This window comes from Mustela nivalis, assembly GCF_964662115.1.
Source record: "Mustela nivalis genome assembly, chromosome: 15".
NCBI lineage: Eukaryota > Metazoa > Chordata > Mammalia > Carnivora > Mustelidae > Mustela > Mustela nivalis.
The window spans coordinates 20,985,659-21,048,546 of NC_139034.1; the positions used below are offsets into that span (position 1 = coordinate 20,985,659).

Below are 62,888 nucleotides of genomic sequence, written 5' to 3' on the forward strand. Positions count from 1 at the left end.
TCTCTGATAAATAAATAAAATCTTTAAAAAATAAAAAAATAAATAAATAATTAAAAAATTAAAAAAAAAAAAAAAAAGAAAAGAAACCACAGGCCTGTGAGGATCTACATCATTCTCTTCTTCCATTAGAGCCTTACTGTCCTCACTGCTCCTTCTCAAATAGAGCCCCCCAAGAGCCTTTGTAGTCCTTGTGACTCTTACCTGGAATGCTCTCTTCCCAGATCACTGAAGCGGCTTGCTATAGGACTTTAGTCAAATTTCTTCCAAATGCCAACTTTTCAACTTCCCTCCCCCGACCTGCTTATCTAAAATAGCATCCCAACTGTCCCTGTCTCCACGTTCTCTCTTCCTTAAGGTATTTATCATAGTTCATGACTAGCAGCCATGGCATTTTATATTTATTTACTTCAGGTATCCCCCCTTAGAAATTAAGCTCCTTAAAGTTACAGAATTTGCTAGAACAGTGTCTGTTATGTGAGGGTTAGCAATAAGTATTTCTTATATTTTCATACCATGCAAAGAAATAATTATGTTGTTTATTGTAATAGTTTTTTAAAAATTTTAAAAATGAAGAGAAAATAAATCTCTGTCATTGGGAAACTAGTTAAATACATTTTGAGATATTCTTTTTCTGTTGTTGTTCAAAGAGAGTGAGCACAGGCAGACAGAGTGGCAGGCAGAGGCAGAGGGAGAAGCAGGCTCCCTGCCGAGCAAGGAGCCCGATGTGGGACTCGATCCCAGGATGCTGGGATCATGACCGGAGCCGAAGGCAGCTGCTTAACCAACTGAGCCACCCAGGCATCCCCATTTTGAGATATTCTTAAAATAGAACACAAAGTCAGCTATTTAAAAGAATGAAGTCTTCACATACCGGTACGGAAAATGTCTGTAAACAAGTTAAGTAGGGGAAAAAATGAATGTAGAATATTATATGATTCTAATTTTGTAACAAATCTAAATGTCTCTCCATATGCATAATTCACATGTTTTTGGGTGCATAAAAGAAAATCTAGAAGGAAACATACCAATCTGTTAAGAGTAGTTACCTCCAGAGAGAACAGGATTTCAGGGGAGGAAATAGATTTTTACTCTGTTATACAATTTTGTTTCAATCTTTTTTTTTTTTTTTAAGATTTTATTTATTTATTGACAGAGAGAAATCACAAGTAGATGGAGAGGCAGGCAGAGAGAGAGAGAGAGGGAAGCAGGCTCCCTGCTGAGCAGAGAGCCCGATGTGGGACTCGATCCCAGAACCCTGAGATCATGACCTGAGCCAAAGGCAGCGGCTTAACCCACTGAGCCACCCAGGCGCCCCTTTTGTTTCAATCTTATAAACCCATGCTACTTTAATAAAACAAATTAAAATCTGTGAAAAGATCAAAAAGCTACAAATGATTAGTGTTGGTTGATGTCTGTGGGTCTAAATAAGACTGTGTGGCTCAGTGGGTTAAAGACTCTGCCTTTGGCTCGGGTCATGATCTCAGGGTCCTGAGATGGAGCCCTGCATTAGGCTCTTTGCTCAGTGGGGAGCCTGCTTCCCCTCTCTCTGCCTCTCTGCTTGTGATCTTGTTCTCTGTCAAATAAATAAATAAAATCTTAAAAAAAAAAAAAAAAAAGAAAAGAAAGAAAGAAAAGAAAGGCAAGAAAGCAGAAATTATGCTGGGAAACGACCAGTGGTATGCTGCACGCTTTCAACAAACAAGGGGCAGAGAGCAAACCTTGCACAAAAAGGAGTAAGAAAATATAATGAGCCATTTGTTTTCTTTATTGAGCCCCTACTATGGGAAAGGTGCTATCCTCCATGACATGTGTACATTTTCTCTAACCTTCAGAACAAACCTGCAAGTTAGGTATTAGCTCTACAGATGAGAAAAACAATGTTTCAGAGAAACTAAGTCCTCATGAGCCCTAAATAAAGACCAGAAGCAATGGAGCTGGGATTCAGATGTGCCATGCCGCCTCTCACATAAATGAGCCCCTAAAGCCGGCATATTATAGTTTGGAAGAGAAACTCTGGACCTGGAGATTAATAACCCAGGAGTAGGGCCCCTAGCAACCCTAGAAGCATGTGGAGAATCCAAACTGCCTGTTCCTTTCCTGCTACAAAAATGCTTCAGCCTGACTCCAGTGGGAGGTGTGGGGAGTGGCGGGCGATGGGGAAGAGGGCCTCACCTGTGAGTGTTCTGCCCCTCTGGCTAGTCACAGAGGAAGGAAGGCAGCTTTGGAGAGAGACCCTCACTGTTTAGGGTCCTACAAAGCTGGAAGAGTAGCATAAAATGATATTGAGAACTGTGGTTCTTCTTCCTCCTGTGTAGGACATGTTCTGGTGAGAAGAGATGCTGCAGGAAGGGAAGCCAAAATTCTCTTGCAGCAAAATAATAGCCACTACTACTTAGGGAGGCTCTACTGCATGCCAGGAACTTTACAAACATTATTTTCAGTCCTCAGAACCTGATCAACTAAGTGAATATTATTACTTCCATTTTACAGAGACAGGAGCAACTAAGCCAATGATTAGCTCAATTTTATGCTGCTAATAAGTGATGGACCTAGGCTTCCATCAAGCCGCTCTGACCTCTAACCTCAAGTTTCTTCCAAGCCACTCAGCCACTCTGGAAGGCTTAGGGGCTCAAGTGTAAGGCAGTCACCCAGAGGTGAACAGAGCAAGAAACATTGATGATGAAGAGGTGAGGGCCAGGGAAATGTAAAAGAGAAAGTCGTATTCGGGACACACTGTTGGAAGCCTGGACTGGCCCTAGAAAGAACACAATCACCAACAGCTTTGCCTTGCCTTTAAGAGGTAGCAGAATATCCATGTGTAGACAGTGAAAAATAATTTTTAGCTGGAAGCCTGCTGTGACTAGCTTGGCTTTGCCAATGGGATCTCATTAGTATTCCTGAGCTTCCATTAGCATTTGAAGGAAATACCCAAATGACACAAAGCCAATTCTAGGAGCTGAGATTTAATATTTTTAACTCAATTTCTCTAATGCAGTTAACCTGGTTAGGTACCCACCCTCTTTTTGCAAACTGTTTTGAGCCTCAACAACCAAACCATTCATACAAGCACCTTCAAGTTCATCTTCCCTAAACAAGGCCAGAGGCCTTGCCTCCTTGTAGCATGAATTTACATCATTTGCTGCAGAGCTGGAGAACTGGAAGTATTTTTCCCAGCCTTATCTGGACCACAGCCAAGGTTGTAAGTACAAATCCTTCAACATGATCTCCCTGGAACTGCCCCTTGGGCTGACACAACCCCACCCTGAGAGCAGCATTTTATTGCATCCTTTGTTGTAGGTTTTCCATTTTAGGGAGAATTGATAGCGATACTAAGTACAAACACATTCTCTGCCAGTCAGGTTCTGTGGCGAAGTTTTTAAAAAGGAGCTGGGAAGACTTGTGGCCAGTAATAATATTTACATTGAAACTCAGCTCTTGCTACAGAGGGTGAGGGCAATGATGGCCAAGAAAGGAATTCCCCTCCTCATATACAATGCTTCTCACATGACAAGAAACAAGGGAGTATTTTGAGATTAGAGCAAATCCTGCAGTTCTTTCTCAGTTACTTAAGATTGGGATTAACCCTTTAAAGAGGCTTTTTTAAGGTCAAGATAATATGCTCATATTCAAATTTTCCAAACACTATTTTTTACTTCTAAAGAAAAAGAAATAACTTAATTGATGTCTCCCTCATTACCTCTTCCTTTGACTCTATCAAAGGCTCCAAGACATTTTGGTCCAGGTCTGGACCCACTAACCCTATAAAAGAACTGACCATCCTTTTACGCTGGAAAAAAGTTCTGGAGTCTTTTTAGCAAGACATTTAAAATCGTTATTTTACCAATTAGATGTCATAAAAGGGTAGGTCTACAGTGCTCCACGAGGAAATAAAAACCAGTGCTTCAACTATATTGGCCTTCTTTTTTTTATTATAGTAAATAAAATAAAAAAGTATTTTAAAAACATAATTACCTATAGGGAAGTGAATCCTGTGGGTTTTTCACCCCTTAATACTTTATAAACAAGAGGTTTAAGAGTATTAGAATACTACAACATGAGAAAGGCAGTATAAGACCAAAGCAGTGGGTTGGGGGGAGGGGGAGGAATCAATGTTTATTCTTATTTCTGTGCAACTGCCCTGATATATACATGGCTATGGCAAGATTTTCTCCTTTCCAGTAGTTTCTAGTTCAAAACTGAGATCAACCTCAGGTCTATGGGGGAAAAGAACTGAGAAAGACTTTTCACAGTGCTTGTGGTACTGAGAGCTGTTGTTGGGGTTTAAAAGAGGCATGAGGTCTCATAAGGCCTAAGCCTGGGTGGCTCAGTTGTTAAGGCCTCTACCTTAAGCTCAGGTCATGACCCCAGGGTCCTGGGATCCAGCCCCGCATCAGGCTTCCTGTTCAGTGGGAAGCCTGCTTCTCCCTCTCCTTTTGTTCCCTCTCTGTCTCCCTCTGTCAAATAAATAAATAAAATCTTTTTTAAAAGGCCCAAGCCCTAGAATTTTTAAAGATTGTGGCTATTATTTTGAGAGACACTGGAAAACAGCCTGAGTGAGATGGGATGGAAGGAGACAGAATTCAGTGTTTCAAAAAAAAAGCTCTCTTTCCAACATTCTCACATAGCCTTAAGACTATGTGGGGGAGAAATAAGCAGAAAGGAATATCTGTTTGCAAGGACTTCTTAGGAAATACGGTTTAGCAGAGTTTTCAGAACAAGTTTATCTGTGCATTTTTTTTTAAAGATTTTATTTACTTATATGATAGACAAGTAGGCAGAGAGGCAGGCAGACAGAGAGGAGGAAGCAGGCTCCCTGCTGAGAAGAGAGCCCGATGTGGGGCTCGATCCCAGGACCCTGGGACCATGATCTGAGCTGAAGGCAGAGGCTTTAACCCACTGAGCCACCCAGGTGCCCCTGTGCATTTTTGAAGTCTGTTTCCCTGAAGTTTCTCCCAGCCGCGTTCAAGCCCACCTAGTTTGTATTCTGACTTCTAGAAATCTTTGCCTCCAGCAAAATACGAAAAATCTTTTTTTCTGGAATCTCATGAGTAAAATTTAGCAGCATACATGATACTAAGTAATGTGATATGTGTATGTTTTCCTGCTTTTTGTTTTCAGAAAGAACATTATTCTGGGATATGAAAAGAACCTTGAAACATACAGAGATAAGAGGTTTTGCTGTCTTGCATGGGAGTGTCATATTTCCATGGTGATGAAACAAGCTCTTGATACCGGATTAACCAAAGTGATTCCTGGGCTTCCTGCTTCCTTATTCCATGTAACAGGGACACTGGCAGAAGGAAAAGGGGAAAACCAATGGTGTGCCCAAGAACTGCACAGAAAATGAACAGATTCTGGCCTCAAAATTTGTTATGACATGTCAATATCAAGGATTCAAAGAAATGACATGTTTTCCAATGTTCATTATTTTGCAAAAGTAGCGTTCTGCTTTTAACAATATCTTTAGAGTAATTTTATAAAATGTGGAAGTAATTTTATAAAACGTGCCTTCATGTAAGCAGTTTCCACTGCCATCAATACGAACCAAAGGGAGCAAAACCCTACTTTATTATTCTATTTTATTTTATTTTTGGTTTTCACTCTTCTTAGTTATACTTACTCAAAACTCTCTGGCTCTGCTCTAGAACCTTTAAGTTTTCTCACTACTATACTCCAGGCCTGAAATGGTTTTACCTAAATTATCCTTCTGACTCACCAAAGCTGTTTCTGAAACTCACCTCCTCGGCAAAACCTTTCTCAGTCAACTAGCGTGGAGTGATTATCCTCTCAGTGCCGACCTGCCTGGTTTAGGAGAGCAATGCTCCTTGTGCTTCACCTCTCGACACCAGCCCTTAACATACACGTGCTTAGCAGGTTATAAATCTAACAGTGGCTCCCAGACCTGGCTGCCTATCAGAATCATCCATGCAGGGTATTAGGCCCCATTCTAGAAATATAGAATCAGAATTTCTGGGATAGGAGTCCTGATATATATAGTTTTCATAAATCTATGAGTGCTTATGGTGCACTGCCAGGTTGGGAAGTCAGTGATGTGTAGCTTTACTGTCTATTCTGTTTTTGTGTCCTCTCTGGGTATCTGCATCCATTTATATGAATTGGGGCTTGGGGGGAAGTTGTTTTGAGACAGAGACAGAGAGAAAGAGAGTGTGTAAGTGGGGGAGGGAGGGGAAGAGGCAGATGGAGAGAAAGAATCCCAAGCAGGCTCCACATCCAGCACAGAGCCCAACACAGGGTTCGATCTTACCACCCTGAGATCATGACCTGAACTGAAATCAAAAGTTGGATGCTTAAAAAACTGAGCCACCCAGGTGCCCCTATGTGCACTGGGTTTTTAAGAAGAATAATCAGATACCTGCAACACATCTGGCCGTGTTAAAATGTGGATTCCCCAGCATCAGCCAAGTCTACCCATTTGTCCCTGTGGAATATGGGCTAGGAAACTGCATTTTAACATGCTGCCCCTATCCAAAGTGATTTCCCTATATGGGAGTCACACCAGAATCCCTACGGAGACAAGACAAGACACTTCCTGACGCAAGCTAGATGGGAAATGAACAGGGTTAACTGATGCCCACTTGAGCAGCTCATTTTTGTTACTTTGTCAGACTAGAAATAGATCTGGTATTGCCTAAATTATGAATTTTTCAGAACTCGGAGATTCAGAGAAAATTCTCACAATTCAAAAAACAACCAGTAAACAAACACAGCTGCCACTGGCAAGTTGTGCCCTCTGCCTTTGAGGGTTTTACCAGAGCATCTCAAGTCTCAAATCTCTGGAAACTCATGAAACAGTATGGGCCTGCCCAAGTGACTCCTTATGATGAACGGTAATAGAATTTGTAGGGTTAGAAGGTCCTTATGAGTCATCTAGGCCAATCCCACCATTTAATGTTTGTATCCCCAACTTTAGCGTTCCCCCTATCCCAGGGTGATGATTCCCCAAACCACATCATCTCTCATTCAGATATCCTGCCTGTGCTACACAAATCTGAATGCCTCTTGGCTCCCTGCATTAAGATATCTGACACACAGCACATCCCCACATAGAGCTGTCATCTTCCAAATGCTCTTTCCTTGTGTTCCAGTCATCGGTACTACTTGTCCAACTACCAAACCCAGAAATGTAGGTGTTAGTCTTACTTCTTCACAAACCCCATAAAGGATCATCAACAAGTCTTCCTAACTCTGCCCCCTTAGCATTCCTCAGATTTGTCTACTTCTGTTCATCCCCACTGCCAATGACTTATTTCTGGCCATCTCTTTCCTGAATTATTAAATAGCTATCCCCCCACTGCAATTGGTTTTAGCCCCCTTCAACTCATTTTGCCTTTAATTCACTAAAGCCAGGATAGTGATTCTTTTTTTTTTATTTTTTTATTTTTTATAAACATATATTTTTATCCCCAGGGGTACAGGTCTGTGAATCGCCAGGTTTATACACTTCACAGCACTCACCAAAGCACATACCCTCCCCAATGTCCATAACCCCACCACCCTTCTCCCAACCCCCCTCCCCCCAGCAACCCTCAGTTTGTTTTGTGAGATCAAGAGTCACTTATGGTTTGTCTCCCTCCCGATCCCATCTTGTTTCATTTATTCTTCTCGTACCCACTTAAGCCCCCATGTTGCATCACCACTTCCTCATATCAGGGAGATCATATGATAGTTGTCTTTCTCTGCTTGACTTCAGGATAGTGATTCTAAAAGGAAAATCTGATTATGTCAATATCATGACAGTAGTGAGCACCATGATAAGTTCAGTCAAAGCAGTATCACATGGCTCTTGGCTGTCTCTTTGCTCCATTCTTTCTCCATCCCACATCTGAACTCCACGAACAGCCCCGTGGAATTTATTTCCTTTACTCCTCATTTGTGCAAAGCAATCCTTTCCTTGGTACCTTTGCAAAAGCAGCTCCCACTGCCTGAAAACTCACCTCCCTCACTTGTCCCCACAACTCCACCTTCTGGCTTAGCTATGTCTCCTGGTTCTTAAAATCTCAGCTTAATCATTATGACCACATTGATCACAACCAGGAATTGAATGCTTTGTATGTGCCAGGGTGCTATTTTAGGGGCTTGTACACATATCTCATTTAACCTTCACAGCAACATTAGGAGGCAAGTACTTCAGAGAGGAGAATAGCTTAAATGTCACTATCCTCAAAAGCCTCCCATGAGTCCCCTGAATGAATATGTGATGCTAATAGGTACCCAGTAGTACCTTATATTTTCCCCTGTCAAAACACCCACCAAATTCCACCGTAATTCTGTTCTACCTGTCTCTCCCAACAAACTCCAAGCTCCTGGATATAGAAGGTAAAAAGACTATGCTTCAAGTATAGTTATGTTCCCAGCATTTAGGACAATGCCTCTCAAATAAATAGTTTCTGAACAACTGAATTAATTCTCGAGTTATTCAACATTTGAGTGTTTAAACCTACAACAGTTGTGCTTATAAACATTACCAATTACTGTCATTTCTGTCATTGGGAGACCACCTAGCTCATATATTAGTGAAAGGGAAAGAAAATAGGTGTAAACAGACTGATAAACTATTAATGAAAACTATAATGATGGTTGAACATCAACTTTCATTCTCCCACCTGTCTTGACTTCAAATGGATTCCTAAGTGCTTGACTATGTCTCTTGCTTTCCTTTCTCATAATCATTACTCAAGCTTAGACCCTTATACCTTTTGGCTCCACATCTAAGCACCTGTGCATCCATCCATCTGTCCAGCAAGACAGCTGACACTGAGGATACAGAAGTGAGTGAAACTAAGTCCTTCCCCTCAAGACAAAGTCTAATAATTTCCCTCGACTACAGGAAGGGCTCAATAAATGTTCAAACAGGGACAGTGTCTTCTGTATCACCAGGGTGAAACCTGAAAGCTGTCGCTTTTTCTAGGCAAACTCCTTGTACCTTTTTAATTGTAAAAATAACACTGCAACTGTCTCATGACCAGCCAAGTTGATTCTACAAAAGAAAAATCCTGCCTTTTTTTTTTTTTTTTTTTTTTTTTTAAATAGGCTAAGGCTTAACTAACTCTTCCTCCTTGGCTGAGAGTTGAACTTACTTTGAAGAATGTAATTTTGAAACAAATTTGGACACCTGCATGAAGTTCAGGATAAGGGGAAGCAGCACTGGAAGAAACAGAGCTTTCACAATGGATCTGGTAGCCTTGCTCTTCATGTTGAAAGGAAAGGGAGACTAAGAGCAACAAGGAGCCGGGACACATGGCTTCACTCTTCAAGTCTTCAGTTGAGATCCCAGCCCCAGACTGTCTCTCATAATCCACATGTACACCTAGGGAAATCCCACTGCAAAGTACAAGTCCCAGTAACAATTAAGACCAGTTGTGAACACAGGAAGTAATCTCGAGAGCCCAAAATACCTCAACAGGTTCTTTTATGATATCAAAGCAATCACTCCTAAAAACAAGTGGGTCGATCACACATTTGTAATAATAAGCGTACAATCTTAGTTGGAAACTTTTAGTTCCTTTATAAAGTTGTCAAACATCTACAGCTTCCATCATCATGACATCTCCAAAGAAAAGTACAATTTAACATAAAAATTAGGCTATGCCTAAAGGAATTTTTAAACTTTTCAAAAATCTTACTTACTTTTCAAAAAGTAAAATTAAAGTCCCTACACTGTACTACTAAAAGAGGGAACACATATTTCTAAACAAAACAAAGAAAGATGATTATTTTCAGGGTCAAAACTGAGTATTTTCTTTAACAATAAAACTTAAATTGTGCATAAGAACGTTTCAGTGAAATGTAAAACAAATATTTTTCTCCCCTTATTTTCAGCGGTCTTTTCTAATGTTGGTAGGGAGGAAGAGATGAAAAACAAAGAAAAGCCTATTAGGCTGTAACTGAAGATCCAGGAAGGAAAATCTACCTATTAGCTATGATTTCACTCATGGAATTGTGAAATACAGAAACAAACACGTCAATTTACTCATTAGGAGTCAAGTAAGGAGGTAAACTCCTCTCTCAAACTATTTTAGTTTGGATGGTGAATAACAAAGGGAGCTCTCTAAAATGTCAAATCTAGAAAGATACCACCTAGAAATGTGCGACAGTAATTCACAGTGATACTAAAAATAAGGATCAGGTTGCAACATCTATACTCGGGGATGCCGGAGTATCAAAGCATTTCCCTAATCTTCTCATTTTATCAAGTGGATCATAAATTGTGGCATCTTTTTGGAGGAAAAAAAAAGTCTAGGTCACCAGGCCATTTGTTCTTGTAGTGCTCTGGCTGGGGAGATCCAAGTACATATGAAGATCAGTGAAAGCGGGTGGCTAGCACTTTTGCTATCTGTCTGCAGAAGCTTTTAGCACATTTATCAGAAGCCTTACAGTGCTTTTGATATTAGGTCTCTGGGTGTAGCTTTCAAGATCTTTCTTTGTTCCGTTCTTCCTGTCGGTCAAACTGCACCCAACAGGTGGTCTAGAGTGTGAATTTCAAACATGTGCTATTAATATGCCCAAAACTGTTGCTGCAAAGGGGAAAGAAAACCACATTAATTGAATCTCAGCCTGTTCCGACTCATAATGTCACAAATATAGTTTGTACATCTTAAAGCCATACAAAATGATTTATAAAACCATGTGAAAACTTCAGGTGAAAAAAACCCATTAAAATAGGTGCTTTTTCATTGGGGAGGATATGTGCTTTGGTGAGTGCTGTGAAGTGTATAAACCTGGAGATTCACAGACCTGTACCCCTGGGGATAAAAATATATGTTTATAAAAAATAAAAAATAAAAAAAATAGGTGCTATTTATTATTATTAAAAGTAATTATTGTCTTACAACAATTCTCCAACAAAAACTACACACAGAAGTATAAGTCAATGATAACAAAAAAATAAAAATAAAAAATAAAAAAGTTACAATCTCCTTTTCATTTACCCTGGTTTTGCTGTTGGTATATTGATGTTCGCTAGCAATAGTATTACATATGTAGATAACTCATAGTTCAAAATTCCTTTGTAATTATTTTAAAAATATTTTTCTCATAAATGTTTTCTGGGAAGGTCACTATTATTCCCATTTTATAGATGTCGTATGGAAAATAATAACAGCACCTACCTTAATGTGTCACATCAGGAATTCATTAGAGCATCCACACTAAGCACACAGGGTGTTTGGCACATTTCTTATTACGTGCTCAAAGCATGGCAGATATTATCAATATGCACAATATTAACAACTCTATTAAGGTTATCAGAAGTCCATTTAAAATGGGCCAATCTGGTTTGGGTCTTCTTCCAGAACAGGACAGTTCTTCCAAAAAATAAAGATACCACTTCTTATATAACTCACTAGAATTTAAATAAAAACTTGAAACATTAAAAAAAAAAAGAAAGACATCCCTGTTTATATATACTGATCTGTCTGCCTAGAATGCTACTGTCCTCCTCACTCCCAACTCCTAACCACAGGGCTAATTCTTTTTCTTTGGATCTTGGCTTAGATAGTATTTCTTCTAGATTATACTATATATATACTAGGGTGCTCCTCCTACATGCCCCAGTGTGGACACGATGACTAGCTTCTACATCTACTTCCCTGTGACACTCAGGCAGAGATCCCACCTGTGGATCCACTTCATTCTTGGTGCTTAGCACAATGCTAGAACAGAGGAGATGCTCCATAAGTATCTGTGGTATGAGATCTGAAATCAGACCTGTGGGTGTTGGAAGATCAGATTTTCACTGGGCATGACTGCTGAAGAGATAAAACAGCAGCGGGGGGCAGCAGGTGAGGGTGAATGAGATGTGGTATCCTAGAAGAAGAGGGGTTAAAGGCAAGGGCTCTAGAGAAAATCATCTGGGCACCTAAATTCACACCAGCAGTGCCCCCATCCAGATTTGTGGATCCTGGATATTTAGACACCAACCCTGCAGCCTGGGAATGAGAGCCAGGGTGAAGCACACCTGGTCCTGGTCTAAGACTTCTGGGCAGAGTATGAACAACACAGTGCAAGCCAGGGGCTCCTGATGACTGGAATGAAAGAATCCAATCTGCCCGAAGACCCCAGTGGACTTACCAGACAGTTGGGATGTGTGGTGCACGTCTGGCCCAGCACAGCATTGCAATGCTGAGGAAGAAACTTGGAGACTCTGGGCACAGCTGATGGAAAATGAACTGAAATGTTCTGATTTGTTACAGCAGCTGCATCATAGGAAGGGATGACTTTAGAATAGTATCTGACAGCATGGAAGGAATTAAGGGAGAGGGCTTTGCTGGGAATTCGAGTTTTATACACGTCACCAATTGCATTCTCTGAAGTGGAGCTGGACTGACCTTTAATAAAAAAGAAAACAAATATCCATCAGTGTTCACAACTCTGTAACTTGGAATTACTGTATTTGAAATAGTCTTCTATTTCATTTCCTCATGCTTACACTACTCTTACACGCCAATGCTGATGGAAAAACACAGTCAACTTTTAAGTAGTAGCAGTTAGCACAATACACATACTATAAGTCAGCGTTAGTGTGTCATCAGAAGACAGATTTTCGAAGAGCATGAGATCTCTGTATCTTTGTGTGGGTGTGGCTTTCATCATAATCAAAATCATGACCATCCCTATCATCCCTACGAAGCAAGGAAGAATGTTCCAAAGTAGAAGTCTATTCAGTAACAAAGTTTGGTCGATTTTCTATCAATGAAGTGGGTTGTATAATTATATGTCTATACTCTGCATAGTAACTAGGAGGCAGACAAAGATTTTAAAGTATATCCTGAATGTTAGCAATGTAATCTGAAGCAACATTGGGAATACCTGTTTATTTTCTATCAGACATTGATAATAATGAAAGTGAAGAAATTTTATGTCCACTTTGCATACAAATGTATCTAGAATGTTTGTGAAAGGTCATTTCAGCAAATATGGACAGAGATGTATAGAAAGGACAGGTAAAGGTAGCCTAGCAAAGTCTAAACACTGAGCTGGGTTAGCGCTTCTGTGTTACAAAGCCAGATGTGAGCAGACGCCTGGTGACCTCAGGTGTCCATGTCACTTATCAGGCCTTCAATTTACTGACCTAGCTGGTGACAGTGACATTGGAGGACTTAACTGATCTCAACAGTTCCAGTGCTCTTTCAAAAACAATTTGGCAAACTGCATTATGAGCTACAAATGAGCTCACATTCTTGAACTTATTCATTACACATGTCCAGGAATTCAGCCCAAGAAAAAATCCAAAATTAGAAAAATCTATGTATGGGGAAATATTTCCTTTCACTGTATATGTAGAATCACTCTCCCCATAAAACTACAAATACTAAATGTGGCAATTGGAGGGTGGCTGAGATTTTTCTAGAAATTATTTGATAAAACATTAAAACCATTAAAATGGTGGTAAGAGCTATATTAAAGTATATATGACACAGTTTTTTTTTAACAAAATTTTTTTTGTAGATTTTATTTATTTATTTGACAGACAGATCACAAGTAAGCAGAGAAAGAGATGATGAAGCAGGTTCCCCATGGAGCAGAGAACCCAATATGGGGCTCCATCCCAGGACCCTGAGATCATGACATGAGCTGAAGGCAGAAGCTTTAACCCACTGAGCCACCTAGGCACCCCATATGACACAGTGTTAAGTAAAAGAAGGCAACAAAATTGGGTGTCCAATATGAGTACTACTGTAGAAAAATATACATAGAAAAAGACTTGAAGGAAATACATTAAAAATGAACAGTGATTATTTTAGCTGGGCTCGCGAAGGACTAATAATGCTTTCCAAATAGAAAACTGTATATAAATAAAATTAAAATGGGGTGGGGGGAGTCTGACTCAATGACTTTCAAGGTCTTCCCCAGCCTGAACAAGTCTATGATCCTAGTATCTATATGTCTTCCCAGGAGCAGCTGCTTTAGGTGATGAAAACCGAGAGATGCTGGGGCATGGAGAGGCCAGAACCTACCACCGGGAAAACAGTGTTTCAGACTTTCTGCAGAATATAAATAATGAGAACACAGACGTAAGCATTGCATGTCTAAGAAGTAACACTGACAGGCATATATGCCTGTGGCCTGGCCTTTTTCTGATTTAATCTGTGCTGATTTGATCATTCTGGGTGATATTAAGCCACAAATACTTGAAGTAGATTAACCATGGCTCATGGCTATCCTTTTTTGCTTCTTCTCCACTCTGCCCCAGGTCAGAAGGGTCTAAATGGACTAATAAAACACCCTGAATCTTATCTGATTTTTTAAAAAAGATTTTATTTATTTATATGACAGAGACAGACACAGTGAGAGAGGGAACACAAGCAGGGGGAGTTGGAGAGGGAGAAGCAAGTTTCCTGCTGAGCAGGCAGCTCAATTCGGGACTCGATGCCAAGACCTTGGGATCATGACCTGAGCTGAAGGCAGTCACTTAAGGACTGAGCCACCAGGTGCCCCTTATCTGATTTTTAGAACAAGGAGAGCTATGTTCTATTTTTGGCCTCTTTGTCCTTTTGACTTTAGTCACCATCCCTAGTAACATCACTTGTTCCTGTGGCGTTTACTATGTCTACATATCGTGCCCTCTACCACATTATTTCAAATACTATAGGAATCGTATTGTGTTTCTGTGTCTCTCTCTGCTACTAATTCACCAGCTCCATAAGAAGAATGCATCTTGTTTGTCCTTGTGCCCCCACCTTTCAAGCAGGTACATTTGAGCTGAGAACTAAGGGATGAACAGGGAGTTCCCCAGGTAGAGTATGAAAAGGACATCCCCAGTACAGGGAAGGTGCTGAGGTAAGTGAGAAGAATCCCTTCAAGAAGTCTGCAAAAGAGTGACCTCAGACTCGGGCACTGAAAAGATAGGTCACGGTGTCCCGTCATCTAGCATCCAACATGAAGATTAGGAGCTCAGTGCCTTGCTGGTTTCTCAATGAAAAGTAACCGTCAGGAATGAAAAAGGCACAAACTGGTAGCTGTGTTCTTTTACTCTGGCTCTGCTTTTTTGCATCTTCTTATTTCTACAAGTACAGGGGCATGCCCAGACTTTATAACCCAAATAACAAAATGCCTCACAGTGGGTAAATATTTGTTTCAGAAGAAATACTCATCTGATGAAGGTTTCTTGAGTACCAGCTGCAGGCTGGTCAGTGTTCTAGGTACTAGAAATACAGCAAAATGGGCGCCTGGGTGGCTCAGTGGGTTAAGATCAGGTCATGACCTCAGGATCCTGGGATCGAGCCCCGCATCAGGCTCTCTGCTCAGTGGGGAGCCTGCTTCTCCCTCTCCCTACCTCTCAGCCTACTTGTGATCTCTCTCTCTGTCAAATAAATAGATTAAAAAAAGAAAAAAAGAAAGAAAGAAATACAGCAATGAATAAAAGAAGCAAAAACAATTCCCTGCCTTAATGGAGTTGATATCTCTTCTTACGGAGAAGACAGGCTATGAGAACAAATCCAAATAAAGAATATTAGCAGGAAATAAGTGCTATGAAAAAAAATACAGTAGCGAAAGTGGATCATCAGTAACATGCGTTATATGATGCTGTAAAGTACGCAGTTTTGATGGAGCAGTTGAGACTCACTGAGAAGGTGGCATTTAAGCAATTTAAGCAAAGATGTGAAGGAGGAAAAAGGTTGATATGTTAAATGCAGTACATAGTTAGTACTCAATTAGTGTGAGTCCTTCCCTTTCCTTTAGGTTCTATTCATGTAGTAATGTGCTTCTCATCTATCAGAAAGACGAGCTTTTTACTGGACAGTCACATGCAAAAGAAGGAAACTGGATGCCTATCTTACACCATACACAAAAATTAATTTAAAATACATTAAAGACTTAAACATAAAACCTGAAACCATAAAACTCCTAGAAAAAAATAGTGGGTAAGCTCCTTAATGTTGGTCTTGGAAATGATATTTGCAAGTCCTATATCTGATAAGGGGTTAATATCCAAAATATATGAAGAACTACTATAAGTCAATAGCAAAGAAACAAACTGATTTAAACATGGGCAGAGGATCAAAATAGGCATTTTTCCTAAGAAGACATACAAATGGCCAATGGGACATGAAAAGATGCCCAACATCATTAATCACCAAAGAAATATAAATCAAAACCACAAGATATTACCTCACATCTATTAGAATGGCTATCATCAAAAAGACAAGAAATAATCAGTGTTGGTGAGGATATGTACTTGTGCCTCTTGGTGGGAACGTAAATTGATTCAGCAACTATGGAAAACAGTATGGAGGTTCCTAAAAAAATTAAAATAATGCTACTATATGATCCAACAATCCTATCTCTGGGTATTTATCCAAAGAAAATGAAAATGCTAACTCAAAAAGATATAGGCATCTCTATGTTCATGCAGCATTACTGACAAGAGCCAGGAACAACCTAAGTATCCACTGGTGGATAAATGGATAAAGAAAATATGATAGATATAGATATATAAATACATGCACATAAAAAAGAATGAAATCTTGCCATTTATGACAATATAAGTGGACCTTGAGGGCATTATGCTTTGTGAAATCAGTCAGACAGAGAAAGACAAACACTGTATGATCTCATTTATATATAGAATCTCAAAAAATAAACAAACATATCAATATTGAGCTCATAGATACAGAGAACAGACTGGTGGCTGGGGGGCTGGATGAAATGGGTGAAACCAGTCAAAAGGTATAAAACTTGCAGTTACAGAATACAACAGTCATGGTGATAGAGTGTACAGCATGATGATTATAATTAATAATGCTATGCTGCATATTTGAAGGTTGCTAAGAGAGTAGATCTTAAAAGTTATAAGAAAAAATACTGTAATCTTGTTGACAGATGTTCAGCTTATAGTGTTGATCATTTTGCAAGATGTATACATAACAAATCATGTTGTATACCTGAAGCTAATATAATGTTATATGTCAATTATTCCCCAATAAAAAGAAGATGAGCTTTCTGGGAATGATGGTCAATTTTAAGTCCTATTTCTGAAATAAAACCATAAAAATGTCTGTGGCCATCTTTTGTACTTCAAGCAGGTATACCAGAAGGACTCATGGTGTAATTATCTAGTGACACTCCTTTCCCTAGCTACAGCAATGAATGCAGAGGAGTGCAAGGGTGCCCAGGACACCACATAAGCCAAGGATACTACAACCACAAGGGTTTCAGGGGGAGCTCACCTCTCACAGCTTCATCCAAGGAGCCCCCTGAGGCAGGAACAGAGTACACATTCAAGCACTTATTAGTCAGGAATCTGATCCCTCTCACAGGTGAATAAGTGCTTGTCAACACACCATTTTCCCTTAAAAGGACAGGAAAAAAAGCCAAAAAACACCTTATACAATTCTCAAGGAAGACTACATGAACACTGCTGAGTTCAACTGTTCTATCATTCATGTTCTAAATACACAGAGCCTATACTATGAATAATTTTGGCATAAGAACAAATGGTTGAACAGGTACATGATGATAGTTTAGGATGTGGAGGAATGATTTTACAGTTTTTGTTTGTTTATATATTCTAATAAATTAATATAAGAAAGCATTCATTTGGCATGTCACATTTTGTACTAGCAAATTCTTTAAAAACTCCCAACTGAAATAGGTCCCGACGGCTTCAGGGCCCATGACCTCCTGTGACAGAGGAATGCTAGAATGCATCCTGCCTCTGTCCGTCTGCCAGGCATGACCATCACTACTGATAAAGCCTTATTTTAAGATCTTGAGAATTAACAAGAAAAGAAATAAGAGGGAGTCAAATGGTGAAAGGATCATGGGGCTGAGAATATTACATATTTTATCATTGTGACTAAATGACACACAATGGCAATGGGAAAAGTTCACGGATTTTTTTTTTCTTGAGAGACAGAGTGCAGACATGTGGGGAGGTACCGGGGCGGTGGAGGAAGGACAGAGGGAGAGGGAGAGAATCTTAAGCACACTCCATGCCCACCATGGGATCCCACACTGGGCTTGATCTCACAGCCCTGAGATGATGACCTGAGCTGAAATCAAGAGTTGGACGTTTAACCGATTGAGCCACCCAGGAGCCCCAAGTTCACGAATTCATAATAAATACTTGAGTTTTCGTTATGGGAGCGGGGGTTCAGTGCCTGTGTACAATCCCTCTAATGTTTGCATCTGAGAAAACTAACAAGCCAACTTCCAATTCACAAGAGCCCTCATCATACCTTTGTGCCGTGATCGTGCCTGGGAGGGATAGCTGGAGGGACATCTGCTGCTTCTTACAAAACCTCCGATTGCTCTGAAGTATGTCCGTAATCTGAGAGGAGAGAAAGTGCGCAATCTATTTAGACACAGATACTTTTTCATATACACAAACACATATACATTTCTAATTATAAGAAATAAAACTGTGGCTTGAAAGCACTGTGTGTGAGGATAAAATTCAAGGGCTTGGAGTCAAATACCTGGCCCATAACGGCTGGGGGGATTTTCTCCCGGATGTACTTCACATAATCAACTGTTGCCTCAAGAATCGAAGCCGAGTCATTCTTTCTTCCCTTTACATACGGCAACAGAGTACGCAGCTGCTCACAGCAATACTTGATTCGTTCTCTGAGCAGAGAATTGTAGTAAATAAGGAAAAATTAGTCTCATTTTCTACCTTGTACAGAAGGACAAACAAGCCTTGCTCCTGGGTGTGTTTATAGAGGAACTGCCTCCCTCCCCATCTAGTCTCTGTTTCATAGAAAGGCCGTGTTCCCATAAGACAGCAGCCTCTGCAGCCCCTGGAACCACAGCTTCCTGGGGTGTCTGCTCACACTGCTGCCAAGTACAGTGTCTGTGCTGATGGTTGCCCCAGTTCCCTTGCCCCAGGCCTGCTGCACTGTGTGGGATGACCCGGTGCAGGGCACCCTCCCGCAGAGGAGGGAGGGAGTGGCATGCTCTGCATCACTGCTTTTGTGATTCACACTAGAAGCCTAGCGGACAAAGACGAGTCAGGAGATATTCATGTCACTGTGACCTGAACCACATTTCCAACAACAGATCAACTAGCATCTTGTAATTACATGTGTGTTACATGTAATTCTGTGTTCTTAGCCAAAGAAAAATCAGAAAGCTGCTTTCTTCACATGAGGTACAAATAAACCAGTATGCAAATGAGAACATCATTCAGGCTGGTATCTGCCTGATAACCTAAGTCTTTCATAGTTCTGAAGGGAAATGCACTGAAAATGTAAATCTAAGGCTTTGATCTAAGACTTTGGTACCTTCATTTATGCATGTGTTCACTTAACCAACATTATTAATACCTGCTTTTTTCTAAATAGCACCCTGACATATACAGGGTCAAGTGATGGCTCTGTCAATAACCAGTGGGAATTTTTGGCAAGTCACTAAAACTTCTGAACTTCAAAATGGCAATCAATCAATCAATCCTTTTAAAAAACCCAATTTGGGGCACCTGGCTAGCTCAGTTAGTTAAGCATCCAACTCTTGATTTCAATTGGGGTCATGGTCTCAGTGTTGTGGGACCAGATTGCATTGGGCTCCACGCTCCACAGGAAGTCTGCTAGGGGTCCTCTCTTTCCCTCACACCCCATGCAAATGGGGTGTGCACATGCTCTCTCTCTCTAAAAAAAAAAAAATCTAAAAAAAATTCAATTTGAGTGTGTAAACCTGGCAATTCACAGACCTGTACTCCTGAAGCTAATAAGTATATGTTAATTTAAAAAATTTTAAAAAATTAAAAATTATGTTAATTTAAAAAATTAAAAATTATAATAAATAAATAAATAAACCTGATCTGCTACCATAAGGGGAGATACATAGCCTGTGAATAACTCAAATATTCTAGGTCAGTGGTGTTTTAATTGGGCTTTGAGCAGTTTGAGGGTTCTACAGAGGTGTCTCAGGGACTAGTCTAGGAAAAATGGCAACAATTTGACAATATGTATGAAGGGACTTGAAATTTTTATACCCCTTGACATGATACTCGCACTTATAAGGACCTAAAACACAGAATAAACTTTTTGCAAAATTTGCAAAATGATATCCATGATAGCAGTATATTAATAAGAAAAAAACAACATAAACACACAAAATAAAAGGATACATAGGTAAGCTATAGTATACTAACCGTTGAATATTATCTGGCAGTGGAAATGAAAAACTATAAATCTTATTGGGAAAAACAATATTTTATAGGATACAAATATAAAATATAAGGTAGTATATAAAACATGAACATAAACATTAAATAAAGTAAAAATAAAGCATAGAAAAAGACTTGAAAGTGATACCATCAAGTAATAGTTATTTCTGGATGGCTGGGTGACAGAAAATATTATTATTTCCTTTTATTTTTTATATTTCCCAAATATTTGTGCTGGGTGCAAGTCACTTTTTTACTTAAAAAATCATAGTAGATATTTTTTCCAATGTTCATTAGGAAAATGTTCAAACACACAGAAAGACTGAAAGAATTTAGAGTTTTAATTCTTAAAAATTGAAAGAAGACTTTGTGCAGAGAACATGTCTGTATTGCACCTACCTAGAATCTATAATGAACACAGACTGTCCTTGCTTTGTTGTGTATGACTCATCCCACCGGCCACGCATCAATCCATTGTATTATACTGAAGCATTCCAAAGTAAATTGTAAACTTAAGGCACTAACGTCTAAAACATATCATTAGTTAGAATTATTTTATTTTCAAATAAAAGTTACATAAAATACACAAGTCTTCAGGGTACCATTCTGTAAGTTTTGACAACTGCACAAAACTATGTAACAAAAACCCTAATTACCATTATCACAACTCCAGAAAGCTCCTTATGCCCCTTCCCAATCTTATCTTTCAAAAGGGGTAATAAAAGTTTCTGATATTTTCCATCCCCCATGAGTTTCGTTTCTCTTTGAATTTCATATAAATCAAAGCTTACAGCATGTTTTTTGTATGACTTTTTTTTTTTTAAATATTTCATTCATTTACTTGACAGAGATCACAAGTAGGCAGAGAGGCAGGCAAAGAGAGAGGAAGGGAAGCAGGTTCCCTGCCAAGCAGAGAGCCCAATGTGGGGCTCCATCGCAGGACTCTGGGATCAGGAGCCAAGCCGAAGGCAGAGGCCCTAACCCACTGAGCCCCATAGGTGCCCCTATGTACGATTTCTTTCACTAAGCATGATAATTTTGAGATTTGTCCATGTGGCTGTTTGTTATGGCTGTAATATTCCATAATATAAATATACACAGCTTATTATCTTATTCTCTTACTGATAAACACTTCAGCTATTTCCAGGTTTTGGTCATTTATGTAGAAAATTGCTAGATCATTCTGTACATCTTTTGTGAATGTATGTTTTTATTTCTCTGGGAACAAATGTAGGAATAGAATTAATGGGTTAATTTTTTAAATCTATAAGAAACTGGCAGAACTTTTCCCATCATCAACACTCATCAACACTCCCATCATCACTGTATGAGGGTTCCATTTAATATTGTCAGTAGTTTTAATTTTAGCATTTTGGCCTTTCTGAGGAGTATATGGTAGTACCTTATGCTTTAATTTGCATTTCCATGACAAAAAATTATGTTGAGCATTCAGGGTTTTTTTGTTTTGTTTTGTTTTTGGTGCTTATTGGGCCCTTGTATATTTTCCTTTTTGCAATGTCTGTTCAAGTATTTTATCCCCATTTTAACTGGATTGCATCTTTTTGGTATTGAGCTTTAGGAGTTCTGTATTCTCTATAACACCAGAATTTTGTCAGCATATTTGTTTTGCAAATATTTTCTCCCAGTCTATGGTTTGCCTATTTATTTTCTTAGTGGTGTGTTTAGATAGCAAAAGTTTTATATTTTGATGAGTCTAATTCATCTACTCTTTCTTCTATCATTATTGCTTTCTATGTTTAAGGAACAGCTGCCCACCCTCAGCTTGTGAAGATATTCCTACACTTTCTTCTAGAACTTTCCTATCCAATACAGTCCATTAAACTGGTTTATATAAACAAATATAGACATTAATAAATATAAACTAGCTAAAATTAAATAAAATTTAAAATTAACTTCCTGTTACAATAGACACATTTCAAATACCCAACAACTACATATGACTAGCAGCTACTTCAATGGAAAATGACAGATACAGGACAGTCCTAACATTGCAGAAAGTTCTATTAAACAGTGCTGTTTTAGAAGCTTTATAATTTTAGCTTTATAGTATAGATCTTTCTATGCTCCATCTTGAATTAATTTTTATATGGTATGAATAAGGGGTCAAGGTTCACTGTTTTTCCATTTGGATATCCAGATATTCCAACACGATTTATAGAAAAGACTTTCACTTTCCAATAAGTTTGTTCTGGTGATTTACTGAAAATCAAATGAATACAAATGTGTGGATCCAGTATTGGGATATTATATTCCATTGATCTTTTGGTCAACCTTTATGACAGTGACATGCTGGTTACTGTAGCTATATATTATCTTAAAGTCAGTTTCTTCCAGTTTTATTGTACTTTTTCAAGACTGCTTTACTTTAAGTCCTTTTATATTCTAGGTCTTTTTCATTTTTAATCAGATTGCCAATTTTTACCAAAAAAAATCCTACTGGAATTATGATTTATTTTCGAATAAAGTTATATTTCAATTTGGTAAGAACTAACATCTTAAGAATAATGATTCTTTCAATTTGTAGTTATGGTATAATGCATGATTTAGGTTTTCCTTAGTTTTTCACGGCAATATTTTGAGTGATCAATGTATAATCCTTTGTGTCTTTTGCATGTTTTTCCCTAAGTATTATAAGGCTTTTTTGCTCATTTATAAATTAATTATTTTAAATTTTAATTTTCTTTTTTTTTTAAAGATTTTATTTATTTATTTATTTATTTATTTGAAAGAAAGAGAGAGAGAGAGAATGCAAGTGGGGGGAGGAGCAGTAGGGATAGCAGGGGAAAAGAATCTCAAACAGACTTCCTGCTGAGCAGGGAGCCCAGTGCAGGGCTCACTCTCATGACCCTGAGATCATGACCTGAGTCAAAACCAAGAGTCAGACACTTAACGAACTGAGCCACCCAGGTGCCCCTAATTTTCATTTTCTAATTGTTTGTTGCTTATATAGAAAAAAATTAATTTTTGTACATTTATGTCCTGTAACCTTGCTATATTAATCTTTTGGTTCTAGAGGTTGTTTTATAGGTGTCTTAGGACTTCACACACGAACAATGCTATCTATAAATAAGAAAGTTTGGCTTCTTTCTTTCTAATCTGTATTTTTTTTTCTTACTGTGGATTTAATTTATTTTACTTTTTCTAGCTCCTTAAAATGAACTCTTAGGTCATTGATTTTTAGACCTTTTGTCTTTTCTAATATAAGCATTTAAAGCTATAGTGTTTTTCCATAAGCATTGCTTTAGCTGCATCTTGCACATTTTGAAATATTCTCTTCTTACCACCATTCAGTTTGCAATATTTTCTAATTTTTTTGTATGATAGTTTTCTTTTACCCATGGATTATTTAGGAGTACATTTTTAAACTTTCAAATATTTGAGATTTTCCTTTATATCTAATTCTTACTGATTTTTAACTTATCTTCATTGTGGTCAGCAAATATACTCCTGAATTCAACTCTTCTAAATGTATCAAAACATATTATATCCCCCAGCATACGCTTCATCTAAGTGAATGTACCATTTGCCTTTGAAAATAATGTGTATTCTGCTGCAGATGCTGTATGTAATGTTCTATAAATATCTCCTAGATCAAGGTGATTAAAAGTGTTCACAGCTTCTAAATCTTACTGATTTTTGTGTCCAGCTCCTGTATCAATTGCTTAGAGAGGGATGTAAAATCTCCGATAATGCTTACTGATATTTGTATCTTTAATGCTGTGAACTATTGTTATTACATAGTCACACACTATTTGTGACTGTTACATCATTCTGATAAGCCGATTCTTTCATCATTATGAAAAGCTGCCCTTCACTTCAAGTGATACTGGTTGCCTTGAAGTCTACTTTATTTGGTATTAATGTAACCAGTCTGGTCTTCTTATACATGTATTTCACAGTATATATTTTTCTATTTAATTACCTTACTGTGTCTTTAGATTTATAGTAGACAACAGATAGATGGATCTTGGTTTTTTTTTTGCTTGTTTATCCATTCAGACAATCTGTGCTATAAGTTGACTATATGTGGATAATGGTCTACTGTTTTATGACTTTTTTCCCCCTGTAGTTTCTTTGGCTTTTTTGTTCTTCTGTTCATCTTTTCTTGTCTTCTTTTTGAATCATTTTTAAAAGTCAATTTTAATTTGTTTAATGGCTTCAAAGCTGTCTTATGCATATCTCTTTGTTGGTCTAGGGTTGTCCTAGGGATTACAATATATAACTTTTTACAGTCTATCTAGAGTTAAAATTTTATGACATCCCTTAAAATACATGAATGCTGTAATCATGTAAGTACCTTTGCCCCACGCATCCTCCATGCTATAGTTGTCATATGTACTACATCTATATGAACAGTAGATCCCTGAACAACATGGGTTTGAACTGCAAGAGTCCATTTATACACAGATTTTTTTTCAGTAAATACAGTAAAAAACCTTATATGTATCTTATCCTCCTTATGATTTTATTAATAATATTTTATTTTGTTTAGCTTACTTTATTATGAGAATATAGTATGGAATATATATTATATATAATATAAACCATGTGTTAATCAACTGTTCATGTTATTGGTAAGGCTTCTAGTCACTAGAAGGCTTCTAGTAACTAAAAGTTTTGGGGGGAGTCAAAAGTTATACACAAATTTTTGATTGCACAGCTATCAGTGCCCCTAACCCTTGTGTTGTTTAAGAGTCAACTGTATTACCAGTCACATAATGTAATGCTGTAATTTTCACTTTTAACAGTCTGAAGCATTTTATATAAAAATAGAGGAAAAATGTCTGTTTTCTAATATTTATTCACATATTTATCATTTCTGATTCTATTCAGCCTTTCCTAAAGATCCAAGTTTCCATTTGTTATCGTTTCCATTTAGCATAAGAAATATCCTTTAGCTCTCTTACCCTGAAGGTCTGCTGGTGTCAAAATCTCCGAGTCATCTTTTTTGTGAAAGTACCTTATTTCATGATTTACTGTTTGGAAACAATACCTGATGAAGTATGATTTACACAAAGAAGTGGTGGGTGTCAGATATAATAAGTATGGTAGCATACCTAAAAGGCTGATCTATTTCTAATTTATTAATATCTTAAAACCCAAAAGTAGGCTTCTGACAGATTGGGAGCGGTTATGTCTGCTGCTGAGGTTTCTACCACAGATGCAAGAACAAAGCGTTCTCATACTTTCTACCTGTCTGATTGTGGCAGCCAAGCCCGAATGGGAGAATACAGAGGGGGAAAAAACAAGGTAATACAGAAAAAACACAAAGAGAATTTTTGCCACTCAAAAATAACCCTGTAAATAGCAAAGTTACTGTTTTTACTAAAATCAATCAATCAATCAATCTAAAATTTGAGCTAAAAGAAAAAAAAACAATAGTTACAGGTTAAAATGACTGAAAATTATTTACCACTTCTTCAATTAATTTGTAGGGTCTGTTTCCCCTCGCCTTGAATCTCTGCTGGCCTGAGCCTGCTTTAATCAAAAGATGCCCAGTGAAGTGACTACAACAGTTCTAGGACCAGCATTTAGGAAAATGTAACTTCTACACTGGTCTCATTAAACCCTGAGCCATTAGGGAAGATATCTGGCTAGCTTGCTGGAGAGACCATGTGGGGAGGTACTAGGACTACAGGGAAAGAGAGCAACCCATCTATGCCCAACATCTCAACCACCCCCCACCAAGAGACTACTCGTGTGGATGAAGCTGACTGGGCACTCTGGACAGGCGATTTGCCAGCTAAACACCACAGTAAATACCATGTAGAGAAGAACCACAGTATCAAGTTCTACTAAAATTGATAATCCATAAAATTGTAAGATAGGATGAAGAGGCTGTTGTTAGAAGCTACCAAGTTTTAGGGCAAGGTGTTACATAGCAAAAGATAACTGGAAAAATAGCTTAGACTTTGAAGCAAAATAATAAAAATGTGGGTTGATAAGTTATGTAAAAGTAAAATATGTGACAATAACAAAAATAGATGGTAAATAGAAAAATACTATTGTATATTAAGTGTCATAATGTCAAATCAAGGTAGGCTATGGTAAGTTAAGGATGCATATTATAACCCTAGAGCAACATTAAATTATTAATTTTAATTAATTATTAAAAATAATAATTTTAGTTCAAAAGTCAATAGAGGAGATAAAAAGGAAAGCAAAACACACTTGACTAATCCAAAAGAAGGCAGCCAATGAGGGGAAAAAAGGAAAAGAAAACAGATAGAACTAGTGAAAACAAATAGAAAAATCATGAACCTAAAGTCAAACTTAATAAGTAATTATATTATATGTAAATCAAATAAACATTTCAATTGAACAGCAGAGATTGTCAGAATGGGCAAATTAGGATGCCGGGGTGGCTCAGTCATTAAGTGTCTGCCTTGGGCTCAGGTCATGATCCCCGGGTCCTAGGATGGAGCCCCATTTTGGGCTCCCTGCTCAGTGGGAAGCCTGCTTCTCCCTCTCCCACTCCCCCTGCTGGTGTTCCCTTTCTCACTGTGTCTCTCTCTGTCAAATAAATAAATAAAATCTTTAAAAAAATAAAAAAGAATGGGCAAATTAAAAAGAAAAATAAGATTCAACTAGATGCTGTTTACAAGAGGTACTCTTTAAATATAAAGACATGGGCGCCTGGGTGGCTCAGTGGGTTAAGCCGCTGCCTTCGGCTCAGGTCATGATCTCAGAGTCCTGGGATCGAGTCCCGCATCAGGCTCTCTGCTCGGCGGAGAGCCTGCTTCCCTCTCTCTCTCTCTCTGCCTGCCTCTCCATCTACTTGTGATTTCTCTCTGTCAAATAAATAAATAAAATCTTTAAAAAAAAAAATAAATAAATATAAAGACATATTTCAGTTATAAAGAAACATGCTTTCATAAAAAAGCTATATGAATATCAATGTAGATTTTAAGATGCAGTATTAGCATAGATAATTAGAGCTTATCATTTCTTAATGATAAATGGTCGATTCATTAAGAAGACAGGCAACTGGGGCACCTGGGTGGCTCAGTAGGTTAAGCCTCTGCCTTCAGCTCAAGTCATGACTGGGACTGAGCCCTGCATCTGGCTCCCTGCTCAGAGGAGAGTCCCCTCTCCCTTTCCTGCTCAATACTGGAAAATCTCCAAACACTTGGAGATTAAATTACACACTTCTAAATAATCAGTGATCAAGAAAAAAATACAAGGGATATGAGAAAAACATTTTTAACTAAAGGAATTAAAGGATAGTGAAAATCTAATTTATTCAAAAATTTTGAGATGCAGCTAAAGCACTTATAAGAAAAAACTTTTATAAGTAGAAATTTAGAGTTTTAAACACTTTTATTAGAAGAGAAAAGATGGGCACCTGGGTGGCTCAGTTGGTTAAATAAATTTAATTCTAGATGTTAGTTATGAAAATTTTGGATATATGAATAAAAATGGCTTACAATAAAATTTATCATACACATTCTATTTTTAATTTTTTAAAGATTTTATTTATTTATTTGATGACAGAAATCACAAGTAGGCAGAGAGAGAGGAAGGGAAGCAGGCTCCCTGCTGAGCAGAGACACCCCCCCCCCCGCAATGTGGGGCTCAATCCCAGGACCCCGGGATCATGACCTGAGCCGAAGGCAGAGGCTTTAACCCACTGAGCTACTCAGGCACCCCATCATACACATTCTTTTTATATATGTTTTGGAAACATCTTTTTTTCAGTTGGTTAAGGGACTGACTCTTGATTTTGGCTCAGGTCATGATCTCAGGATTGTGGGATTGAGCACTGTTTTGGGCTCTGCACTCACCAGGGTGTCTGCCTGAGGTTTCTCTCTCTCCCTCTTTCTCTGACCCTCCCTAACCCCTCCCAACTCTCTCTCTTTCTCTAAAATAAATAAATCTTTAAAAACAAAAAAGAAAAGGTTAAAATCAGTGATTTCAGTTTCTAAGAAAATAGGAAAAAAAGCAAGATGTAGGGCAAAAAAGGAAATGACAGAGTGGAATCAAATGTAAAATGGGCAAAATAATACAGAAAATCAATGAATAAAAATTTGGTTCACTGAAAAAAGTCAGTAAAACTGATAAACCCCTTGTCAGACTGATCAAGGAAAACAAACAAACAAACAAACACAAGCAAGTACAAATTATCAATGCCAGAAATGAAAGAAGGGATATCATCAGAGACCCATAGACATTAAAAGGGTTATAAGACAGTATTATGAACAAAAAGTCATTCAATATATTTAACACCTTGGGTTAAACAGACAAATTTCTTAAGACATAAATTAAAGCAACTGAGCAGAAAAACATAGAAAATCTAGTCCTATAATTAGTAAAGAAATTGAATTTTTAATTAAAACTTCCCAAAGAGAAAATTCCAAGCTTAGGTAATTTCACTGTTGAATTCTATTAAACCCATCAACCTTACACAACTCTTCCAGAAAACAGAAGAGGAAAAAAAGACTTTCTGTTTCATTATATGAGGTCAGCATTTACCTGATACCAAAATTCAATAAAGACATAAGAAAATCAGAGACCACTAACCTTCATGAACACAGATACAAAAATTGCTAATGAAATATCAGCAAACCAAATCTAGCAATAAGAGAATATATCAAGACAGAGTATAGAATTTAAAAATAATCAATGTAACCAATACATCAACAGAAAAAAAAGAACATTTATAATCATCTTAATAAATAATGAAAACACACTGACAAAATTTTACATCCATTCATGATGAAAACCTGAAATAGGAATAGAAGAAAACTTTCTTGAGCTGATAAAAGGCATATATAAAAATAGAGTCTACGTCATAAGAAATGGTAAAAGACTTCACATTTTCCCTGTAATATTGTAAGCAAGCAAGGATGCTACTTTTTTTTTTTTTCAAAGATTTTACTTATTTATTTGACACAGAGAGACACAGCGAGAGAAGGAACACAAGCAGGGGGAGTGGAAGAGGAAGAAGCAGGCTTCCTGCCCAGCAGGGAGCCCGAAGCGGGGCTTGATCCCAGGACCCTGGGATCATGACCTGAGCCAAAAGCAGCTGCTTAATGACTGAGCTACCCAGATGCCCCAAGGATGCCACTTTCATCACAACTAATTAAAAAAAACAAAAAACAAAAAACTAGGTGAACCTAGCCAGGGTACTAAGGCAAGAAATAGAAATAAAACCCATAAAGATTGGAAAAAAAGACATCTTTATTCACAGATGACATAATTGGGTATGTGAGAAATCCACAAAAAATGACTAGACGTGATTGATAAAGCTAGGTCATGGGACAGTAGGTCAACATACAAAATAAATTTAATTCTGATGTTAGTTATGAAAATTTTGGATATATGAATAAAAAAATCCTTAAGCAAAATTTTTAAAACTGGACAAACATTCAGAAATAAATTTAGTAAACTACAAAACACTGTAGAAATAAAGGCCTTTAAAAATGGAGAGATGGACTGCCAGAATCAATACTGTTCAACATCAATTTTTCCCCAAACTGATCTACTGATTCAACACAATCCTAATCAATATCTTAGCAGGATTTGTTAAAGGAAGAAATTGACAAGCTTATTTTAAAATTTACATGAAAATTCAAAGGACCTTTAATATCCAAAGCAACTTGAAAATGACGAACCGTGGGGCACCTGGGTGGCTCAGTGGGTTAAAGCCTCTGCCTTCTCCTCAGGTCATGATCCCAGGGTCCCTGGGATCCAGCCCTACATTAGGCTCTCTGCTCAGAGGGAAGCCTGCTTCCCCGTCTCTCTGCCTGTCTCTCTGCCTACTTGTTATCTCTGTCATATAAATAAATATAATATTTTTTAAAAAAATGAAGAACATAGTTGGAGGACTTTATCTGATTTTGAGAATACTAAAGCTACATTAATTATTACGTGGAATACTGGAGGAGGAGAAGATAGATAAGCAGATCAGTGGAACAGGGAATCTAGAAATACACTGATAGTTATATGGTAGTTGATTTTTATGAAAGCACTAAAGCAATTTACCAAAGAATGGAAAGTTTTTTCAATAAAATTCTGAAAATCTCCATCTGAAAGAAAACAATCTCAATACTTCATCCCGTGCATAAAAATTGATTTAAGATAAATAGTCATAAAAATTAAAACTTTAAAATGTCTTGTAGACAACATAAGCACATGTAATTGCAACTTGTAATTGCAACATTAGCAATGATTGTTAACACAGGATAGAGAAAATATGGTACATATTTTTAAATATTGATAAATTGAACTTCATCAAAGTTTTTTAAAAGCTTCTGCTCATCAAAAGATGTAACTGTTCACAAAAATGAACAGTAATGCACAGGCTAGAAAATATCTCAAGACATAACCTTGACAAAGGATTTGAATCCAGAATATGAAAGAGCGCCTACAACTCAATAACAAAAACACAAGTAAGCAAAAGGTTTTTTTATGGGGCAAAAGATTTGCACAGACTTCATAAAAAAAGATACGCAAATGGCCCAAAGTGCACAAAAAGCTGCTCAGTCTCATTAATCATCCAGAAAATACAAATTTAGAATCACAGTGAGATGACACTGCACAACCACGAGAATGACTGAAATGGAAAAGACTAACAATACCAAATGTTGATGAGGATAGGGAGCAACAAGTACTCTCATCTACTGCTGGTGGGAGTGCAAAATGGTGCTACTATTTTAGCTTTCTGATTGGAAGTCTCCTAAAAAAAGAGAAACATACACCAATCCTGTGGTACACAACCCTATTTCTGAGAGAAATGGAAATCTAAGTTCACAAAACACACATATAAAAGAGTGTTCATGGTAGTTTTCTTCTTCTTCTTTTTTAATAAGCGCAGGACCCTGAGATCAAGAGTCACATGCTGCACTGACTGAACCAGCCACACTCCCCCACAGTAGCTTTATTCTTCGTAGATAAAACCTAGGAGTGAATAACCAAAGGGCGGTGTATTTACACAGTGGAATGTTCCTCCACTGTAAAAAGGAACAAACCACTAAAGTACACAACAACGTTAATGAATCTTAAAACATCTGCTGGGCCGAAAGAAGCCAGACCTAACTGTACATATTGAGGGTTCCACTTACATAAAGTTCTAGAAGAAGCAAAACAAATCTATAGTGACAGAAATCAGAACAGTCACTGCCTCCAGGCGATGGCAAAGGATAGACCAGGAAAGAGCATGAGGCAATTTAAAATGCAGGTTTTATTATTATTCAGGTACGGGGAGGCCAACAGATCTTGAGATGGCTGCCACTGAAATGACAGTTTGTTACAGTTCCCAAGAGGAAGGGGCCACTTCACACCACACAGGGCCACATAGGAAAGCACCAGGGGCAGTTAGGAGGTAAAATGAGTCAGAAGAAAACAAGAGCAAGAGACTTTATTGTGGTATCTGAGAGAAGGAACAGGCAAGGTAGGTAAGCAGGCTTAGGACTGGCTAGTTTGAATCACTGCATCAGGCTCTGGGATGGAGGGTTCTCTGGATGGGTCAGTTTGTACATATGCAAAGCATGCTCACTGGCAAGTCATTTATGATCTCTAGAAAGTAGCTACCTGTGGGATGGGCAGTCTCCCCATAGTCAATAAGTTCCCCCATGTCAAACCACCAATAGGGCCACCTGGGTGTTTCAGTCAGTTAAGCATCTGCCTTTGGGTTGGGTCATGATGCCAGGGTCCTGGGATTGAGTCCCTCATTGGCCTCTCCAATTGGCAGGGAGTCTGCTTCTCCCTCTTTCTGCCTGCTGCTCCCCCTGCTTGAGTGCTTTCTCTCTTGTTCGTTCTGTCAAATAACTGGGTAAATCCTTTTAAAAAAATCAGAATAAAAAGACATGCTTAATACACAAAGAAACATTCTAATATAATGGAAATGTTGTGGTTTAGAGGAGTATATCCATTCGTCTGCCTCGTGACCAACCCTGGTACTTCCCTACGTAGCCCTGAATGGCAAGATAATACCCCCTCCTCTTGGGAACAGTGGGTAACAAACCATCTCTTTAAAACTCATCAAACCATACACTTAAACACATGCAACTTACCTCTTAAAGACACTAATTTAATCTTCTAGTATCAATTAGGTATAACTCTATTTATTAGCAAACATTATAGATCTAGCCTTGTTCATTGCTTCTCAAACCTTTCTGGCTTTCACATCAAGATTAAGAATTTGAGATTAGGACAGGGCAGGGAAAATAGGAGACCTGCATCCTTAAGTGATAGTGGATCAAAGAGATTAAAATTTCATCTTGTGAGTGAGACACAACTCAAAGTGACCTCTTGGGAGCAGAATTTCTTTTCTTTCAAGTCTTTTATACACACACACACACACACACACACACACACGGTCTGAGAGATGATATTTGCAATGTATATATTTGGCAAAAGGCTCATATATTCAGAATATACAATGAATTTTTAAAAATCAATAAGAAAAAAAAAAAACAGAAAAACCCAGTAGAAAGATAAACAAAAGATGAGCACTTAACCAAAGAGATTTAAAAAAACCATACACTGAAGATTTCATTGTAGGTTAACTTCATCACATCTCCTTTATGTTAATTATACAATTTTTTTTTTTAACTAAAAGAAAACAGAAGAAAATAGTGAGGAGGAAATAGTTAGTGAAACTTTGAAGATGTTCGCTCAAAGAAACAGGGTAACAGGCTCCAGAGACTCCATATGGTCCTGCTTTTTTTCTTTTTCCTTTGTGTATGGAACAGCAATAGACAAGGACCTGTCAAAGGGCATGTTTGGTCTTTGTCATCTATCACAGTAGCCCACAGTCAGCTTGGTTAGGATCCATTCCAAATAAGTCAGGAAAGAACCAGTTCAGTCATTCTCCCCTAGTTGAGTGATTCTCAGGGGCTGTAAAGGATCTGAGGCCAAAGATCTCATCCAAACTAAGTCCTTGGGTCTCTCCTCTGCACAAATGTGTCTCAAGCAAATGAAAACTCACAGAGGGAAGCATTTTGGCCAGATTGGATTTGTGGCCCTCTGGAAACTCCCAATTCTACTTTCCTTGAATTCCTCAGACTTGCTCAGTCCTGGAAAAGCCTTCCTTTGTGAGAAACCATAGCAAAGCTCGCTTTCACGTCGTTCCAAGTGAATAGACATCCCCCCAGATTTTTAAACCACCATCATTTCAGATTCATGGACACACAAACAAAACCATGGCTTGGAATCACTCTGAAAAGTATACCTTAACAAGATGAAAACATATTTAATGTATTTAAAAGACATATAACAAAAGGGATTTCACCAAGAATATTAGAATGAGGTAGCCAATTTTTATTAGTCTTAGTCTGTTCTGATAAAGAAACAGAATTGTTATACTTGTTTTAAAAAGAACTTCCCAAATGCAAATGTTCAAAATCACCAGCTGGGACCATTATCTCCTCAGCGTTAGTCAACATCCTGTTACCTTTTGATGCAAAACATCATATCACTGGGAGTAAGACAAGAGAAAAACATGTGTAAAGCCGCTCACTGGGAGAAGGAGGAAAGGAAACAGACTAGAAGCATCCATTTTAAGATTCACAGGCATCATCATAAGGGTTAAGAGGAGGAAAAGGCAAAAAATAATTAGGGATGGATTCTTTACTTTCTGGTATCTTTCAAGCAAATCTCTAAAGGGGAAGATGGGGCACTCCGGTTACAGCTTTTTTGGGGGGGGGGGGGACAAAGATTTCTAGTTCTTTAAATAATGCACAGGGGTATACACTTTCCAAAGCATCTTTTTAGTCTGGTAGATGAGTGGTTCATCAACCATTTAGTTTTTTCATCAACCATTAAAATGAAGAAAATACAAACAACATAGAAGTTTGGCGGACCAGTAAAGGATTTTCACTGTTAGATCTCAACATGAAAAATAAGAGGTAGCATCTCCCAATATCCTTCCATTGCAATCATTTAGAAATTTCACAAATTTAATATCACCAAATAAAATATGGAAATCAAAATCTTAGAATATAAGTTCCATAACATATAGCTTTAAAAATACTGCACTATATTTTTCTTAATCAGCGCAGATCAGTGAAATCTGTGTGGTAGCACTAGCCAGCAGACCCTACCTAAGCCTTGATTCAGTCAAAGCAGCAAACATGTGAGTGAGGGTCTTTTACACCAAACTAGCCCATCCTCCAGCTTACCTCACCAGGCCCCAAACCCACCTTTCCATTGATCTTTAGCAGGAAATGGAGGCCATTTGGCAGAAATTACTCAATGTCCTTTTCCTTTCTGGCTCCCATTAAAAGATTCATCTTTATTCACATTTAGCTTTAGCTCCTTAAAGAGATGTTCCACCTGGTTCTAGAATCCATAAACTTCTATCTACTCAGGGATACCAAGTCCATTACCAACCCCCCTTTTCAGCTCTGGGGATTAATATTATTTTACATTCCTCCCACTGAGAGATAAGGTTCTATGTACCCTTCCTTTAGATCGGGATAATTCTGTGATTGCTGTGACGAACACCATATGGAAGAAATAGAACCAAGCCTGTTTCTGGTCCCAGGCCTTAAGACAGTGGCAGCTTCCTCTGTCTCTTGGAACGGTGAAGCCCTGGGCTGCCATGTAAGAAGCCTGACTACCCTGAGACTACCATGCTGAAGAAGCTTCAACTGCTAGTCCCAGTGGGCGTAGCCTTCCAACCATCCCTGCAAAGCCTTCCAGGCATAATGTCTTGGACTGTCTTGATTAGACCATCCACTAGCTGAGTACCACCAGTGACCCCAGTTGACATCATAGAGGCAAAGGAATTGCCCACTGAGCCCTACTCAAATTGTTAATTCATAAAACCATGTATCAAGCCAACAACTTTTGGTTTCATTTTTTATACCACAGATCCACCTTTTTTTTTTTTAATAACACCGATCATCAGAACATGAGTATCTTTAAGACCTCTATCTCTCTTCCAGCTATTTTCTTTTGGAATATAAATATAAACATATTCAAGTCTGGCCCAATCTTATCAAAATTTCTCATTTTACTCTAGATCCCCTTTTACATATCATACACCCTCATTTTCTCTTTCCTTTCACTTATGCTCCCACCTTTCATTTTCCATCATTCCACAATGGTGTTTCTTCATTAACCACGCCAATGAAATTATTTTTACCAAGACCAATGATGTTTACGTTTTGCCAAATACGAATAGTTAATTACTAGTTCTCCCCTTACTTGTTTTCTGCCATGTGATACTGATGAGGGAGCAGGAGGCTGACTGAGGACAAAGCAAAAGCTGGCGCCTTGCACCCCCTCTTCACCGGCTCCCCTCCGTAATATGTGTGGCATTCCTCAGACACCCCTGACTGCCATAAAACGATAAATAGTTAACTTGCAGGGATCACAATCCTGCAGAACAGGAATCTCCCTTGCTCTACAGATGTCCTAGAGACCTAAACAGGGAGGTTACCTTATCAATAGCACAAATTTCCAGAGGCAAATAACTCTCAGTTCCTGAAGCCCTAATGTCTCCCTCCCCACCATAAACTGGAGGAGACTGGGGTAGAAGGGAATGTAAATGATAGCCGGATCATAATACCCCACCAAGAACCTCCCAACTATCTTGATGTTAATGCCTGACCTAAAGACGACATGGATCAGGCCATAAGGGCAAGGCCTCCCCCCAGCACCTTGTAGGCCCTCCCTAGCATGTGAGAACTCTGTTGAAACCTCCCATCCCTTCCCCTTACCTTCCCCCAACCGCAAGGTATATAACATGCCTACCCTCACAACCTGGGACAGCAGCTCTTCCTGCCCACGGGTCCTGTCCCCGTGCTTTAATAAACCATCATTTTGCACCAAAGATGTCTCAAGAACTCTTTCTTGGTCATCGGCTCTGGACCTCAGCCGACCGAACCTCACCTAGGTTCTAGAACTTCATCAATACTCTTGAACACTCATTCCCTTAGGAAACTCTTCTCCCTGGTCTCAATTCCAGTCCCTCTTGGTTTCTTGATCTTTCTTTACCCCGATTTCTTTTCTGCTTCCCATACCTTAGATTTTTCCAAAGTTTTTTTTTTTTCCCCACTTATCTCTTCTCTACAAGCTTTGCAAAGTTATCATATCCATCCCTACATCCACTGCTTTAAGTAAATGCTATCTCTGAGAGCTCTAAGTCTGTATTTCTAGCCTAGATCTTTCTCTAGAACCTAAGGGCCAACTCCTGACTAGACAGCTTTGTGTAAAAAAAAAGGAGGTGTTCACACCCAACAAGAGCAAAAATCACCTCCCACTGCCAGCCTGCCATTCTACTAGACTTCCCAGGCAGTTGGTCGACCCAACACCTATTTACACTTGACTCCTCCCACATCCATGCTTCCACTGAATCTACCCACTTAGTATATCTGGAATTCTTTTGTTCTTCCTACTGCCATTTCTAAAACCGTAGTTAGGATTCATCACTTCTTTTGACAGATTCCGCAGACTTCCAGATTCAACTCACTCTCTAACATCCTGCTTGTGTTCACTCCAGGTGCAAATCCTTTTTGGTTTTTTTTTGTTTTGTTTTTCCCCAGGTACAAATCTTATCACGTCCCTCCTTGGTAAAAATCCTTCAGTGCCTCTCCAACAGTTTCAGATTCAAATTTGAATTCTTTAACATGATGTGCATGACCCTTACCTACTTCTTGTCTCTTGCCTCTTTCCACTTGTGCCATCAGAGCCCAGTACATGGACACACTGGCAGGTTCATAAATCCACTGAACTCTCTGATACTGCCAGCCTCTGCACCTACTATTCCTGCTTCATGAAACATCCTCCCGACTTTTAAACCAAATTGTCACTTTTCATTTAAAGCTCAATTTAGCATCATGTCCTCAAGAAAGCCTTCCTGCTCCCTTGAAAGAGGTTGTCTTAAGTAACTTTCCCAGTGTGCTTACTATGTGCTCCTCTCTATCATGAAACTTATGAAAATATAACTTTCTATGTAATAGCCTATCCAGAAATCTGTTTGAGCACCAGACTAAGGTTTTGAAGGGCAAGGATTAATGTTTTTTTATCTGGTGCTATAATCATATTTTAGCACATATCAGATACTCACAGATATTTGTTGAATGAAAAGGAATGGAGTTGCATATGTTTAGTTGTCAGATTTACTAGTTTCACAGAAACTTTTAACAGTACTACAAATAATTATGCGATTCATGAAGGTAATTTCTTCCTTGAAAGGAATAATACTAAAAACGAACTGTACCATAATTCACCTTCTTAGCTTTTCCTTGCTTGAATGAAGAAGAGAAATCTTTTTGTTTTTTTCAAAATCTGGCAACGGAGCCTTTAATTCAAGCCCAAAGTCATTTCTTAGGGATCCAGAGCTAGAAACAAGAGAAAATCATGTCGTAGATTTAAGAGGAAAACTGTCAGGCAATATTAAACAAGAAGCACCAATACGCTGATCAAAGGTGCTTCTCTAAGTCCCTTGCTTCATGCAAAGGTGCGGAAAATACCATAGCACTTTGCCTTACATATTTGGTGCAGAATATTTTATTTCAGGGACTCTAAAGAATTTATGATCAAGATCACCATAAGTCCAATGACTAATCAAAGTTCTAAAATATACAGATAAAGAATAACAGAGACACGCAGAATTAAAATATTCTGACCTCACTGATTATGACTACCAAAAATTATATGACTGTATTGAAAGGTATATTACAGGAAAACACACAAAGGATTAAAGGGCCACAGTATACCATTCCAACTTGATTAGCAGAGGTCAAGTTCCTTCCATTTAGAAATCCTCTGGTTCTACCATTTGTCTAAAACTCCTCCAAGCATTTTGGTTAATTCTTTTTAAAAATATTTCCCTAAGAGAGTTGCCTGGGTGGCTCAGTTGTTAAGCGTCTGCCTTCAGCTCAGGTCATGATCCCAGGAGTCATGATCCCAGAGTCCTGGGATCAAGCCCCACATCAGGCTTCCTGCTTAGCAGGCTTCCTGCTTCTCCTTCTTCCACTCCCCCTGCTTGTGTTCACTCTCTCACTGTATCTCTCTCTGTTAAATAAATAAATAAAATCTTTAAATATAAGAGTGCCTGGGTGGCTCAGTGGGTTAAAGCCTCTGCCTTCGGCTCAGGTCATGATCCCAGGATCCTGTGATCAAGCCCTGCATCAGGTTCTCTGCTCAGTGGGGAGCCTGCTTCCCTTCCTTTCTCTCTGTCTGCCTCTCTACCAGCCTGTGATCTCTGTCTGCCAAATAAATAAATAAAATCTTAAGGAAAAAAATATATATATATTTACGTAAGAAACTTATAAACTAATACTATTTCTTCTATCCCAAGGGAAATAGCTTGATTTGAAAATTTACTTTCATTTGTAGTGGTAGAATTCTGAGGAAAAACAAAGATTTAAGACAAGGGGGCTTCAAAAAGAAGTTATAAGTAATTCAAGAAAATCCCATAGTCTTTCAAAACCCTTCCCAACCTCATATCCCCAAAAAAGTATTAGATAATAAATTTCTTTCAGGTTAAAATCAAGAAACCTGTTGCTATCTCTGCATAATTTAAGTGAGCACATCTCGGTTTACCCTCACTTATTAGTTGCCAAGTCTTTTCCTTGTTCAAAATAATAGATGGTCACATTTCTACAAATAGTTGATGGTCACATTCTACAAATTCCGGAAGTGACTGACTCAAAATTCTCACCATCACCACCCATGTCCTCAGCAGCTATGTTAATTCCTTGTAACCCTATTTGCTATTTAAAATCTCCTTGGAAATCAGCTTAAAGTGAATGAAAGAAATTCATAAAAATTCAATTTTTTATAAGCAGATAACTCTAGCATTGGAAAGGTCTCACCCCAGTTCAACTGCTTGTCCAATGCAGATTTGAATACCAGTTCTAATATCTTGGGGTGGGAGAAGTGGGGACAGAGATAGACCTTTTTAAGTATTGTTTTCAATAATTGGGGAGATAGATTCAGGAGTTCAAAAAAGGACATCAAGGAGAAGCTTAATGTTAGATGGTAACATCTAAGGCTGCTCTTGTCTGACTAAATACTGAGGTTATATGTAAAGTTTTTGTTTGAAGATGATTGTACTGTTTCTAAAACATTTGAATATCACTGCTATTATTTAACTTTAATGAACAATAACCAGACTCTAACACATCCAGTGTTGGGGAACTTATTACCTCGCAGTTCACTTTGGTTGGCTGTGGCCAACCAGGATTGCTACGAAGCACTTCCTATATTGAAGTGAATCCCCCTGCCATATATACATACAGTCCCAGCTCAGGACTCTGAAATACAGAAAACGGCCCATCCCCCTTCTATCTCTTCTTCCTTTTGCATCACCCCTAGCACACAAACTAGTATTCCACAATCAGTATGTTCTCCAGAAGTTATACAGGAAACATTGTTATTATGAAAAAGTGAAAAAAACTAACCAAGCAAATAGATCAGTAGAAAAATATCCCAATTGTTCACTGCAGGACTTCTGCAGGGGCAATCCTGGTTCTTCAGGCTTTACAGAATATTCAGTCTTAGCTGAAAGTTTTAAAGAGGGGACAATTTTAATTCTAAAAATCACTGGTGGGGACAATGTTGATCATACATACAAGCGCTCATCAAAAAAACAGTTGCCACTTTTTATTCAATAAATTTTAAAAAGCAATATTTTTTAAAAATAGAAAGCAATTTGGATTTTAGTCTATAAAGTATGAAACCACCCTGGTTAGAACACAAAACAAAAATATACATTCCATTCAATCCAGGACATCCTCTTTCAACCAGATTCTAATAACTTAGTGATAGATGTGCTTAAAACACACTCAACTGAATTTATTTATTAAGTTCTTATTTATAGATAAACATCAGAGAAAGATGTTTAAGTCTACAGTAAGCAGCTGTATTGTCAAAATATGACATCTGATGTTTTCTCTTTCTTTCTTTGCAGCTGCTCATCCTCAGAGCAAAGATGAGATGACCAGAAGCAGACGTGGTTATGACCAATAGGGAGGGTGCTGGACAGGTGGTGAGGAGCAGCTGCTCTATTTCCACTGAGAGCTGAATAAGAGGTTGCAAAGAGGATTTGGGTCACCAGTTAGCCATTTTCAGGAAGAACTCTGAGGCTGCAGAGACTGGGAGCCACTGGAATGTTACAGAACAGGCTCACTAATGTTCCCTGAATGTTAGAAAGAAAGAAAGGAAGGGAGGGAGGGAGAGAGAGAGGGAGGAAGGAAGGATATACTGAGTCCCATACCATCTGGAGCAGGAGTTTATACAGGATAATCCTGAAAGGGTTTTTCAGGCCCATTTTAGGAAATACATCATCTTAATTTAAAAAAAAAAATTCCTACCTAGTGTCCCAGGCCTAGGAAAACCATAGTCATTGAACAACAATGACTCCAGTAGAATTTAATTTCAGAAATTGGAGTCTGTCCTTTTAGAAGCCAAATTAAAGTAAATTTAATCAGCTTAAGTGTTTAGATGCTGGAGATACACATAATACAATGTAGGTGAAGAGTTTAGAAATGAGAGGTCTAATTGAAGCATTGACGCTAATTATCTGTATTTATAATTCTAAAACAGAAAGGATAACCACCCTATTAACTTAAAGAAATAAACTAATCTATGAGAGAGTGTTTTGCAAAGCAGAAAGTGTGATACAATTCAAGGTTGGTGGCCTTGGCTTTTAGATACTCACACAATGATATGATTAATTCCACTTTAAAGAGTAATAAATGATGGTAGCAACTAGGGCACTAAAAAGAAAACCCCTGTGCCTGCCACAGCACTGTGTTTGCCCTTGGGCAACACATTTTCAACTTTGGAAGATGTAAATTTTTTCTTCACAGGTAGAAAATGTATGTTTCCTTTTATTTTATTTACACATCTTCCCTTTAGACTATGATTAATAGGGATTGCATGTGCTTTACAGTAAATAGTATATCCTTAGCAGTAAATAGTTAATCCTTAGCAAATAAAAAGCATAAGTGGAAAGCCAACTTGAAAATGTTTAAGTGTAGCTTTTGTAGATCTAATTAGGACTTTTCAAACTTTTGGATATTCAGTTTTCACTCACCAGTATTTGAGAAATAGGTTTTCCAGTACTTTACCACAATACTCATTTTCTCGATGGTCATTGGTTCATTTAGAGTAATGTCAGCTCCGTGCCCTGAAACACAACCTAAGAGTTTTTGTTTTAAATATTGACCTTATGATTTCTATTTGAAGAAAAAACAAATATTATGTCCAGCAGGCACATACCTTTAAAATTTTCAGGGGTGATAAAAACAAACAGCAAATGTGTATTTTTCTTCTTGCCAAATCTGAGGGAAAAAATGTCAACATGAACCAAAATCATCACTTAAAAAATTGGGATTCAGGGGGCGTCTGGGTGGCTCAATGGGTTAAAGCTTCTGCCTTTGGCTCAGGTCACGATCCCAGGGTCCTGGGATCCAGCACATCCCCCCCTCCCCCAGCATATCCCCCTCTCCCCCCGCAGGGAGCCTGCCGCCCCCCCCCCCCCCCCCCCCCGTGCCTGCCTCTCTGCCTACTTGTGATTTCTGTCAAATAAATAAATAAAATCTTTAAAAAAAAATTGGGATTCAGTATTTTACCTTACTAAGAACTAAACTAGAGTGATTTCCTTTATTTCTGTAGAACTTAAAATGGTGGCATTAATATGGAAATTTAGTAAAAGCAGCATCTCCAATCAGAGATCTTTGAAGGGCTGGACCATTTCTATTCTTGCTTTAAAAAAAAAAGAGCCTAAATCATATCCAGATTCTTGACCTAACCACCATTTTACAAGAAATTTAAGGAAAAGAGAAATATTTTAAAGAATGCTGTGGGGATGAAATCAGCAAAATCTAGAGCGTGAGAAATTCTGTAAGACAAATGACCCCTTTAAAAAATATAAAGAGTAAGAAACAAAGAAATTAAAACAGAGGAAAGGGAAAATTTAATCTTGATTTGTATAAACTAACAGTTTATTTTATTATTTTTTTAAGATTTTATTTATTTATTTGACAGAGAGAGATCACAGCAGGCAGAGAGGCAGGCAGAGAGAGGGGAAGGAAAGGAAGCAGGCCCCTGCTGAACAGAGAGCCCGATGCGGGACTCGATCCCAGGACCCTGAGATCATGACCTGAGCCGAAGGCAGCGGCTTAACCCACTGAGCCACCCAGGCACCCTAAACTAACAGTTTAAAAAAAATCAAAAGATAGGGCAGTATCTGGCTCATTGGAACATGTGACTCTTGATCTTGGAGTCTCGTTTCAAACCCTACATTGGGTATAAAGATTACTTAAATGGATAAAAGCTTTAAAAAATGAATAAATAAAAAATTTAAAATTAAATTATAAGCAGAAAAATTTGAACACTGGTATTTGATAATTTAAAGAACTTATTAATTTTCAGGTGTGATATTGTTATTGTGTTTTTTCTTTTTTTTTAGAAGAGTCCTTATCTTTTTGAGGTATTTATTAAAGTACTTATGGGTGAAAGTACTTAGATTTGCTTTAAAATAATTCACCAGTGAACAGGGGTGGGAAGGTAGGAGGGGGCAGAGATGAAACCAGATTGGTCATGTATTAAAGCTGCATTATGGGTATAGGCAAGTTCGTTATACTGTTCTCTCTACTTTTACATAATTGAAGCAAAAAATAAATAAAACAAAGAAATGTGGCATTACAATAAACTACACCGAGGAGATCAGTTAGTTGGAAATTCTAATAATTTAATGGATATTGAGCATTGGCATTAGCTAGAAGGAAATTATTTTCTAAGGAGAATATTACTGTGAACAAGGCTTTAAAGAGAACTGCTCAACTGCTTAAGAAAAAATAACTATTCTCTAATGCTTAAAGCATCATTTATTATATCAGTATGTGGTTAAGCATGGTTATTATTTATTCCTTAAGACAGGACCTGGAAGAACCCTCACTAAACAATATTGTTAGGTTATCTTATATATGCATTGAAAGTAAAGACACACAATTCTATGCTCCAAGTCACATTACAGTTAACCCTTGAACAACAAGGATTTAAATTATGTGGATCCACTTACATGTAGATTTTTTAATAAATGTAATATAGGAGAGTAGTGGGTATATTTTCTTTTCCTTATGATTTTTTTTTAAGATTTTATTTATTTATTTGACAGAGAGAGATCACAAGTAGGCAGAAAGGCAGGCAGAGAGAGAGGGGGAAGCAGGCTCCCTGCTGAGCAGAGAGCCTGATGTGGGGCTTGATCCCAGGACCCCGGGATCATGACCTGAGCTGAAGGCAGAGGCTTTAATCCACTGAGCCACCCAGGCGCCACTCCTTATGATTTTCTTAATAACATTTTCTTTTCTTTAGCTTTACTTTATTCTGAGAATACAGCATATAATACATATAAAATCCAAAATAGATATTAATTGATTGTTCCAAATTATCAGCAGGGCTTCAATTCAACAGCAAGTAATTAGTAATTCAGTTTTTGGAGGTAGTCAAAAGTTACACATGGATGAGAACCACATTTGAATGGAGATAGACTGAATAAAGCAGAGTGATATTCCTAGAGTGGGTGGGTTTCACATAATTAACTGAAGACCTAAATAAAACAAAAAGTCTGGGTAAGAAGGCAACTCCTCCAGCCTGACTCCAGAGCTGAGACATTGGCCTCTTCTAGCCTTCAGACTCAAACTGAAGTATCAGCTATTCTTGGGTGGTGAGCCTGCCAGCATTTCAAATGAAATTTAATACCATCAGCTTTCCTGGTTCTCAGACCTTTGCATTCTGAATGACTACACATCAGCTCTCCTGGATCTCTGGTTTGCCAATTACAGATCTTGGGACTTCTTGGCTTCCATAATGTCATAAGCCACTTCCTTAAAATAAATCAAATTCTCTCCTCCTTTATCTCTAGGTACATGGACAGATAGATGATAGATCGATAGAGAGCTCGCCATCCTATTGGTTCTGTTTCTTGAGAATACAATCTGATTAATATAGCCACACTGTTTATCCATTCATCTGTCTGTCAACATTTGGGTTCCTTCTCCCTCTTGGCTATTGAGAATAGTGCTGCTGTGAACATGATGTGAAAATATTCCAGAAACAACCTTATAGATACACCCAGTGGAATGTTTGGCCAAATGCCCGAGTACCCATGGCCCAATTAACCATCACAGTGTTATATGCATACAGTGGAATATATTATCCAGTCTTTAAAAAGAAGGAAAAGATGTTAAATGCTATAATATGGATAAACCTTGAAGACGTTATGTTAAGTGAAATAGGCCAGTCACAAAAAAGTAAGTACTATATAATTCTACTTATAGTATCTCAAGTAGTCAAATTCATAGAAACAGAAAGTAAAATGGTGGTTATCAGGAGATGCAAAGAGGGGTAGAGGGAGAGTTGTTTAATAGGAATAGAGTTTCTGATTTGCAAGATGAAAAAGTTCCGGAGGTACAGTTCACAACAATGTTAATACACTTAACACTACTGAACACTAAAAAATGGACAAGATGGTAACACTTCGGTTATGGGATTTCAACACAATAAAAAAATACCCTCTGTAAAGAAGTTATACATGGATTTTTGACGATGCAAGAAATTGGTACCCCGATCCCTCATGCTATTCAAGGGTCAACTGTATACATAATTTATATATCTGAGTAATCTACTATGAGAACCCACTAAGTGCCAGACTTGAGCTAAGCTCTAGGGAATATCATGGACAGGAAAACAAGGTCTCTGCTCTCCTGGAGTGAACAGTTTCTTGAGGGGGTCGGATGTTGAACAAATCACTATAGATAATTAATTAAGTAGCCAAATATATACCTGGTGTTGTGAAGAAAAGTCATAGAGGCCAGCGGAAAGACATAACTGGGAACTACCCCACCCTGCAGCCTCAGGCTTCCATCCAGAAATGCCTCTGTGGCTGATTAGGAGTTAGCTTTACACAAGGTAGTAACGCTACTGGGGTCAGAAGCAGATAAGCAGTAAACTACTTTCTGGACAAACAGAACAGGCCCTGGGAAAAGGCCCTGGAATATAGAGAAAGTCAAACAAGTCCAAGATGGTACTGAGTCTCTAAGGGAGAGACATATAACATAAGACCAGAGAAGGTATGTAGAACTTTAGGCTCAATTAAAGATTTGGTATTTTCTTAAAATGGACAATGGGAAGCTATTAAGCCATTAACAGGATTATATTTGCATTTTAGAAAGACCACTCTACGATGGGGTGGACGGAGGATGACAGCACAGGGTAGATTTGGGAGACCATATTCCAAGTACACAGCCAAGAACTGATGGTAAAGTAGACATACCAGAGAACTTTCTTTAAAAAAAAAAAATCAAATAATTCAGAGTATTTACTAATTACTTCAAACAAGCAGGACAGTGCTAACATATGACATGCACACAACTGAGATTTCTTCAGGCTTGATTCTGCTGTATGAATTCTGAGGAGTTAGGGCTAAAAGAGGAAAAAAGAGAGAATGCACATTTCTATGAGGAAATGAGACGCTCAGGCAGAAGTACGACCATCAAAACAGGCATATGCGGGAGGGAGCCTAGGACTGACTGGCGGACCAGACGTGGAGGTAAGAAAGGCACATTAGCTTACTGGTGGGGGAGGGCCTGGTGGCATGGAGGGAGATAAGAATGTCACCTGCCACGATGTAAGCATTTCATGTATAATTTTAAGTGGGATATGATGTAGGCATGATAACGAGACGGGGAAACGGAAGTGGAAAGGAAAAATGAACTAAACAAATAGGACCACAGAAAGAAACATCTAGCTCAACTTCTGAAATAAAAAATATTTTGCTGATTCACAAAGAGAAATTATAAGCTAAAATACTCTAGAATTAGAGAAATTTTAAATAAAACAGATTCTTTGCTTTTAGAAATATTCTGTGTCTGTTTTTTTTTTTTTTTTATTTTACAAATTGACATTACTGGCACAAAAGTAGATTAGACTTGGATAGTGTTATATGCCCTCACGATGACTTTCAAATTTCAAGCTTTACATCAGACAGAGTTGGAATTCCTGGATTTTTGTCATTAGTACAGAATCAATTACCAATCCCAACACTTCTCCTGCCAGTGAAACTCTAATTGTGATGCTGTACAGGAGCTCCACGAACCAAGAGAATTCCCAGAATCCTGGTCCGGTGCTCAGCTGCTCATTCATATTCTCTAGAGATCGATAAGCTAAGGGTTTCCAGGATCACAAAAAGAAAAAAAAAATCCTCTTCTTAATGAATGAATGTTCCTTAAAACTAAGCAACACAGAAATAAAGCAAAAATCTCTTTCATCCACCTCAATTAACAGCAATTCTTCCATATACCAAAATCAAATTGCAGGTTTTGAGGCCTTATGAGTACCTTCTCAGTTGAAATCTCTTGGGCTTTAAAAATTTGCAGTTCATTGGGGGACAGTTCATTTAAATGTCGATACAGTTCCTGAGACCATACTCTACAGACAAGACTGGATGTTGATATTCTAGTGTCCCTTCCTATACCTGTCTTTGGTATCTCTGGAGCTGGAGAAATAAGCTCAAACCACAGCAGTACAGATCCCCAATCTTGCCCCTATGCCCAGGTCTGGCCCCTGGTAGCTGAAAAAAATAAAAAAGGTCGTATAAAGTGACTTGATTGAGCTGAGTCATACACACAGCTAATTAAAGAACCTCAAGAAAGCGCTGGCCTCGGAAATCTACCATCTAATAAAAGGACCAGTGGTGTCTTATAAGTCCCTGTGAAGCCAGGGGAAACTTCTGGAGTACAAGGACTTCAAGGGACAAAAGCCAGTGTCGCTTTTGGGTGGTAGCCTTCTTGAGCACAGTTATCCATTATGCCATCTGTGGGCCAACTGGAGCCAAACTAACCTGGCAGGCCTATTTGGGACTTGTAACAAATAATGTTCTTTGCTAATGACTTAATTAAAACAACCATTTTCAATGAGAAAATTGAGAGCTTTACATGTGAAAACGTTATGCTCCCTTGCTCCCAATAGGGCACCTGTGATAAAATCTAGTTGAGCTCTGAGGGTTTGTTCTGTTGATAGTGATGGTTGGTTTGCTCTGTTCCCATTACACTCTTCTTGCCGTGAACCTAAGTCAGGGTCACCACATTTACACTCAACTGTCAATTCATAGGATTATGTTTTTAGCAAAACTACTTTGATATTTTGTTGTTATTTTATCATCAAGCATTCAGGGGCTGGGTCATGCCAACTAACTAGTAAGATTTACTGAATTGCACTGTCAAGTCAAAGATGTTTTGGAATTGGGAACACAAATGGACAGCTTGTTGGATAGATCCCTGTGGCTCACAAGATTAGGTTTTCTTAGTGAAGTAATAAGTTAACTGATCAGACAATTGAAACTACATGGGAAAAATAAAATCAGATCCAAACTTGATTTGTAGCCAGAACAGATGGAACCACATTCTGCATTCCTTTGCTACTGCTGAACTACTCAGAGTTCACAAGCACAGAATTCTAAGGACTGCAGAGACATTTCATGGAATGGAAAAATCACAATTTCAGACGGGATCCATACACTGTCGATGAGTTTAAAACACATTTTAATTTTCCATTCCTGGCTTTGGAAGATAAGGTATCAGGATGTGTTTGAATTATCAAGTGTCTGCTTTTTGAGTGGGGTTCAATTTGGAAGTCTGAAGCCAAGCATATGAACCCTAAGACTCTTAAAACATTCTATCAGTGGGTAATATTTAAGTTCATCTGGCTCAATAACAATGTATTCATAAAATGAAATAAAATTGGGGAGTACTATTAAGATCATTAACCTATAATTGAGATGTGCCATAATTCTTTTTTTTTAAGATGTTATTTACTTATTTGAGAGAAGAGAGTGAGTCAGACAGATTGCAGGGGAAGGGGCAGAGGGAGAGGGAAAAGCAGGCTTCCCACTGAGCAGGGAGCCCCATACAGGATGCTGGAATCATGACCTGAGGAAAGGCAGAGTCACCAGGTGCCCCTAAGATGTGCCATAATTCTTGAGAATGTCCGTCTGTAAATTACCAATATTTTTATGAATGATTTAAAGTGATCATTGATTAGTTTTAAACTGAAAACATAGTTCTTATATAAGCATAAATTTAAAAATCCTAAATAGGCTGCTTACATTTTATTCTAAAAAAAAAAGAAAACCTAATGTTATAGCTAACAGGCTATATACTTCCTTCTCATCCTCAGTAGAAATCCATATGTATTATAAATATATAGATTTGTGATTATGGGCTGTAATACTGCAAATAAATGGGGACATTTCTAGTCTACATTAAGCTTCTTACTAACTGGTGAAATGTATAAAATACCTAGAGAGAGAACATAAACAGTTGTGTATTTTGCAGAACTCATCCAGATTTTGAGACATTACAAAGCAACAAGGATGTAAGAGGGAAAAATCTAAAATCAGCAAAAGAAAAGCTAAACATTTCGTTCTGGTTTGCACATTAAATGTCAGCGCCAACTCAAAAGATACAGTGCTTTAGGAATGATGAAGATTTAAATGCCTTACAAATGGGGCAGTAAGTTTACAGGACTCATTACTCTAAGAGAAACCACAGGTTCAAAAACAGAAACAAAAATACAAACATGTATAATCCCACAAGAGTTTAAATAATTCATAAGTCATAAACACATAACAGTTCTGAGGGCAAGAAAGGGAATTCTAGGGACATCCTAAACCTCTGAAGCTAGCATCACGAAAGGCAAAGATTCCACAAAGAAAACTATGCCTTTTCTAGGGAGGAAGGCAAAAGCTAGAAGGCAATGTCTGCACTGAATGGCATTTCCCCAACACACCCACACAGTCGTTTCCTCACACCCCAGCTAGGTATTGGGTACTATACTATACACTAGGTATTAGCAGAACAAGAAACAAGAGAAACATATCCAGGTGTTTTCAAATGATCTTCTTTTTCTTTTGAAACAAATGTTTTTATAGCAAAACAGAACTACCATATGCATTTCTGTATATTTAGTACCTTCGTCTACCTTCTTTTCCCTGCAGAAAAGTCGTCAGCTGTGTTATTCAGAGCAAAGAAACCACCAGTGGGGAGAACCCACACAGGAGAGTATCAGACGGGGAGTTCTCTAACCTTCTAGCTTTTAATATTTGCAACTAGACATAAAACTAGTTCTTAAATAGAACCATAATCTTATTCCTGTTCAAAATGTAGCTTCAATGCTAGCAAATACAAAGCCTTTACTACAGTCAGAGGGACCTGGCTAGGCTCCTACTCTTAAAAGGAAGAAAGAGATTAGCCACACTAATTTGTCCAGTACTCTTCCAAAATGCTAAACATGTTTGTACGAAGTGTGGCAAACACTGAACCTCACGGGTGTGAAATAGGGGGCTTCAGCAGAGAAACCAAGTAATTACAGACTTTTACAAAGAACATGAAGAGAAAAGAGTTCTAGTTTGAGTTTTGTAAAAGTCAGTCATGTGGCCTTAGGCAAATCCCTTCACCTTTCGTCCTTTGTCCCGGTAGGGATGACAAAACCCTGCTCTACCTTCCTCAAAACACTGTTGTAAAAGTGTTGAAATACAATAAATGTGAAATTAAAATGAAGTCCCAGCCAGGGAACTCTATTCATAGGAGTCATTTTTTAAAGGTATGTAACAAAAGAGGCGTATCTTCAGAAGAAAGACAGTTCACAACATATCTTGAAAATGAAATCCTCTTTGAGGTAGTTTACCTAATTTGTCTAGAGTGCATATTCCCAGAGGAAAGCCAAAAGAAATGCAGAGGATCACCAGTTCTAAGAAACCTCTGGAGCTGCATCTGTCTCTCTTTTTTAACAAGGAGCTCGTCGATTTGACTTCTTCCCATTTCAACTTTTCTTGGCCCCTAACATAACAGGCTTGCTCCTTGTTATTCAGGGATAACAACATTGTCTCTGACAGAAAGGCCTGTCCTGTAATTATTACAAGTCCTTCAATATTCTGATATCATCTGTGATTATACTCGCTCTCTCAAATCTTCTCATAGACAGGGAAGAAATTCCTTTTGACCTAACCTTGTTTAAAAACACCCAAAATGGGGGGTGCCTGGGTGGCTCAGTTTGTTGAGCATCCGATTCTTGATTTCGGCTCAGGTTATGATCTCAGGGTTGTGAAATCAGGCCCCATGTCAAGTTCCGAGCTGAGTGTGGAGCCTGCTTACAATTCTCTCCCTCCACCCCACCCCACCTCTCTCAATCTCTCTCTCTCATTAAAAAAAAAAAAAAAAAAAAAATCCAAAATGGCTCAAAATCCTATGTAGTCAGGCAGGAAAGCACACACCTAACTCTCCAACCACCAGACTCCAGACCTCTAGAGCGGAGTGGGTCAAACAGAAGCAGAATGTCTATGGAGCTACAAGATGAAGCAAAAGTATTGGATGTAATATAGATCTGGACTGGACATATCTGGAGAGCCTTAAGGCTCTTCCACATTAGGACATCTTTGAAAAAGATCATTTTAGTCCATTGCTAACATGACATAGAGCTGAGAGTGCTCCCCTGCTTTAGTATCTGCCATCACAATTAATGAAAAGATATGCCATTTTAAGTGACATAGTTATTAAAAAGGAGAGTAGCTGTGGGATTATTTATACCAAATAAATTTCTATGATAAATTAATTCTCACATTCTCACCCACATCTATTACTTTTCAAATTAAAATGATAATTCTTATAATAGCATGTCAAACTGGTAACAAAAACAATAATATGTGTACCTATTCTGCCCATGAAAATATCTCTCATCTTAAAAATTAGAGCATACATAGTACCAACTTTTAAAGTTTGTGTTTTTTTCTGTACTAGAAAAGGGTTTTAATAAAAACTTTTATAAAGGTATAGAGTCAAGGTTTTTGAACTTCACCTAATTAATTTGATAGCTCCCAGCAACTCGGCTGTTGGCAAAGAAGTCATCCTCAGGAAAACCATGTCAAATGGGCGGTCCTTCAGCAGTGCGGCTGCCTGCCCCACATTCCTGATGGTTATGGTGACTTTTGCAATATTTGAAAAGGATTTCTGTGCAATATCTGCCAGGTACTGAACAGTGAGGTCTCCAACTAACAAGAGGTCTATTTTTGCCTGAAAGAGAAGGAAAAAGGCAGAAGTACCACATAATTAACATCTGAGCATAGAGAAAATGTCATGTACAAGAGGATACAATAAATAAAGGTGATAAAGAACACAACAACTGACTCTACAAGTAGACTGAATGGTCTACTAGAAGCATCTCAGGGACGGGAACTATTAATTTCTTGCCTTCAGTACCTGGGGTCATGAATGGATCTGAAGGTCATGCTATTTTAAAAATACTTTTGTGTACAAATGGTATTCTACTACGGTTTTCACATGGGTTTCTTTCTCATCCTAGGAACAACAGATAGGATTCTTAAGGCCCAGTTTCCCAATCACTTATCCTGCTCAAAAATCTGTTTACTAGTGAGAAAAACCAACTGCTGGCTCTCCCAAACCATTTATTTTGATGAAACATACATTCCAGAAAACACAGTAAGCTCCGAATTCCTAAATTCCAAGAGACATGCATAGTATTTTCTTTAAATGGAATACACATGCTATTCAAAACCCAATATTTTGGGGCCAAAAAAGCATCTTTCTTTCCTTTTGGGATTATTTTCAAGCATATTCAGTTAGAAAATAATATAATTTCCATCTTCACATTTTCCTACGTTTTATTCTCTACAGTTATTGAACACAATCCACTTAAAACTGTCAAAGAACAGGGATGCTTGAATTAATGCAAACAGTCAGGAAACAGTGGGAAATGGCAGGCCACAGACAGGTCCATGTGAGAAAACAGATTTGGGAGCTGACCAGACTTGAAGCCTAAAGAAGTGGGCCCAAGAGTTGGAAACACCTATGAAGAGAAAGGCAGCTTGCCAAAGACACAAATCTGCAAGCCAGGATGCTGGGAAGGCTGTTCCACCATGGGGGTTCCACTCCCCTTCAGCCTGGTTTCCCAGGGGTGGGTGGAAGGAAGATTTGAGGTGCAAGAAACTAGTCAAGTTCAAAGTAAGCAAAACTTTGGCACTTTCCATTTCTATCTGCCTTCTAATTTTCTTCCTTCTTCTGTTAAAAAAAAAAAAAAAAGTCTATCTTTATTTACTCATTTAATCCCCTCCTCAGAAGCAACCACTGTCAACAGTTTGGTCTATATCCTTCCAGATAATTTTATACATACACCTTTTTTTCCATGAAGGCGTTATTATATTTTTCAAAGTGAGTTGCTTTTCTCACAGTAGTTCAACAATTCCTCAGGCCTTTTTCTTTTTTAAATATTTATTTATTTGACAGACGGAGATCACAAGTAGGCAGAGAGGCAGACAGAGAGAGAGAGAGAGAGAGGAAGCAGGCTCCTTGCTGAGCAGAGAGCCTGATGCAGGACTTGATCCCAGGACCCCGAGACCACGACCCAAGCCGAAGGCAGAGGCCCAACCCACTAAGCCACCCAGGTGCCTTCCTCAGGCCTTTTTTTTTTTTTTTTTAATATTTTATTTGTTTATTTGACAGAGAGCTAGAGAGAGAGCACAAGTAGGCAGAGCGGCAGGGAGAGGGGGAGAGAGAGAAGCAGGATATCCGCTGAGCAGGGAGCCCGATGTGGGGCTCGATCCCAGGACCCTGGAATCATGACCCGAGCCGAAGGCAGCTGCTCAACCAACTGAGCCAGTCGGGCGCCCCTCCTCAGGCCTTTTTAAATGCTATCTTCATATAGATTCTACACAGGTTCTCATGTTTGGTCCTAGATATTTCAAAGTTCTGGAGTCATTGTAAAGGGGATAGATTTTTCTCACTCTCTGTATTTTCTAATTGATTACTACTAACACAGAGACTACTACTAATTTACGAAGAATTTGCTTCAAGAACTTTATGGTACTTCCTCTTTAGTTCCAATATGTTTTAGTTGATTCTTCTGAATTTTCTAGATATATAATCATATTGCCTTCAAAAATGATATTTTGTGTGGGGTGCCTGGGTGACTCAGGTGATTAATGGTCAGACTCTTGATTTTGGCTCAGGTCATGATCTCAGGGTCATGAGACTGAGTCCCATGATAGGCTCTGAGCTGGGCAAGGAACCTGCTTGAGATTCCCTCTCTCCTCTCTCTCTGCCCCTCTCTCACCCCCCAATTGTGAGTATGCATGCACACTCCCTCTCTAAAAATAAAATAAAATGAAAATGACACATTTGTCCCTATATCCAGAATTTATGCTTTTATTCATTGATCTTAAAGCATTGGCTATAACATCCAAAACAATGGTGAATAGAAGTGACACTAGGCATTCTTGTCTTGTTTCCGAGTTTAGTGGAAATAATTCAATGTTTTTGCCACTAAATAGGATACAGAAAGTTTCTGGTCCAAACCGTCTACTGAATTAACGAAGTTTCTATTTGGAAGCTAAGACTTTTAAATCAGAAAGAGGTGCTGAAATTTACCAAATGCTTTTTATGGATCAACATAATTATACTTTTTTCTCCTTTATTCTATATTCTGTTAGGTAGTGAATTACATTAATAGATTTCCTAATGTCATGCCATAATTTCCTTGCTGGGATAAACCTATAACGTGTAGACTAAATTCATTCATATTATTTTAGATTTTTCCATCTATGTTCATAAGTAAAACTGGATACAATTTTGTTTTATTGTATTGTCTTATCTGGTTTGGGTATCTCAGGGTCATGCCAGCTTTGAAGAATGAAACAGAAAGTTTCAATATTGTTCTATGGTCTTGAATATTTTATAAAACAGAATTATCTGCTTCTTAAAATTTAGATAAACATGTCTGCAGAATCTGGGCCTGAAGCCATTTACAGAGATGGATTTTAGAGTACCTTTTACAATTCCTTAATGACTACCAGTAAATTTAGATTTTCTACATTAAGTGAATTATGTTCACATATATATATATATTTTAATTCATTTTATTCTCTTTTTAAATGTATTAGTTTTTAAATGTATATAATATTTATTATATTATTGTTATTCTTGCTTTCTAACTGGAGGATAATATATAATTAAATTTTCTTATCTTCTTTTCCTTGGCAATGCTTTATCAGAGGCTATAACTGTGTGGTCCACCCTGAGAGCCACATGTGGCTATTTAAATTTATGTTAACTAAAAGTTTGAAATTCACTTCAGTTGCACTAGCCTCATTTCAAGTGCTCAATATCCACATATGGCAAGTGGCTGCCGTATCAGACAGCATGATTATAGAACACTGTCATCACTGCCAAAAGTGCTTTTGGATGGCACAGTCCTCCAAGTGGCACTCTGTTGTTCCCCAAAGATTTTGATATATATTGTGTCTACGTTCATTCATTGTTAGTTTGTAATTTCACTTTATACTTCCATTTTAACCTCAGAGGTCCATTAAACACCTACCTGAACTGTTTTCAAATTTCAACAGTATGGTGCTTTTGGTTTTGGTTTTTAATTTTTTTGGTTATTGACTAGTCAGTCACTCATTTCTTATTTCAGTGCATTGTTAATGCAAATGTATCCTACATGACTTCTTCTTAGAATGCGTTGGTATTTTCTTTGTGGTGTAATACAGTTTTTTTAATGTTCCATGGATACTTGAAAATAATATGTATTTTCTGCTGGGCACATATGTGCTGGGCACGTATTCTCTACTTTTTAGACAGAACTTACTGTTTTATTTCTTACTTTAGGTCTACTTCAACTTTCAGTTTATAAGATGTGGTAAAATCCTTCCTAATTATAGTTTATGAATTTATAAATTTCTCCAACTACAGACTGTATCTAATTTTGGGTTAGGTATATAGATGTTCATGATAATTATACATATTCACATAAAAACATAATTATAACATTTGATATATATTATATAATAACCTAAATGTTTATATAACATATTTTAAGTCTATAAATCATACATTGATAATTTTATGGGCAGAAAACTATATATTTGAAATATACTTCTTTGTCCTTTTTAATGTTTATCACTTGAAATTTTTTCTAGTATATAGTTATTTTTCATATCTCTTTATTTTGAGCCTTTCTATATCATTTTAATTTCGTGTGAATTCTGTTAATAGTATGTATCTGAATTTTTAGGTTTCTTTCCATAATCTGTGATTTTAGTTTTAATGTAGGAATTTAATTAATTATATTAATGCATTAACTAATGTACATTAACTATTATCATATAATATCAATTGTAAAATTTTTATAACTTAATGTGAAATGGTCTTATTCCCTTCATTGGTTATTTCATGTTTCCCATCCACAGTAATTATGTTTCTTTTTCCCATGCCTTCTGTTAAGCTGATTGGATTTTCCTTTTTCCCTCTTGCTGTTCCCATAAGACTTCAGGAGTTAAACCCCTTATTTCTGTTACTTAATAGTGGCATTAGGGCTCACAATCCAGTGCTAGTTTTACCTGGTAAATATTTCCAAGGTCAAAAATCCCTTGCCTCTGAACGTTGAAGCTATTGGTCCATTTTCATCTAGCATCCAGTTGTTGATAAAAAGAATGAGCTGCTTTGTTTTCCCGTCTGTGCTTTTCTCTTTATGCTACCAGTTCTGATAGTTTTCTAGGATGTGTCTGAGCATAGGTCTTATTCATCCTACTTGGCATCAGTGGAACTTTGGCTCTGTAAGTTTCCTTCCATTTCCCAATTCCCTCCGTCTTCATCCCTCCTTGGCAATCTCCCACTAGATGTGGGACATCCACAATGGATTCTTCATGTCTCTGCTTTTCTCAAAGAGAGTCCCTTAACTTCATTTTTTATATCACCAGCTCATTCTTCAGTCCTTCCAAAGATTTTTATGACTTCAGTTCATTTAATGTGAATTGCTCACTTCTAAGATTTTTCTTTTTTGGTACTTCCTCATAACTTGCTATTTTTAGGATGCGATACCCTCACGGAGAATACAAATCAGAATTTTAGAAGTTTTTTCTATTCCCTTAATAACCTGTCTCTGGAATAGTTGCGTCTAGTGTCTGCATTTGTGTCTAGTTCTGTTAATGTCTGGAGATCCTTGGTTATCCAGACATAAGTATGAATCAAGGACGAAGTCATCATGTACAAGTAGTCTCCCCAGTGGCTGCTTCTTTGCAGGGACAACTGTGGGCTTGGTGTGAATGGGTAAGACAGTGGAAGCAAGGCTGGAGACCAGAGAGCCTGAGGCCAGCCCACTGTCAAAATAATAACGGAAGGCAATACTCTGAAAGCCCAGTACTTTAGTCTATTTCCTTCCCGGGCAGACCTGCCATTCCTTTATTTCTCCTGGCCAATTATAAAGTTCTGGAAATTACCAACACTAGGAACCCAGGTCCCACATACAGCTCATTCTCTTCAGGATGAAGTAGGAGTGAGCTGGGAGAGTCTAGGGGCCCACCTCGCCCAGGTGATCTGCATATACCTAATTCATCACCAGGTGAGCCCACTCTGGTCAACTTTCATCAGTTTCCTCTAACATTCAGCCTCGCCTACCACTAGAATTGTTTTCCCCCTGACTTTCTTCTTTAGATCTTTTAAGCCATGGTTTTGTACTTTTCTTTTAGTGGCAATTTGATCACATCTGCTTTCTAAATTTCAAGTTTCCCTGTGGATTTTTTTTTTTTTTTTTTTAATGGTCAGAAAGAAGCTGCTTTAAGCCAAGATTCCATGAAGTGCTGTACATTGCATTTGGTTAAGTCAACCTTGGACCTCTAATTTGGATTACCTGCTGCCTCCCCCTCACCATCACACCCCTCCCCCCCAGCCACACACACACACATTCCCTTTTTCCCCCATATTTCCTTGTTGAAGGTATCAGCTCATGGTTAAGTATGTCCTACTCTGGGGTGTGGGTGGGACCAGGATGTTGATTTTGGTGCTCCATTCACCATCAGGACCCAGTCTCATTCACCTGCCCCACCCTGTTTTAAACAGGTAAGAATTCAAACTCCTTAGCATAGCCTTTCAATAGCTTGGTATCAACCCATGTCACTAGCCTTATTTCCTTCTATTTCCCTCAAATGTCCTATGTTCTAAGAAGGCAGCATAACACTTGGGAATTTCTACAGTACAGAGTATCAGGAACCTTCTAGAATGTTTCCTTTTCATTTTAAAAACATCCTCCATCTCCAATAGCACTTTAGGAGCAATGTGGGACTCAAAGCTACTGCGATGCCTTTGAGCTCAGATTATGAATCTCCACTGTAGCACAGGGCTTCTTCTATACCAATATAGTCCTTTGTGAACCAAATGCCAAGAATTGTAATGGTCATTAACAAGTGATCATGAAAGGAGCAATTATGGTTTTGCTTTTTAATTAACGTGGTTAACTGAAGCAACCTATGAATGTCCAAAACTAAGCTATCTACTACAGACAAGGTGTCCATTTATCTTCTAAACTGAGACACTTTTGAGAGGGAAAGAGAGTGCTATTAATAATTGCACTAAAATAATATATATAAAAAGGTGTACTGGGCTATTAATAACCTATAAAACTTTCTACTACCAACATTTATTTTCTCTTTCCTTTAAAACATCCTGCCACTTTGCATCACTTAAATATGAATGTTATCTGTATTCTCTCCCCAGAGAGAATTATTGAGCCCCTGCTGCATGGCAGATGCTGTGCTGCAAATACAAAGTGAACAGACAGACAAGGTCCCTGCCTTCATGGGGCTGACATTCTAATCCTTTTTTTCTGCTGCTATACAAATCTTTCAGTCTTCAGAGCACAGGAAGAATCATGTATAAGCCTCAGTTCTACCAAAGCTACTCCTGATTCTTTTCCAAGAGCTGGATGCTGTGGGCAGAGGGCAAAGGCTTTCGAGGCACACAGACCAGGTTCTGTTGCTTAGTCCAGCTACTTACTAACAGCTTTGAGTAAGACCCTTGTGATCCTCGTCTGGAAGGTGGTAATACTTAAATCCAAAGGCTGTTACCCTGTTAGGACCATGTCCTGTACTTGGTAGTTATGGCCATGTTTTCTGAAATAATACCAAGCCTGCACACAGAAAACATCCAGTCACTCGGATGGGGAAGGAAGGAAGTGGAATTAGAGGGGGCACATGTGTCCCCATCAAGTGGTGAAAACCGCCCTAAGTCAAATGGCTCTTTCATTATGTTGAGCCACGGAGAAGGGGAAACAGGGCCCAAAGAGGAGAAAAGCCTTAAATAACAGAAAACAGCAGCTAACTTGAACCCATTCCTACTAGCGCAGATCCTTCTGACTGCAGGATTCCACCAGAAGGGAATCAGTGGCTAATTTCCCCAGAATCTCTCAGCTACTATGGAGAGGAGTCAAGAGCAAGCTCTGAAGAGCAGGCCATGAGGGAGATCAGAGAGGAAAGATCCAGAAAGGGATAAGGCCATACAGCACCACTAACAGGCCGTTTTGCATAAACGTCTACAGTTCTGCGCCATGATGCAAGGCAATTTACAGAGGAGCATGAAATAAAGCAGCTCTGGAAAGAACTTATTTGCTTTCCTGCCAAAGGCTTCCTTCCCTGTCTTACAAAATTGGTGCCATAGCACACGTGGAATGTTAACAATCAGACAAATTAGAACACTGTCCTAGTCCACTATCCTAAGGTAACTTGAATTAACTGAATAGCTTCTAATCAACATAAATCTGAATATTTATGCTGTTAAAAATATCTTGTTGGCAGTGTAATATGAACACAGGTGATGAGAAGAATCCACTGATAGGAATAATAAAATGAAAATGAACAAAACTTTCTATGACATTTTGCTTTGGGAAACTGCCTTTTTTAGTACATCCAAGATTTTCACCTGTGAGCATCACAACTTCGACTGATGGTAGGACTTTATTACATGGGAAATTTTTTTCTATTTGAATTGCTTACTGCACTTTTTTTTTTTTAAAACAGAAGCAATGCATATACATCAAGAAATACTGGAATTTTTTTTTTTTAAAGCCTAAAGAGGAAATAAAAAGTATTTTCAATTCCACCTTTCAGAGATAAACACTGCTAACACCTTGGTATAGATCGTTGAGGTGTAGGCAGTTTTTAAATTTCGACACAATCGTCACCTCTGGTCTGTATCCACTCAGTCTGATTGCTAAATCACAACATCACGCAGGGCACTCCAGTCTCCACCATGTTTAGAACACTGGATTTCCATTTGCAATCTGCAGCAGGCTAAACCCTTAATTAGTAACAGCAGGTGATGAAGTAGTTAAAGCAAATCACTCCTCCATTTTAGTGAGTTGTTATTTATGTCACTCTTATCACCAGGAGCAGAGCTGACAATCAGCAGCAGCTGCATGGGCTGGTGCTCTCACAGGGCAATTGCTGGCCTCCGGTTTCCCCAGGAGTCAAGGGATTTAAACAGCTCTATCTGGAGAAACTTAGCAAGCCGCTCTTCAAATGCAAACAAAAGGTTCGGTTGGGGCTTCAGACTTTCGTTAAGGGTAGGAAGCTTGATCATTTCTACACAACTAGATAATCAGATATTTTATGCAGAATTTCATTTTGTGCAGCTTTGCCTAATCCTGCACCATAAAATACTATTTTCCCTTCGAGTTTAAATTGGTGCATCCGTTTTGAAATAATTAAGAAAACCGATTAAACTGGTCCGCTTCAAAGTGGTCATTTCAGAAAGCTTGTGCTTAAGGAATGAGATTTAAGTACACGGAACATTCTAAGGGCAACAAAACTTCAGGCAGCCCAAAAGTTTTGCTTCTCCTATTTCTCTATCCAGAAATAATAATAATAATAATAATAATAATAATAATAATAATAATAAAAGTCAACACCAGATTGCCTTGCTTTCTGAAATGGGCGAGGCTTTATGCTCTCTTTCTGGAGGGTTAATCATCATCAACTAACTTCCTTCCTTCCTGTCTTCCTCCCTCCCTCCCTCTTTTTTTCTTTTATTCTAAACCAGTCATGGTTTTATGCTTCTACTAAGGGGAAGATAAATCAGGTGCTTTCAAAAGAGGCCAGTGGGCTTTTTGAGTTCCCCGGAGGGTGGGAGGATGTGTGAACAGCACAGATGCCTTTTCCCGCCAACGGGCTTTGGTTTCCAGGCACAACTGCCGGTTTGGGTGTAAGCCTGGGGAAGGACATGCAAGGACTTTTTGGACCCAATGCCCGCAGGCGAACTGAAAAAAGCATGCCAAGCTGTGCAGAGACAAGCATGCTCAAAATAAGCTTTCCCGGGTTAAAAACACTTTCCTATATTCAAAGTAAAAGCGAAGTTGTCGTCATTCCCATTCTGGAATACCTACTAAGTTCCGCTCCCGGGTAAGCCTCCCGGGTGGCTGGCTGGAAAATTGGGAGTTTGGGAAGCGTCAAGCGCCCGAGAGGCATGTCTGTGTAACAAAACCGCTCAGCCGGCCTCCTCTCCGGCCTCCCGCCTCGGGGACCGGCTCAAGCCCCTGGAAGTGGCCCTCCTGGAGCCGTGCTCCTCGGCGTCCCCCAAATGAGAGATGCCTGTGCGGGCCAAGGGGGCCACCGGGCTCCGGGCCCGCGCGCGGCTACAAACAACGCAGCTGCCTCCCCTTCCTCCTCCTCTTACCTGGCCAGGGATTTGGCTGCGCTCTGGGCGGATAATTGAGGCCGCCATGGCCCGTTGCCCACGTGCCGGGTCCTGGGGCAGCCTCACCGCAGGAGAAACTCGGCCACGCCGCCGCGTCCTGGCCGCCCGCTCCGCCGCACGGATGGCTCGTCGCCCACAGCTGTGGGTGCGTACGCCCCCACCCCCCACCCCCCCTAGCCCCGGCCTGCCTTAAAGTGGCCCTGCTGCCCCCGGCCTGGGCACCTGGGGGAGCTGCAGGCTGCTGGAAGGGGCCCTGCGGGACCTGGGCTGGGGGAGGGGCTGCGGGGGGCTCCCAGGGAGAGGGCTGTCCAGGGTGTCTTGAGGGGTCCTTGGTAGACCCTGTCACTGCGTCACCGGCACGCCGCCCACACCCAGTTCCAGTCCCCGTAATGCGGGGCGGTCACACAGCGCCAGGCTTTAGTAGAATGCCATTCTCGCCCAGAGAAAGCGGAAGCATTGCCTCGCTCGGGCTGCTCTAAAAATCTTTATATCTTAGGGGAAATCTTTAAAGTTTTAAATATTAAGAATTAGCAAACTTTTTGTTGTTGTTGTTGTTCTTTATCCTTGATAAATATACGTACAGGCTAGAGAAGGCAAGTGCTGTTAGTGCTTTCTTTCCCAATCACTAAGTAATTAAATTTTTAGAAGCATTTCATGTTGTCTGGCCACTCCACATGGTCCCCATTTTCTCAACTGGGAAAGTTCGACAATCCCAAAAAGCCTTCTGGTAGCTCCTGCTGTGTAACTCAATTTATTCAGCCTTTGCTAGACATTTGATGGGAGTGCCAGGACCTGTAGGGGAATCCTTTCTCTGGCAGGTCTTAACTACTGTTCCCATTGCCAAAAGTTAAGGTTTGGGGGGTGGTGCATGAGAATGAGGTCGAGAATGGTATCTGGTGGTTTGTCACTTTGGATTTCCCTAGACTCTGGATTTCACTTGAGCATGTTACACAAATGTGCTCTCCTAGAATTACCAGTGCCTGCTGTATCTGGGCAAGTCTTTGGTTGGTTCCCTGATCAGGTCGTGCTATGTTCTGAAGGCCTGATATTGACCATGAGAACGTGCAAAAATATTATTGTAGTTCTCTGATTTTGAGGGGGAAGAAAAGGTGTGCAGATGTTTCTGATGGAATCATTCTGCAATATTTTTGGAAGTATATGTACACATTTTAATAGTTAATGAATTTTGGCTCTTTGTTTTTCCAGTTAATAGGAAACTGAGTATCTGGATAAATATCTGAGGCAGTTAGTTTTTTTTACCAATATTGGGCAAAAGTGCCCAAGCACTGTGTTGGGGACAGAGGGTGAACTGAGGCAGCTTTCAGCATTTCCCCCCTGTATGATAATCAAGGCATTGCTCCAGGGGTGGAGATGAGCAAATCTGATCTAATATTGACAAAGACACTGCTGTAATGGACACAGACTCATTGTTATTTTATTTTAAAGATTTAATTTATTTATTTGACAGAGCAAGAAATTGCAAGTAGGCAGAGAGGCAGGCAGAGAGAGAGGGAAGCAGGCTCCCTGCTGAGCAGAGAGCCCGATGTGGGCCTGGGTCCTGGGACCCTGAGATCAATGACCTGAGCTGAAGGCAGAGGTGTAGCCTACTGAGCCACCCCAGCAGCCAACTCATTGTTTTTAAATTGGAGGAGGCAATGCCCCCAAGTCTATGTGAGAAGGAATAACCATTCCTTTGTTGGAAAAAGCAAGAAAAAAGAAATCTCTCCAGTATCCAAAATATAAGATTACAAACTTCATAGAATCAACTTAGATATTTTAAAAGTTTCCAATCTCCTAAAATAGAGACAAAGAAGCAGATATCTTCTATAAAACAACTGGGGGTGATTTTGCCCCCCAAGGGATATTTGCCATTTCTTGGTTGTCACAACTGGTATCTAATAGGTAGAGGTCAGGGATGCTACTAAACATCCCACAATACACAGGACAGCCTCGTACAACAGAGAATTATCTGACCCAAAATGTCCTGAGTGCTGAGATTGAGAAACTCTACTATAAACCTTCTAAGTTATAACATAGAATGCAAAGCATTTAATTCTTTGTCACCTTTAACATTGAGTCATACATATATTACTGGGCAGAAAAGTGGGCAGATGGATGCTCTCTGTAGTTACCAAAAATAATACACTAATTATACTCTTGATGGAAAATTGAATATGATGAATTATAAAATAGGACAAGAATAATTCTACACAGAGAAATGTACTTTAAAACCTACACTCAAGGGG

At 38.7% G+C, this 62,888-nt stretch overlaps 1 protein-coding gene across 1 annotated transcript; it reads right to left on the reverse strand.

The window, feature by feature from the left end:
- Positions 1-10,470: 10,470 nt before the first annotated feature.
- Positions 10,471-60,694, reverse strand: SOHLH2 (spermatogenesis and oogenesis specific basic helix-loop-helix 2). The gene is made up of 11 exons (XM_082700463.1): positions 60,622-60,694; positions 50,963-51,177; positions 41,330-41,391; positions 41,145-41,249; positions 39,508-39,607; positions 37,330-37,440; positions 18,441-18,588; positions 18,201-18,292; positions 17,190-17,311; positions 12,091-12,347; positions 10,471-10,535 (listed from the first exon to the last, which is right to left on the reverse strand). The coding sequence occupies exons 1-11, from the start codon at positions 60,667-60,669 to the stop codon at positions 10,515-10,517; spliced, it is 1,281 nt and encodes a 426-aa protein (XP_082556589.1). The 5' UTR covers positions 60,670-60,694; the 3' UTR covers positions 10,471-10,514.
- Positions 60,695-62,888: the final 2,194 nt, after the last annotated feature.

Bases quoted from the DNA above. Each gene is read 5' to 3' on its own strand.
- SOHLH2 (XM_082700463.1), bottom strand. From the start codon at position 60,669: ATGGCGGCCTCAATTATCCGCCCAGAGCGCAGCCAAATCCCTGGCCAG. The intron at 37,441-39,507 runs GTTAGTTTTTTT...TCTTGTTTCTAG, and splicing joins TCTACTGATCTATTTGCTTG to CTCTGGATCCCTAAGAAATG. The intron at 18,293-18,440 runs GTATTTGACTCC...CTCTCCTCTCAG, and splicing joins CCCCAGCCGTTATGGGCCAG to ATTACGGACATACTTCAGAG.